Source organism: Sciurus vulgaris (genome assembly GCF_902686455.1).
Source record: "Sciurus vulgaris genome assembly, chromosome: X".
NCBI classification, from domain to species: domain Eukaryota; kingdom Metazoa; phylum Chordata; class Mammalia; order Rodentia; family Sciuridae; genus Sciurus; species Sciurus vulgaris.
Window position 1 is genome coordinate 32,214,072 of NC_136471.1, and position 72,089 is coordinate 32,286,160.

The window sequence follows — 72,089 nt, forward strand, 5'->3', positions numbered from 1 at the left end:
TCCGGTGTGGTCACTAGGAGTCCAAGCAACTCACTGCGTGCCTCCTCCTCCCACCAACCACCCGTAGCCCTGGGCAATCACTCCAAGTTGAAGTGACCCGCCCCGTTCCTCCTCCTCCTCCAGGTAACCCCCCGGGTGTTCAGGAGCAGTCGCTCTGAGTGGCTCTGAATCCACGTGACCCGCTGCATGCCTCCTCTGGGCAGCCACCCGGAGCTCTGGTGCGGCCACTCAAGACCAAGCGACCCACCGCGCTCCTCCTCCAAGCAGCCCCCCTGTGTTCAGGAGCAGTTGCTTTAAGTCCAAACAACTCACCATTCACCTCCTCCTCTGAGCAGCCGCCTGGAGCTCTAATGCAGTCACTGCGAGTCCAAACAACCCGCTGCGCTCCTCCTCCTCCTCCTACTCCTCCGGGCAGGCCCCGGTGTTCAGAAGTGGTCTGAGTTCAAACAGCTCACCACGCGGCTCCTCCTCTGGCAATCACCTATAGCTCTGGTATAGCCACTCCGAATCCAAGCGGCCGCGCTCCTCCTCCTCTTCGTCCTCAAGGCAGGCCCCGGTGTTCAGAAGCAGTCGCTCTGAGTCCAAACAGCTCGCCGCGCAGCTCCTCCTCTGGCAACCGCCTGTAGCTCTGGTGTAGTCACTCTGAATCCAAGCGGCCACGCTCCTCCTCCTCCTCCTCAGGGCAGGCCCCGGTGTTCTGTGTCCACACAGCTCTCCTCACCTCTCCTCCCCTGGGCAGCCACCGGAGCCCCAGTGGTTGCTCCGAGTCCCAGTGCTGTGCTGAGCGGCCTCCTCTCCGAGGCTCCCAGTTGTCCGAGTTCACTGCTCCAGCGGGGGTAGGGGTGTCTCGCTGGCAGCTCTACTTCACAAAGTTCCCTGCATTCCGGGACTACCGTCCCATCCGGGACACCTCCCCAACGGGAGAGACTCACCCGGCTGCTTTGAGTTGGTCCCAAGTCTCTCAATATCTCCTCTTTTGAATCCTGAATCCTGGAGCAACATGAAATGCAGCCACCCTCTAGGCTGCCATCTTGAAACGCCCTGGGCTGGGGTTTCTGCCACAATTTTCCCAACTCTCCTGGATCTGCTATCAGTTGCACTTCTCGCTGGAGGTGCTGCCCTACTAATGGGGGTGATATTGATACCAGGGCACCATAAATGGACAGAAGGGCTGCATGTACCACTGCATCCCTTATCCCAGGAGTAAAAATTATCCAGTCTGGTCCTGAGAAAGGCTGCAGATAAATAGCATACTTCATTCACAGTTCCTACGAACAGTTCTGTAGTTCTTCCATAGAGACCCATGTGTCTCTGGGCATAGGGTTATCTTCTGAATTTGGCCACATACCATGAGTGCCAAAGATGCAGCCAAGCTAGTAATGACCCCACATTTTCATTAATGACACTGGCATAAAAAATCTGAGGTAAAGCAGAGTGAATAGTTAGTGAGGTCATTTTTGACAATTCTATACCATGCAACATTGTCCCATCCATTCCATTGTTCCACAAATGAAGCAGCCTTGCCTGCATGCTTGCTTTCACTTCCTGCCTGAACTTGGACCCTAGTTCAACCAGCTCTGCTAGGGTATAGGTCTCATGGTGGTATGTAAATATCTCTCCAGAGTGGGGAACAAATCTAGACCCACCTCCCCAGATCACTGCTGCTGTGTGTAACTTTTCGAGCATTATTAGTCTATCTTCTATTATATCTTCATCCTCCACCTCACTTCTGAGTCACTGGAATCAGTAGAATACCTGAGTTGGTCCCACATTACATCTTTTGGAAGAATAAATATCAGGGGTAAATAATCATACCAGTGAAAACCAGACTGTACTTATCTATGTAGGAGGTTAGAAAGATTTGTAGATCTTGAATTAACTTAGAACAAATTTGTGTTTCTGACAGAGCCTTTTGTGATATTTGTCAGGCACACCTGTATAAAAGTCATTTCTTTATAACATCTCAGTCTTACTTTTGGGCAGACTGACCCAAGTGGACTTCTCAAGTTTCCTTTCTTTCTTTTTTCCTTCCTTCCTCCCTTCCTTCTCTCCTTCCTTCCTTCATTTTTTCTTTTTCTTTTTTTTTCTTTCTATTGGGAATTGAACCCAGGGTGCTTACCCACTGAGTTACATCCCCAGCCCTTTTTGCTTTTTACTTTGAGACAGGGCCTCCTTAAGTTTCTTAGGGCCTTGCTAAGTTGCTGAGGCTGATCTCAAACTTGCAGTGCTCCTGCCTCAACCTCCCAAATCACTGGGATTATAAGTGGGTGCCACCATGCCTGGTTCTCGTCTTTTCTTTCTAAGAATCCATTTTTGATTGTGCCATGGTTATACTCTCCTGTCAGGTGTTTAAGACCAAGTTGGTAAAAAACTGACCTTGTTCCTACCTACTGTTAAGAGCCAGCTGAGATATGTCGGAGTCGCTCTTGGAAACTTGTGAGAAGTCTCTTGGCTCCTTTAGCTTTCCTCTACCAGTCACGCCATCTGCCAGGATGGTCAAAGTCTTGATGACCATATGTGCTTCCCATGGAAGCATCAATGATATGTCCCTGTCCAATGACCCTCTTCTTTGTAGAATGTGCACTGACTGATTGGTTTCCTGTTCTCTAGGGTTCTCATGATCCCTTTGATCCCAAAGTCAGATGACTCACTGGAATCATAGGGTCCAATGAGGAGTCCTGTTGTTTCCTGGGTTCTGGATGATCTTAGAGGGCAAGGACCAAAATATTAACTGTTTTTTCCTTAACCCTTTTACTGCCTTGACTTTGGTCTCCATATTTTGGTTTTAAACATCCAGCAGGCCAGTTTCACCAGTCTTAAAGTGATAGTAATGAGTTTTAACTTTAATGGCTATAATTCTAGTTAACGCATGCTTAATTAGGGTCAGTATCAGTAGTGGAAGTCCGCCTTACATCCTATCTGTCCTGGAGTTTTACTTCTTTGAAACACTAGCAGGCAACACTTACAAAGTTTTACAAGGAAAATACAACATAAAATTAACAAGAGAAACAATGTTAATGATCAGAAATAGACTTATTATCTGATATATAAATAATCTCATTTATATGATAATAAAACCTTAATGTACTTAAAGCAGCTAGATATAAGCCAGGTTTTAAAATGTCCATGTGTTGGGGCTGGGATTGTGGCTCTGTGGTAGAGCACTCACCTAGTACACATGAGGCCCTGGGTTCAATCCTCAGCACCACGTAAAAATAAAGTAAAGGTGTTGTGTCCACCTACAAATAAAAAATATTAAAAAATAAAATAAAATAAAATAAAATGTCAGATACAATGCCTAAAAGGCAGCACTTATTGGTTAGGTGGCCTGAATTAGACTTGCATATGCGTTCATTTTACAAACTTTTATATAGCACTTAGACAAAACGTGACCATTTAGTTCTCAGATGTATATATATCTCTAGCCATATATAGGTAGGGTGTCAACTATGATATAATAACTCAAAATAACAGTTGTTTACTTAGACAGTTATGAAGAAATTGTTTAAAAGACAATAGGTATAAACCCTAATTTTTTTAACATTTAGTTTCCCTAAGTAATAAAATCTAACAGACACAAGAAATTATCTTGATAGATAAGCATATCAATATTTTAAGAAACCCTTGTTAAACCTAGAGAATTAAAGACTTTGTTCTATATCAGTATATTAAAGTTTGATCTTAGAAAAAAACCTTAGATAACTTTGACTGAATGTTAATTATAGTCAACTTAATTGCTTATACAAACTTTGAGATCTACTTTTCACAAGTTTTTTGTAACTCAGACGTAAAAACACATGTAATATATCCAAATAATGTTGTCTTATAGAATTATTTAAGAAGCCAAAAGTACTTGGATTTATATCTAACAGTTGATATTTTAGTATTTTATCTTTGTATATTAATCAGATGTCTCTGCTAACAAACATTTGTGAAGAAACATTTAGTTAAGAACTTTACCTTAACCATGAAACCAAGAGAGCAAGCAAGCCTATTTAGTACTTTAAGTCATCAATTTTCCTTCCAAAGAAAAAATGTTTAAAAGCTATGGACATTGCACTTTAAAATTTTTTATAGAAATCAACACTTTCTTAATTGACTGACCACCTAGAAAAATGTGGATTAGCAATTTGAAAGACAACTTTACTCTTTTTGTGTGTGTGTGTGTGTGTGTGTGTGTGTGTGTGTGTGTGTGCTGGGAATCGAACCCAGGACCTTATGCACATGAGACTTTTTTGTTAAAGTTTTATTTAAAGCATGTGAATTGAAAGGCATTTTGGATTTTTTAAGTTATAAGGGCTTATTTATCTATAAGCCTATTTTGTCACTATGTAAACTATAAATAGATACAAGCACATATATAGTCACTATATACAATATACAAGTATGCACAAGCAGACATAAAACAGGAAAGATTTTATTACTTTATAACAGGGATTAAATCTCCACAGATAGGAGACAAAAGAAATTATCGTGTCTATCAGAATGCTTTAGAAATTAAAACAGAGATGGTCACAGATTTTGTCACAGAATGATACAGACATAGGGAGGGCCTGTGCAGCTGGCAATATTGGAAGTAGAGTCTGGAAGCCATGGGGAACACTGAAATCAAAGGTTCAGGTGGCCACTTTTCCTCTATGGGGACCAGAGTCACTTCCACCATCATCACTTTTTATTTCCCTTCTTAGGACTCTGTAAAGGTGATCTTTCTTTTTCCATTGTATTTGAGAGTTAACCCTTGAAAAATTGACCTTCCAACAAAGACAGTAGGAAAAAAAACAGAGGGCAAAAAATCCAGAGGCCCAGAATAGCCAAAGCAATACTCAACAAGAAAAATGAAGCAGGAGGCATCACAATGCCAGACATGAATTATACTACAGAGCTATAGTAACAAAACCAGCATGGTATTGGCACCAAAGCAGAAATGAAGACCAGTGTTACAGAATAGAAGACACAGAGACAATCCCCACAAAAATACTTATCTCATACTAGACAAAAGTACCATAAACATACTTTGGAGAAAAGATAGCCTCTTCAACAAATGGTGCTGGGAAAACTGGAAATCCATATACAGCAGAATGAAATTAGACCTCTCTCACCCTGCACAAAACTCAACTCAAAGTGGATCAAGGACCTAGAGATTGGACCAGAGAACCTTTGCCTACTAGAAGAAAAAGTAGACCCAAATCTCCATCTTGTCAGCTTAGGAACCAAATTCCTCAACAAGGCTACTAAAGTACAAGAAGTAAAATCAAGAATCAATAAATGGGATTTTTATCAAACTAAAAAGCTTCCTCACAGCAAAGGAAACAATCAAGAATATGAAGAGAAAGCCTACGGAATGGGAGAAAATTTTTGCCACGTGCACCTCAGATAGAGCATTAATCTCCAGGATATATAAAGAACTCAAAAAACTTAACACCGAAAACCCCAAATAACACAGTCAATAAATGGGCTAAGGAACTGAACAGACATTTCACAGAAGAAGAAATACAAATGGTCAACAAATATATGAAAAAACGTTCAACATCACTAGCAATTAGAGAAATGCAAATTAAAATAAAACTGAAATTTCCTTTTAAACTTCATCATTGATCCATTGGTTGTTCAGGAGATTGCTGTTTAATTTCCGTGTATTTATATGGTTTCCTCTATTCCTTCTGTTATTGATTTCTATTTTATTGTAATGTGGTCAGAAAACTTATTTGATATGATTGCTATTATTAAAAATTTTGTTGAGTCTTGTTTTTGTGGCACAAAATATGGTCTATTATGGAAAATGTTCCATGTGCTGTTAAGAAGAATGTGTTGCTTCAACTGTTGATTGGAATGTTCTGTAAGTATCTGTTAGGCCCATTTGGTCTGGAGTGCTGTTTAACTCAAAAATTTCATGGTTAATTTTCTGTCTGGATGATCTGTCCATTGCTGAAAGTTGGGTGTTGTAGCCCCCTATTATTATTGTATTGCTATCCCTCCCTTTAGGTCCATTAATATTTGCTTTGTATATTTAGGTGTTCCTTGTTAGGTGAATTCATATTTAAGTTTGTTAAATTCTCTTGCAGTATTGACCCATTTTTCATTATATAGTCTTTGTTATTTCTTTATACAATTTTTGGTTAAACTCTATTTTGTTTGACATAAGTATAGCTACTCCTGCTCTTTTTTGGTTTCAATTTGCATGGAATATTTTTTCTATCCTTTTACTTTCAGTCTGTGCATGTTCTTACTGCTGAAGTGAGTTTCTTATAGGAAGTATATAGTCAAGTCTTGGTTTTTTAAAAATACATTCTGTGACTCTACAACTCTTAGTTGGAGAATTCAATCCATTTTCTATTGGGGTTTCAGCCATGACCAGCATGGATGAGAGAAGGGTTAACTGCCAGAGGACGATGCTGGCTATAAATCAATTAATTACTCCTAAGCTTATCTAATCAATAAACACATAAGAGCCAATACTCTTTTTAAATGAGAGAGGGTGTGATGGATCCAGCCATACCAGATCTGGCCTCTAACAAGATGGAGTAGCCCACCACTCTGTTAATTTAAAGTCACACAAGTAAAGGGGGCCAAGATGAGGAGGGGCTTCTTCTGTGATGAACAGGATGGGGTAGAGTTAGGGGGGCCATTTTTTCAGGGTAACTGTCATAGAACCAGAAGGTAAGCCACTTCCACACAGGGCCACATACTCCCTGGTGATCTGGAACAGTCCCACACGGCTGTTAGTTCCTGGGAGTCAGGCCTCAGTGTCCCATGGCTCAACCACATCTGATTCTGCTAGATAGAATGGCTTCCCACAATTTACATTCAAAGTAATTAATGATAAATAAGGACTTATTACTGCCATTTTGCTACTTGTTTTCTAATTTGCTTTGTATTACATTTCTTTTTCTATTCTTTTCTTTTTTTCTTGGTACCAGGTATTGAACCCAACCTAGGTTTGTTTAACCACTGAGCCGCATCCCTAGTCCTTTTTAATTTGAGACAGTGCCTAGCTAAGTTGCTGAGGCTGGCTTTGAATTTGTGATCCTCCTGCCTCAACTGCCCAAGTTGCTGAGATTATAGGTGTGTGTCACTACGCTTGGCAAGAATATTTCATTCTTTCTTCTGTTTTCCTTTATGGATAAGTGATTTGCTGTGGTAATATGTTTTGACATCATGTTTTTAATTTATTTTTTATTTTTTTAAAACAAGAAGTTTGGGGGGAGAGAGAGAGGGAAAGAGAGGGAGAGCGCTAGGTGTGGGGGGCGTGGGGGGGGTTGGAGTTTTCCCCTCAAAAAATTCCAAAAGAGGAGGGGGGGGAGGAGGAGGAGGGGGAGGAGGAGGAGGAAGAGGAAGAGGAAGAAGAGGAAGAAGAAGAAGAAGAAGAAGAGGAGGAGGAGGAGGAAGAAGAAAGTAAAGAAGTATCCCATCAAAAAGAAAGAAAAAGAATCCGAAGTAACCTTGCTACATGAGGAGAAGAAATGCCTGTACAGTGATTCTACTGCAACGTATAAGGATAAACCAAGAAATGGATAGCAAATAAAAATAACAAACGAACAAATAAATAAAGGATTAAATATGAATGCGAAGGCTGGAGTTGTGGGGTTCAATTCTCAGCACCACATAGAAATAAAGAAAATAAGGGCATATCGACAACTAAAAAATTGTCTTGAAGAAAAAACAATTGTGAGAGGGTAGGGGTGGGGGGGGGAGAAGTCGACGACAGAAAAAACAGAGGAAAAACAGGTAAGATACAAAGTTGCACAAAGCTGGGGTCAGGAGAGAACATGTGGTCGATCGTCCCGGGGCAAAAGAGAGGGAGACCCAGAGAAGAGAGTATAACACATAATGTCACCCAGATAACTCACCCCATGACCAGTTCATGGTTGGGACAACTGGTCGACCTCGCTCCTTTTCGGAGTACTGGTCGACCTGCTCAGAAGTAGGGAAGAAGGAGTGATGGAGATGTGGGGGAGGGAGGGAGAGAGGGAAAGAGGGAAAGAGAAAGAGAGAGAGAGAGAGAGAGAGAGAGAGAGAGAGGGAAAGAGGGAAGAGAGAGAGAGAGAGAGGGAAAGAGGAGAAGAGAGAAAGAGAGAGAGAAACAAAGAGAAAGAAAGAATGAAAGAGAGAGAGAGAAAGAGAAAGAGAGAAAGAGAGAGAAAGAAAGAGAGAGAGAAAGAAAAAGAGAGAGAAAGAAATAAAAAAAAGCAAGAAGTTTATTTAAACAACAAGACGCTTGACTTGAAGGGAAAACTATCTAGAAATCTTTTTTTTTTTAAGAGTAATTTACCCATACTTAAAGACAGATTGCCCTACATTAACAGCTACATACAAAAAAGTTATAAAATTGTCCTTGGTTTTTCAATGATAAATGAAAAACATGAAAATTCTCCAATTGAACAAGATATGCAAGGATTTTTATGTTGTTCAGGTTTTTGTTGTTGTTGTTTTTTGTTTTTTGTTAAAACAGTGAGAGCAAAATAACTTACTGAAATATAAAGATAAGTGCTGAATGGGCATGCCACTAATGGAGAAAGGGGATAATTTCACAGAACCAGTATTTTTCCCCATCCCATCTCCATTTGATGTCAATCAAAACATATCATTGGCCATTTAGTTAAAAAAAATGGAATATGCTTGTGCACATACACCAGTTACTTTATGTGCAATAAAGGAATGGGGAATGGGGAAAATGAAAGAATAGAGAAAACTATACTGTAGTTGTCAGGATGTGGTGGAACCAAATTGCAGTTTTCTAATGAAGAACGTATTCTTGGTCTGTAGGAACAGAGTTCTGAAGTAAAGTAGCAGGTTCCCTTTTTAGTAGACACCTCCTGTCTTCTGCTGGAACACATCCATTGTATCTTCATCCTCCATTTCCAGCTGTGCAGGTGTGTCTTTTTCATTCATTGGCTGCCCATCAAATCGGAATCTGACGTGCCTCATCGACAAACCTGTCGTTCACAACATGCTTTCATGAGTCTACTAAGTGGTGTCTGCCTCTTCATCTCACACTGCACCACAGAACCATCCTGCCCCGCCACCTTCAAGTTAATATGATCCTTGTTCTCAGTCTTGACTCCTTCCTTGGGCTTTTCGTCGGCCTTGGCGAGTGAGCGTTGGAGTCTCCTCAGCTGCTGCTTCACAAGAGGTGCCAGGTCTGCACCAAACAAGCACACAAGCAGCTCCAGGAGCAGCAGGAGAAGGAGGCGGCAGCAGTGGACCAGGGAGAGGGCGCCATGTTTTTTATTTTCAGAGTGTCTGTTATAAGTTTTTGCTGTGGGGTTTCCATTGAAAGAATGAACATTTTTTTAAGCTGTTTTAAAGAGTGAACATTTTTAAGCTGTAAGCTGTTCTAAAGAATGAACATTTTTTTTTATCTTAACTCCCTAAGGTCTCCTGCCCATTGTCTTAACTCTCTGATGTCACCCTCCCAGTTATCTTAACTCCCTGAGGTCACCCTCCCAGTGATGGGAGCAAAAGCCCCTAAAAGCTGTTCCAGGAAATAGCCCCAAACAGAGGGTAAAAGAGTAAATTGGGCTAGATGACTAAATAGTGCTCAAACAGTAGGATTACCAGAAACTATTGACCAGAATCTTACGCCCTGTTGTAAAACATTGTAAAACATGTTGTATGTTATCAGACAACTTAGACCCCCTTTGGAATTTCCCGGCAGCTTTGTTCCCCCATTTTTTCTTTTCTTTTCCCTTTTCTCCCTTTCATGTGCGACCCCTCCCGATGTGTGGTTTTCTGCCTTTATAAGCTTGTAAGATTTTCTGCTAGGGACTCGACCCTTGCACTCCTGCGTGAGTCACGAGTCGGGTCCCAGCGCGCTGGAATAAACACCTCTTGCGGTTTGCATCAAGTGACGCCTCCTGTGGTTGATTGGGGTTGCCGTCGGTCCGAGGGATAGAGTCGGGGGTCTCCTTTTTGGAGGTCCTTCACCATGAGGCTTGCAAAATCATCTTATGGTTATAACAAGTTATTCTAAACAGATAGTACTTTATTCTTGACCACAAGGAAAAGAAACTAACAGAATAAAACTCAACACTAGAACTTCATCCTTCCATTTTGAATTTTGATGTCACAATTTTTTACTTAGCCTAACTCTTGATAATTTGTTGTTTTTAAAAAGTGTCTCTATTTTTAGCTTTCATATTATGAATATAAATGAATTATATATCATAATCACTGTATTAATGTATGTAAATCTGCATACTTACTTTTATTAGTGCATTTTATACCTTCAGCTGTCTCTTGTTACATAGTACTGTCCTTTTCTTTCAATTTGAAGAATTCCCTTTAGCAATTCTTGCAGGGAAAGTCTTGTGATGAATTCCCTCAGGTTGTTTTTTGTTGTTGTTTATTTGTTTGTGGAAGTCTTTTTCTTTCTTATCTGAAGACAGCCTTGCTGGGTACAGTATTCTTGGTTATCCCGAGAAATTAAGCTTGTGGAAGGACCTTAAAGGTGTATTTTAACCCATTCCACATAAAGAGAAAGGGATCCTCACCATTTGTAATATTGATTGCTTCATACCAAGTTCCTGCAGCTTGAACAATAGCTTCTTAAAGAGTTCCAAGTTCTGGTACTATTGGTGCTAATGGTGATACTAGGCACTGAGCTGTCTGTAATTAATGGTAAGTGTACAAGCACCAGGTCTTGTGCACAGCCAAATGGGGCTATAGAATGGAGAAGTAGTCTCATGGAGCATTTTGGCACCCTTAAGCTCAGCAGCAAGGGCATTATTTTATTCACCAGGAAGCTAACATTGTTTTGGGGAAACAATACATGTTGGTCATCAGATGAGTTCATAGTCTTCTATGTGCCCCCACTAAGCTGGCCATAACTTGTAATTCCTGTCAGGGGTTAGGGGCAAAAGTAATTGAGGGTGCACATAAACAACACATAAATGTTAACATTTAATTCAGTAGTGGGAACCATAACAATGTAGGTTAGTAGGGACACAAAATCAGAGAACATAATCTATTTTCCCTTATCATGATGCCAGGTCTTGTGGGGACCATGGTCACTTGTGTACTAGTTTGTCAAAGGCCCAAGAAATGCAATTCCTGTCCACTTTACCACTGACCTCTAACCTTGGCATAGGGTCTCTAGGCCCCACGGATAAAGAGGGATTTTGGTGTAGTCCATAATCAGGTTTATATTTGAAATCCAAGTGGTGTGAGAAATAGTCGTTTGGCTCTCCAATTTATCTCAAAATTCACCAGGAGAGGTGGAAGGCTATCACCATGCAGAACCTAGCTAGACTATGTATTGAGTCCCCCATGGCCTGGTACCTGGCCTTGAGTTCCTTAGTGGAAACTCAATCTCCTCCTTTGAGGTCCCTTTATTAAGTAATCACCTGGCGATCTCCTTGGGGAGACTGCTGCCTGGATAATCCAGAAGAGGGCACCCAATCATCATTTTTACTTTCCTTTTGGGGTAAATTTTGTTTTCTCATTAGTGATTTTATTTTTCTGTGCCTGAGAATTTCTCAGTTAAGATGACTATAACAACAAGAACAAAAATGCCAATTTTGTTGGAACTGACCTAATGAGATGTCTTAATTAGTTTCAATAACCAGCAGGAACAGCAAATTTATAAACCTATAAATTTGAGCCTGATTAACGATTTCAGCATTTACTGTTCCCACTACCTAATAGTACCCCAAAAAGACCATCAGTGGGATGCAGGACTTTTCGCCTCTGAAAGATGGTCCAGACGTGTTTTTCAAAGACATCTTCCAAAGAAACCAGGAAGCTCACAAAGAAAACTGATCTCAGAATTTAATAAAAGCTTAGACACTTTGTCGCGAGCAGTGAGTAAGAGAGGAATCAAGTTTGGTTCCAACAAGTGGATTTTATTCATACAATGCACACTCAACTTAACATTCCTAATAATAGCCAGTCACAAATACATTGAAGATTCACTCCCTTGTTCACCTAGAGTCCAATCTCCATGGACTTACTCAATGCAACGTCTCTTAGCCAAGAAGTCAGTCGGCAAGACCGAGGGGATTCTTCTCAGCCTTAGCCTCTCTCAGCTCCTCGGATGTCTTTGGATGTCCTTGGGTGTCCTATAAGCCGGAGGCTGGGTGGCAGTCGTCGCCGCGGGAGAGGTGGTCAGTCGTCTGGCCTCGGTGACAATGGTCAATCGGCAATCAGTGATGGAGTGGACTGTAAGTTCGGGGGCATGGTAGAAAGCGGACGAAGCAAGCTTTATTGGAATTTGGCTCTCAGGTAAAATTCCCAGATCCCCACGGTACAACTCAAGTAGGGGCCCGGAGAAAATCGCAAGTGGCCCTGGCTGCCCAGGGTTTTTATAGGCTAGAATGGGAGGGGGTCCTGCTGAGTGACAGGTGGATGTTAAGGGTCAGTGGAATTTTCTAGCCCACTTGATCGGTCACCGTTTGGCGGGCTGGCCGTTGTCTCAGCTGCTCTACTCTGCCCCCTACAGTCGCCTAAATTCCGACCTAACATGGACAACAGCTGAGGCAGTCAAGAGACAGAGCGACGTGGAGTCCTCTTGTCACTGTGTTGCTGACAGTTTGCTCCAAAAGTCCAGGGGTTTAGGTAGTGGTTTTCAGCCCAGTCACGCTCTGGTCTTCATTGATAAAGACCAGAACTCGACTAGACTAGGAGCCACCACTCAAATCATAGATAAAGGTTCATGTTGGCATTGTTCAGGAGTGTCATCCTGCCACACAGCAAGTTTGTCACCAGGCGCCTTTATTTTAGTTTTACAAGTTCAGGCAAATACTGCATAACACACAACTATAGCAATTCCTATTATTTCCTTGTCTCATTACACACTTCTGGGTTTGAGTCTTAAGCAAATTAACATTGCATTTTATCACTCATGTGGAATCTAAAAAAAGTGGATCCCATAGGCTTTGAGAGTAGAATGATGGTTAATGGGGACAGCAAGGGGTAGGAAGACATGGGAAAAGGTTGACAAATGGGTACTAAGTTACAGTTAGAAGCAAGAAGTTTTGGTAAATATTGCAGTAGAATGATTATAGATAACAATAATGTACTGTCTACCTCAAAAAGAAGAAGAAAGAACTTTCCCCCCCCCCCCCAGTGCTGGGGATTGAACCCAGGGCCCTGTGCTACCAACTGAGCTATATCCCCAGCAAGAAAGAATTTTAATGTGTTCACCATAAAGAAATGATAAATGTTTCATGAGATAGATATGTTTAGCCTGATTTGAACAGTACACATGTGTACATGTATCAAAACATCATATAGTACCTCATTAATATGTATAATTTTATGTTTTTCTTCATCAGTCAAAAATTAATTTTCAGGGCTGGGGTTGTAACTCAGTGGTAGAGTGCTTGCCTAGCATGTGTGAGGCACTGGGTTCCATCCTCAGCACCACATAAAAATAAATAAATGAATGAATGAAAGAGGGGGCTGGGGATATGGCTCAGTTGGTAGAGTGCTTGCTTCACAAGCACAAGGCCCTGGGTTCAATCCCCAGCACCACAAAAAAGAAAAAAATAAAAGAGAGAAAGAGGACTAGGGATGTAGCTCAGTGGTAGAGTGCTTGCCTAGTGTGCATGAAGCCCTGGGTTCAATTCCCAGCATGGAGAAAAATAATCATAATTTTAACTTAAAAATTTAAAAATAAATAAATAAATAATGAGAAAAAGAAAGTGAAGGGGTACAAATGTCAAAGCAAATTGGATAAAATACTTATAGTACTAAAGGCATATAAAGGATCATTCAAATAAAAAATAATTTTTATTTTTGAAATTTTTATAAGTTCAAAATTTTTTTTTTGGGGGGGGTACCTGGGACTGAACTCAGGGGCCCTCAACCACTGAGCCTCATCCCCAGTCCTATTTTGTATTTTTTTTTTTTTGAGGCAGGGTCTTGCTGAGTTGCTTAGGGCCTTGCTAAGTTACTGAGATTGGCTTTGAACTCATGATTCTCCTGCCTCAGCATCCCGAGCCACTGGGATTTATTTCTAAAAAAAAAAATTATTAAAAAAATACATATTGTAGGAAATTTAATATCCAAATTGAGATGTCTTGAAAATATAAACATATACTAGAGTGATATCACAAAAAATGCTAGTGGAAAAAGCTTTAAAATCAGTTCCGACATTGAAACAATGATAAACTGATAAAGACCGAATCAACAGTTTTTGGAATTCTTATTATAACAGTGGTCCACTTCACCTTTTGAATATAAGCTCTGAATATATGCTCTGAGCCTTATTTTTAAAGGACATGCTATTTGGGGTGGGAACAAGATTGCCTTGAGTTATCTGAGATCCACAGAAAGGAGATGTCTGCCAGAGGACATAGGAAGTGAATATCTCCCAAATTAACAGGTGAATCCTGACACGCCATCAGGCATCCTGGGACCCCCTACCAGACCACACCTGGAATGCAACCTTTGAATTGTTCCTTTCAAAGCCCTCTGTTTCCCCTGATGGGCAGAATCACAGCCTCTGGGACAGGAGTCCCCTGTGTTTCTCCTTTGCCTAGCAAAGCAATAAAACTTCTTTTTCTTTTTTCTCAAAACCGTGTGCTCATTATTAAACTGACATTAATTGGCACTGGGGACAAGGACCAAGATTTCGGTTACAAATTTGGTACCCCAGAGAGGACCCAAGAGCAACCCCTGCTCCAGCTTTCTTGGGCAGGCCTGGCCCTCCAAGCAACCGCACTTCCATGCTGAGGATGTAAGGCAAACTTTTTGAGAACTGACTGCTGGAAAGTTAGGAGACAAGGGAGGGCAAGTGTGCCTTGGGTTGAACCAGAGGAACTATTCCTATAAGGAAAGGGAGGGACGGAGGGACTCCCAGCACTAATTGGCATTGGGGACAAGGACTGAGCTTTTGGTTACATTATGAAGAAAAGAACAATTGAATTTCGGTAACAGAACATTGTAAAAACTTTTCCCACCAAACTAACAACCTCTGTTTCCAAGCCTGAAAGTACAGCCTGTGTTCTTGGTATGACTTTCTGGTGCTGAAAAAATTAATACAAACCTTGTTTTTAAATGCTATTGCTATGTATTTTCACCTATCTGCTGATTTACTGAGAGAACAGCTCAAAGGTTGATTTTTATTCCCTTCCCTCCAGGTTGGTGTTACTTTCTAGGCCACAGTGGTATCCACTGAGAGGTTTTACTGATACACACTGCCCCTGTTCATCTATGGCAGGCAAGAGAAATAGATGGGACAAACAGCAGACAGACCCAAAATCCTAGGGAAGGAAAAGCTAAGGATAAAGTTTCTTGGGTACATAAGAGTTTGAAAGGGTCACCAAGTACACAGGAAAAATGGAATGTAATGTGCATGCTACAACCAAGACAAATGCTCAGGAAATAACTTAGAGTAGCCTAGGATTCCACCATGGGTGAAACTGTGGACTCTGTGCAAGTGTGTAATAAACAGCATGGTAATCAAAAGACAGATATTGGGACAATGGATTTTTTAAAAGCATGGTTCAAAAATATGCTAAGAGACTCAATTCACATTAAAAAATGTAAACATATTCAGAAAAAAATGAAATAGATATCCCACGCATTTATTGATCAAAAGAAAACTGAAGTAAATATTCTAATGGATGAAATAGATGATAAGTTAAAAAAAAGACACAAGAGACAAAGGGTATTATACATTGATTGTTATGATTTGGATATGAAGTATCCCCCAAAACCTCATGTGTGAGACAATGCAAGAAAGTTTAGAGGTGAAACAATTGGTTAGGAAAGCCTTAACCTAATCAGTTCATTAATCCCTGAGAGGGATTAAGTGAGTGGTAACTATAGGCAGGTAGGGTGTGGCTGAAGTAGGTAGGTCCCTAGGGATGTGCCATTTGGGTTTTATATTTTGTCCCTGGTGAGTGGAGCTCTCTCTTCCTCCTTCTCTTGACCATGTTCTGACCTGCTTTCCTCCACTACACTCTTCTGCCAAGATGTTCTGCCTCACCTAGGGCCCACAGCAATGGAGTGAGCCATCTACGCACTGACACCTCTGAAACCATGAGCCCCAAATGAACTTTTCCTTCTCTAAAATTGTTCTTGTCAGGCATTTTGTTCACAGCAGCAGAAAATTAACTAAAATATTGATAAAGGTATAAATGTATAAAGTAACAATTATACATATATACTCAGCACAAACAAGATTGATAAACTCTGAACTAAAAGAATGAGAGAGAAGACCCAAATCAACAAAATTACAGATGAAAAAGGAGATATCACCACAGACAGTTCTGAAATTCAAAGGATCATTAGTTACTATTTTGAAAGCTTATATTCTAATAAATCATAAAATCTAGAAGATACTGACAAATTTTTAGATGCATATGACCTACCCAAATCAAACCAAGTGGATATAGGAAACCTAAACAGACCAATATAAAGCAATGAGATTGAAGCAACAATAAAAAACCTTACAACAAAGAAAATCCCAGGACCAGATGGATTCTCAGCAGAGTTCTACCAGACATTTTAAGAAGAAGTAACACCAGTCTTCCTCAAATTATTCCATGAAGTAGGGAAATAATACTCCTAAATACATTCTATGACTCCAGTATTACCCTGATACCAAGATCAGATAAAGATATATCAAGGAAAGAATGTCCCTGATAACTTAGATGCAAAAATCCTTAATGAAATATTAGCAAAGCAGATTCAAAACCACATTGAGAATATTCATCCAAGGGAGACAAGTTTCATTCAATACATATAAATCAATAAATGTAATTCATCACACAAGTAGAATAAAGGATAAAAATCACATGAACACCTCAATAAATGCAGAAAATATCTTTGACAAAATTTGGCATCCATTCATATTAAAAACATTAGAGAAACTAGGGATAGAAGAAACTTACCTTAACATAATAAAGGTTATATGTGACAAACCCAAAGGAGAAATGAGAAAAACTAAAAGTATTTACTCTGAAATCAGGAATGAGAAAACTATGTCCACTTTCAGCACTCCTATTCAATATAGCTCTTCAAACTCTAGCCAGAGCAATCTGGCAAGAGAAGGAAATCAAAGGGATACAAAATAGGAAAGGAAGAAGTCAAATTATCTATGTTTGCTGATAACATGATTCCATACCTATAGGGCCACCCCCCAAAAAAAATCTCCACCAGAAGACTTCTAGATCTGATTTTAAAATTCTGCATAGTAGTAGGTTATAAGATCAACACACAAAATAAATAGCTTTCTTGTATTCTAATAATGAATCTGCCAAGAAAGAAATCAAGAAAGCTATTTCCTTTACAATAAACTAAACAAAACCCCAAAACTTAGGAATAAATCTAACTTAGGAGGTGAAAGACCTCTATAATGAAAATTATAAAACACTGAACAAGATCTTAGAAGATAGAAAGACCTATCATGTTCATGGATAGGTAGAAAAAAATAGTCAAATGGCCATATTATCAAAAGCAATCTACAGATTCAATGCAATTCCCATCAAAATACCAATGACATTCTTCACAGAACTAGAAAATCAGTTTATAAAATTTATATGGCAGAATAAAAGACCCAGAATAGCCATAGCAATCCTGATCAGCAAAAGTGAATCTGGAGATATCACAAAACCTGATCTCAATTTATACTACAGTGCTATAGTGACAAAAAAATGCATGGTATTGGAATAAAAGCAGAAATGAAGACTAATGGAATAAACTAGAAAGCATAAAGACAAACCAACATAAGTACAATCATCTGACCATTGACAAAGGTGCCAAAAATAAATGTTGGAGAAAAGATAGTCTTTTAAACAAAGGGTGCAGAAGAAACTGGATATCCATATGTAGAAGAGTGAAATTCAATCCCTATCAAGCTGCACAAAAATCAACTTTAAGAGGATTAAAAACCTAGGAATTCAATCAGAAACAGTGAAATTGCTAGAAGCAGACAAAGGCAACACTTCAACACATTGGTGCAGGCACCAACAACTTCCGTAACAAGACTGCTAAAGCTCAAAATATAAAACAAAAAATCAATAGGTAGGATAGCATTAAATTTAAAAAGTAAAGGAAAGAAGAGCATGATGAGTGAGCCTACAGTATAGGAAAAATAATTGCCAGCTACTCTTCTGACAGGGAATTAATAACCAGAATATATAAAGAACTCAAAATCCTTAACAACAACAATAAAAAATAATCCGCTCAATAGAGGGGTGAAAGATCTAAAGAGACATTTCTCAAAAGAAGAAATACAAGTGACCAACAAATATATGACAAATGTTCAACATTCTTAGCAGTCAGGGAAATGTGGTTTAAAACTACACTGAGATTTCATCTCTCTCAAGTCAGACTGCCAATCAAGAATACAAATAATGAAACATTCAAGATGGCGGACTAGAGGGAGGCTGTGTTCCTTGTCGCTCCTTAAAGTCGGATTCAAGCAGAAGATATCTGTTTCTCAGTGAGGCAGTTTTTGCTGCTTATCGATCCCCTGCTGTTTACCCATTTGTCTGCTGTGATGACCTGCAATCTGCCAGCATATCGACGCCTTTTTTGAGTGCAGATTGCTCACTGTCAGGCATCTATCATCCGCCATTTGCCTGTCTCTCGCCTGTCCATTGCCTCCCTTACCCCTATCCATCACCCAACGCTCGAGGTTCACCTCCCGATCGTCCGATAGCTGCCAGCAGACTGACCACAGACCGCCAGTGGAGCACCAGCTGCCTGCTGTCCCCTGGAAGTTCACTGTCACAGTACCTGCAGGTTTGATTACATGTGGCTGCTGCCATTTTGAGACAACAGCCAGGCCCCATAGGACCCCTGGCCGGACTGACTGAGCCCCGTCTCCAGGATCCCTCAGCCCGACCGATCACTCCCTGCCTCTGGGGCCTTCACATTGACTGACTGCTCCCTACCACCAGGGCCCCCAGACCAACTGACTGTGCCCTATCACCAGGACCCAAGACTGACTGATTGCACCTGGCCTCCAGGAACCCACAACTACATCAAACACACCAGACCTCCAGGACCCCTGCCGAACCAACTGCATCCCGTCTCCAGGACCTCCAGCTGACCACGTCCACCCCTGAGCTGCAGCTCCCCATTTGCCAACACATTTCAAAGCCAGAGCAGCCATCTTGGATAATCCTGGAAGCCTTAGCTCCGATCTTTGGGTGGGGCAAATCCCATCCTGAGACGCCTGCTGGAGGCTTGAAGCTCATTGTCAGGTACCGCTCATGCATCAGGCTACTGAACACTGGGAAGTTTCATTAGTATATGACTGTTATAGAGTAGATTTTCTTTTGTCACCTTTTTAAAAAAAATTAAGTTTTTATTTCTTTACTTTTCTTGCTTTCTTTACCTTTTGTTTACCTGTTCCCTCAGAGTCTCTTTCTCCCTTTTTTGCATGCTAACATCCGATTTCTTTTGATTACACTCTCACCCTTTCTATTTTCTAGAACTTCTGTATATTCTTTTCTTATCCCATTAACAGGCATATTCTACATCTCTCTGCATCCTCTTTGTCCTCCATTAGAAACTGCAGACCTTATTGCAAACCTGTTTGTTTACTGAAGATAACATTTGAAATCATTTTGTTTATTATGATAATTTTGTTATTGTCCCCATAGGGGCTATTTGGTCTAGGATTGCATAGTGTCTGGTTTGGGCACTGCTAATATTGATCTCCCCTTAAAGAAAGGGTTTTGGAAACCTATAGGGCCACTATAAGCCTATAGGGGGAAATCTGCAATACCCCAGATCTGCACTCCTAGAGGGGAAGATACATGAACAACATGAAAAAACAAGGGAAGAAAATGATCCAAACAAATCTAGATTCTATAGAAATAGAATCCAATGACAGTATGTTAGAAGAAATGTCAGAAAAGGACTTCAGATTATACATGATTTAGATGATTCGCGAAGCAAAGGATGAGATAAGAGAGCAAATGCAGGCAATGAATGATAATACCAATAAGCTGAAAGAGCACCTGCAGGAAGCAAAAGATCATTTCAACAAAGAGATAGAAATTCTCAAAAAAAAAAAAAAAAAAAAAAAAAAAAAAACAAACGGAAATCCTTGAAATGAAGGAGACAATAAACCAAATAAAAAACTCAATGGAAAGCATCACCAACAGACTAGACCACTTGGAAGACAGAACCTCAGACAATGAAGACAAAATATTTAATCTTGAATATAAATTTGCCCAAACAGAGAAGATGGTAAGAAATCATGAACAGAATCTCCAAGAACTATGGGACATCATGAAAAGACCAAATTTAAGAATTCTTGGGATTGAGGAAGGCACAGAGATACAAACCAAAGGAATGAACAACCTATTCAATGAAATAATATCAGAAAATTTCCCAAACCTGAAGAATGAAATGGAAAATCAAATACAAGAGGCTTACAGAACACCAAATGCACAAAATCACAACAGATCCACACCAAGGAACATTATAATGAAAATGCCTAACATTCAAAATAAGGATAGGATTTTGAAGGCCGCGAGAGAAAAGCATCAGATTACATATAGGGGGAGACCAATACAGATAGCAGCCGACTTCTCAACTCAGACTCTAAAAGCTAGAAGGGCCTGGACCAACATATTTCAAGCTCTGAAAGAACATGGTTGCCAACCAAGAATCCTATACCCAGCAAAACTAACCTTCAGATTTGAAGATGAAATAAAATCCTTCCATGATAAACAAAAGTTAAAAGAATTTACAAATAGAAAGCCTGCACTACAGAATGTTCTCAACAAAATATTCCATGAGGAGAAAATGAAAAAAAAAACAATGGAGGTCAGCAAATGGAGGAACTACCTTAGAGAAAAACCACTCAAAGGAGAAACCAAGCCAATTTAAAAAACAAAAATAAGCCAAATGACTGGAAATACAAATCATTTCTCAATAATAACCCTGAACGTTAATGGCCTAAACTCATCAATCAAAAGACATAGACTGGCAGAATGGATTAAAAAGAAAGACCCAAAAATATGCTACCTGCAAGAGACTCATCTCATAGAAAAAGACATCCACAGACTAAAGGTGAAAGGATGGGGAAAAACCTACCACGCACATGGACTCAGTAAAAAAGCGGGGGTTTCCATCCTTATATCAGATAAAGTGGACTTCAAGTCAAAGTTAGTCAGAAGGGATAAAGAAGGACATTTCATACTGCTTAAGGGAACCATAAATCAGGAAGACATAACAATAGCAAATATTTATACCCCAAACAATGGTGCATCCCTGTATATCAAACAAATCCTTCTCAATTTCAAGAATCACATAGACCACAACGCAATAATTCTGGGTGACTTTAATGCACTGCTGTCACCACTAGATAGATCTTCCAAACAAAATCCAACCAAAGAAACCATAGATTTCAATAACAATCAATAACCTAGATTTAATAGACATATATAGAATATTCCATCCATCAACGAGCGGATACACTTTCTTCTCAGCAGCACATGGAACCTTCTCGACCATGTGTTATGCCACAAAGCAGCCCTTAGGAAATGCAAAAAAATAGAGATACTGCCTTGTGTTCTATCAGATCATAATGGACTGAGAGTAGAAATAAAAAAAGGAAATTACTCCAAGACTTGGAGACTAAATAATATACTATTGAATGAAACATGGATCACAAAAAACATCAGGGAGGAGATTAAAAAATTCTTAGAGGTCAATGAGAATGATGATACAACATATCAAAATCTCTGGGACACTATGAAAGCGGTACTAAGAGGAAAATTCATTGCATGGAGCGCATTCCAGAAAAGAATGAAAAGTCAACAATTAAATGACCTAACATTACAGCTCAAAGCCCTAGAAAAAGGAGAACAGAATAACAACAAAAGTAGTAGAAGACAGGAAAAAATTAAAATCAGAGCTGAAATCAATGAAATTGAAACAAAAGAAACTATTCAAAAAATTGACATAACAAAAAGTTGGTTCTTTGAGAAAGTAAACAAAATAGATAAACCCTTAGCCACACTAACAAAGAGAAGGAGAGAGAAGACTCAAATTACTAAAATGCATGATGCAAAAGGAAATATCACGACAGACACCACTGAGATACAGAACATAATGAGGAGCTACTTTGAAAATATGTATTCCAACAAAGTAGAAACTACCAAAGACATTGACAAATTTCTAGAGACATATGCTCCTCCCAAATTGAACCAGGAGGACATACATGATTTAAACAGATCAATATCAAGCAATGAAATAGAAGAAGCCATTAAAAATCTACCATCCAAGAAAAGCCCAGGACCAGATGGATTCTCAGCCAAGTTCTACAAGACCTTCAAAGAAGAACTCATTCCAATACTTCTCAAAGTATTCCAGGAAATAGAAAAGGAGGGTACCCTACCGAACTCATTCTATGAAGCTAATATCACCCTCATACCCAAACCAGGAAAAGACACATCAAGGAAAGAAAATTTTAGACCAATATCCTTGATGAATATAGATGCAAAGATCCTTAACAAAATATTGGCAAACTGTATCCAAAAACATTTTAAGAAAATTGTGCACCACGATCAAGTGGGGTTCATCCCTGGAATGCAAGGATGGTTCAACATTCATAAATCAATAAACATAATCCATCATGTCAATAGACTTAAGGATAAGAATCATATGGTTATTTCACTTGATGCAGAAAAAGCATTTGACAAAATACAACACCCCTTCATGCTCAAAACACTAGAAAACATAGGGATAGTAGGAATACACCTGAACATTGTAAAGGCTATTTATGCTAAGCCCATGGCCAACATCATTCTTAATGGAGAAAAACTGAAACCATTCCCTTTAAAAACGGAAACAAGACAGGGATGTCCTCTTTCACCACTTCTATTCAACATTGTCCTCGAAACTCTAGCCAGAGCTATTAGGCAGACTAAAGAAATTAAAGGGATATGAATAGGAAAAGAGGAACTTACGCTGTCACTATATGAAGATGACATGATTCTATATTTAGAGGATCCAAAAACCTCTTCCAGAAAACTTCTAGACCTCATCAATGAATTCAGCAAAATAGCAGGCTATAAAATCAACACACATAAATCTACAGCATTTTTATACGCAAGCAACGAAACAGCTGAAAGGGAAATGAGGAAAACAACTCCATTTGCAATAGCCTCAAAAAACATAAAATACTTGGGCATCCATCTAACCAAAGAGGGAAAAGATCTCTACAATGAAAACTACAAAACACTAAAGAAAGAAATTAAGGAAGACCTTAGAAGATGGAAAGATCTCCCATGTTCTTGGATAGGCAGAATTAATATTGTCAAAATGGTCATTCTACCTAACGTGCTATACAGATTCAATGCAATTCCAATTAAAATCCCAATGATGTACCTTACAGAAATAGAGCAAGCAATCATGAAATTCATCTGGAAGAATAAGAAACCCAGAATAGCTAAAGCAATCCTTAGCAGGAAGAATGAAACAGGGGGTATCGCAATACCAGAACTTCAACTCTACTACAAAGCAATAGTAACAAAAACAGCATGGTATTGGCACCAAAATAGACAGGTAGATCAATGGTACAGAATAGAGGACCTGGACACAAACCCAAATAAATACAATTTTCTAATACTAGACAAAGGTGCCAAAAATATGCAATGGGGAAAAGATAGCCTCTTCAACAAATGGTGCTGGGAAAACTGGAAATCCATATGCAGTAAAATGAAACTAAACCCCTATCTCTCACCCTGCACAAAACTCAACTCACAATGGATCAAGGACCTTGAAATCAGACCAGAGACCCTGCATCTTATAGAAGAAAAAGTAGGTCCAAATCTTCACCTTGTTGGCTTAGGATCACACTTCCTTAACAGGACTCCGTAGCACAAGAAATAAAAGCAAGAATCAATAACTGGGATAGATTCAAACTAAATAGCTTTCTCTCAGCAAAGGAAACTATCAGCAATGCGAAGAGAGAGCCTACAGAGTGGGAGAATATCTTTGCCACTCATACTTCAGATAGAGCACTAATTTCCAGAATCTATAAAGAACTCAAAAAACTTTACACCAAGAATACAAATAACCCAATCAACAAATGGGCTAAGGAAATGAACAGATACTTCACAGAAGAAGATGTACAAGCAATCAACAGATATATGAAAAAATGTTCAACATCTCTAGTAATAAGAGAAATGCAAATCAAAACTACCCTAAGATTCCATCTCACCCCAATTAGAATGGTGATTATCAAAAATACAAGCAACAACAGGTGTTGGAGAGGATGTGGGGAGAAAGGCACACTCATACATTGCTGGTGGGGTTGCAAATTAGTGCAGCCATTCTGGAAAGCAGTGTGGAGATTCCTTAGAAAACTCGGAATGGACCTACCATTTGATCCAGCTATCCCACTCCTTGGCCTATACCCAAAGGACTTAAAATCAGCATACTACAGAGATACAGCCACATCAATGTTCATAGCTGCTCAATTCACAATAGCCAGACTATGGAACCAACCTAGATGCCCTTCAATTGATGAATGGATAAAGAAACTGTGGTATATATACAATGGAATATTACTCAGCTATAAAGAATAATAAAATTATGGCATTTGTAGGCAAATGGATGAAATTGGAGAATATCATGCTAAGTGAGATAAGCCAATCTCAAAAATCCAAAAGAGGAATGATCTCACTGAGAAGCGGATGATGACACTTAATGGGGGGTGGGAGTGGGACAAGAATGGAGGAAGGGGGGACTGTATAGAGGGAAAAGAGAGGTGGGAGGGGTGGGGGGAAGGAAAAAATAATGGAATGAATCAAACATCATTACTCTATGTAAATATATGAATATGCAAATGGTATGCTGTTACTCCATTTACAAACAGAAACAACATGTATCCCATTTGTTTACAATAAAAATAAATTTTAAAAAAAGAATACAAATAATGATAATTGCTGGTGAAGACTTGAGGGAAAAAATATACTTCTACATTATAAGCAGATCTGCAAAATAGGAAAACCCCAATGGGAATCTGTATGGAGATTCCTCAAAAGATTAGGAATGGAATCGCCATACAACCCAGCTATACGACTCCTTGGTACTTATTCAAAGAACAAATATCAGCATAGTATAGTAATACATGCCAATGTTTATAGCAACATGATTCACAATAGCCAAGTTTGGGGACCTGATTCTATGTCCATCAAGAGACAAATGGATAAAGAAAATGTTGTGTATATGCACAATGGGGTTTTACTCAGCCATAAAGAAGAATGAAATTATGTCATTTATGGTAAATGGATGGAACCAGAGAATACCGTGCTAAGTGAAATAAGCCAAACTCAGAAAGTAGTGTCAAGTGTTTTCCCTCATATGCAGAAGCTAGACAGAAAAAAAAAAACGAATAAAATAGGGGATCTCACAAAAATAGAAGGAAAATCAGTAGAGTGGAAGTAGGGGACTAAGGGAAGAGAAGAAGGGCAGGAAAGGGGAAGAACTGGGGAATTAAGTTAACCACGTTACAATTGGTGGATGCATGAATATGCCACTATGCATTCCAATTTTATATATAAATATAATGCATTAATAAAAAAATGAATAAATTGAAGGGAGACCAGTTGAATAGAGGAAGAGGATCTGGAAAGGGAGGAGGGGAGGGAAGGGGTATCACTGGAGAATGAAATGGAGAAAACCATGTTATATGTACTTATGAACATGTAAAAATTAACCCCAGTATTATGTATAACTATAATGCACTAAAAATAAAAAAGTTACATAGAAAAGAATATACATAAATATAAATACACACATATACAGCAAACAACATGGTAACAAATCACAAGTAATGCTTATTTTGGGGGGGGGGGGGGGGTGCTGGGGATCAAACCCAGGGCATTGTGCTTACAAGGCAAGCACTCTACTGACTGAGCTATCTCCCCAGCCCCAGTAATGCTTATTGACATGACTGAAGGGAAAATAGTTTTACAATAATAGTTGGAGCCTCCAAATTCCCACTTTAATAAGAAATAGAACATCTATATGGAAAGTCAATAAGGAAGAAGGTAAGATGAACACCATAAACCAACTAGGCCTAATGGATAGGCATATCTAGAGCCCCATCCAACAAAAGCAGAATACACATTTTTCTCATGCAAATTTGGAATATTTTCCAGTATAGATCATATGTTAAGTGACAAAACAGGTTTTAATAAATCTAAAAAGATTGCAATCATACAAAGTACCTTCTGCAACCACAATGGGAATAAAGCTAGAAATGAATAAGGAAAACTAGAAAATTCACAGAAGGGTGAAAATTAACCACATATTATTAAACAACCAATGAGTCAAAAAATAAATCAATGAGAAATGAGAGAACATTTAAAGATAAATGATATGGAAAATATGATATACAAAATGAATGAGAGGGCTGGGGTTGTGGCTCAGCGGTAGAGCACTTGCCTAATGTGTGCAGTGCTGAGTTCGTTCCTCAGCACCACATACAAATAAATAAATAAAATAAAAGGTCCATTAACAACTAACAAAAAAAATTTTCAAAACAAATGGGGTGTAACAAAAGCAGTGCTCAAAGGTAAATTTATAGATGTAGACACTTACATAAAACAGAAGAAAAATCTCAAATCAATAACCTAGTGGAACATACCACATAACCAGAAAAAAAGCAAACAACCCAAAGCTAGCAGAAAGAAGAAAATCATAAAGACTGAAATGGATAAAAAAGTGTGACAAAAATAGAAAAACAATGTAAGGAATCAGGAAAGCAAAAGTTGTTTTTTTAAATATCAAAAAACTAAAGTGATAACACTTTAGATAAACTGACAAAGAAAACAGAAGAAACAACTAAAATAAAAAGATGAAAGTGGGTACATTATTAAAAACCTAGAGAAATAAAAATGATCATAAGAGAATACTATTAACAATTGAATGCCAATAAATTTTAAAGCCTAGATAAAATGTAAGTATTTTATACAAACACACAAATTGCTCACATTGGTACAGAAAGCAATAGAAAATATCCATGTACTTGAAACAAGTAATAAGATTGAATTAGTAATAAGAACAACTTGCCAACAAAGAAAAGCCAAAGAGCAGATGGTTTCACTAGTGAATTGTACAAAACATTTAAAAACTAGTTATCATTATTCATTCTCAAACTCTTCCAAAAAGTATTAGAGGAGTGAATATTTCCTAAATCATTCTATGAGGCTAGTATTTCAATGACACTAAAGTGAGATAAAGACACCACAAGAAAAACTACTCACTAATAGTCCTTATAAAACAAAATATGAGCAAACCAAATCCAACACAATATTGAAAGTATTGTATACCCTGACAAATTAGGATTTATGCCAGAAATGTAAGGGTGATTCAATATAAGAGCATAAATCAATGAAACACAGTACATTAAAAGAACAGAGTGCTGGAGTTGTAGCTCAGTGCTTGCCTAGCATGTGTGAGGCACTGGGTTTGATCCTCAGCACCACATAAAAATAAAATAAATGAATAAATAAAATAAAGGTATTGTGTCCATCTACAACTAAAAAAATACTAAAAACCAAAGTGTTTGAAAAAAATCATGTGATCACTTCAATATATGCAGAAAAATCATTTCACAAAATCCAACACCCTTTCATGCTAACACACTTAGAAAAGTAGAAAGAGGGGCTGGTTTTGTGGCACAGTGGTAGAGTGCTTGCCTAGCATGTGTGAGGCACTGGGTTCAATTCTCAGCACCACAGATAAATAAATGAATAAAATAAATGTCCATCAACATCTAAAAACTTTTTTTAAAAAAATATATATATATTATATATATTTATAAAATATATATATATTTAAAAATATATATTTTTAAATATATATATAAAGAAAAGTAGAAAATAGAAGGAAACATTTTCTGCACGATAAAGGGCATGTATTAAAAATCCACATTTAAAACATATGGAATGGTGAAAGGACAGAAAGACAGTTTCCCCATTGAGATGAGGAATACAAAAAGGATTTCATTCTACTGTTCAATATTGTGCTGGAGGGTCTAGCCCAATTAATCAAAAAATAAATAAAACTGAGCAATATTGGAAAGGAAGAGATCAAACTATCTGGAATCACAGATGACATGTTATGGAAAATCCCAACGCACAGAGAAGAAAACCTCAAAACTTATTAGAGCTAAAAAACACATTCAGCAAAATTGCAGGGTACACGAGCAACATGATAAAATCAGTTTTATTTCTAAATACCAGTAAACAATGAGAAAATTAAATTAAAACAATTTTATTTATAATAGCATCCAAAAGAATAAAGTTTCTACCAATAAATTTAAACAACAAGGTGAAAGTTGATACACAGAAAACTATAAAACATTTCTTAAGGAAATTAAAAGATAATAAATGGGAAGACAAATTGTGTTAATACATTGGAAGAATTCTTATTAAGATGGAGAAACTACTCAACATAATTTAGTTTAAATGCAATCACTATCAAAATTTCAAAGGCATTTTTTTTTTCAGAAACGAAAGAGTTGATCCTCAAATTCACATGCAATTGTAAAGAACCCCAAATAGCTAAAGCAATGCTGAAAAAGAACTTATACTTCCTGTGGGGCATGGTGGCTCATGCCTACAATTCCAGCAACCCAGGAGGCTTAGGCAGAAGGACTGCAAGTTTGAAGCCAACCTCAACAACTTAGCAAGGCCCTAAGCAACTTAGTGAGACCCTGACTCAAAATTTAAAAAATAAAAAAGGCTAGAGATGTGGCTCAGTGGCTAAGTATCTCTGGGTTTAATCTCCAGTAACAACAACAACAACAACAACAAAAAAAGCCCAACAATAACAACAAAAAAATTACACTTCACAATTTCATATGGCATTGGCATATGAAAACAAATAGAAGGCTCAGGATACAACTTAGTTGGTAGAGTGCATACCTTGCATGCACAAGGCCCTGGGTTCAATCCCCAGCACTGAAAAAAAAAAAAATAGAAATATGGGATATAATTGAGAGTCCAGAAATAAACCCATATATATCTATGGCCCATTCTAATTGTCTACAAGGATGCCAAAAAACATTCAATGAGGAAATAATCCTTTTAACAAAATTGTGCTGAGACAACTGCATATGCACATGTAAAAGAATCCAAAGTAGATCTATGACCTAAGCATAACTAAGTTAAAACCTTAATTATTTGGAATAAAACGGAAATCTTCATGAGCTTGAGTTTGAGGATATATTCTTAAAAATGACATGAAAGCATGAAAAAAAGCAGATTAATTTTATCAGAATTTAAAACTTCTTACATCAAAGGATATCATGAAGAAAGTAAAAAGAAAACCCCCACAATAGGAGAAATGATCTATAAATCATGTATCTGTTCAGGTCCTAACATCCAGTATAACTCCTCTTATAAATCAACAATTAAAAAGAAACAACCTGCCCCCCCCCACCTCCACCCCCGCTTTTCTGGTACTAGGGATTGAACCCAGAGGCACTTTGCCACTGAGTCACACCCCCAGCCCTTATTTATTTATTTATTTATTTATTTATTTAGAGAAAGGATCTCAGTAAGTTGATTAAGGCCTCACTAAGTTGCCGCGGCTAACCTCAAAGTTGGAATCCTCCTGCCTCAGATTCCTGAGTTGGTGGGATTACGGGTGTCCACTGTGATTGACCAAACAACCCAGTTTTTTAAAAGGGCAAATTTCTTGAAAGGTCATTTTTCCAAAAGTGTGAACAAATAGCCAAAAAACACATTAAAAATGTTCAACATCATTAGGCATTAGGGAAATGCAAATCAAAACCACAATGGGCACCACTGTACAAACACTAAGATGGTTAAAATTAAAAAGGAAAATCAATGTTGACAAGATTGTGGAGAAATTGAAATCCTCCACATTGCTGGTAGTATGAAGTGATGTGTGTGTGTGTGTGTGTGTGTGTGTGTGTGTGTTAATGTAAAAGCTGATTTTTTAAAAATATCAAATTCATTGTTTCTTTTTAAAAAGTATTTTTAGTTGTAGATGGACAGAGTACCTTTACTATGTTGTTTTATGTGGTGCTGAGTATGAAACCCAATGCTTCACACATGTGAGGTAAGTGCTCTACCACTGAGCCCATCCCATTGTTTCTTGATGGCATATAGGGAAGCAACTGACCTTTGTATATTCACCCTCTATTCTGCAACTTTGCTATACTACACTTCTTACTTCGGATTCTTTGGAATTTTCTACATGGACAATCATATTATCTACAAACAGTATCATAATACAGTATTTCCTACTGATCACTTATTCTGATAACATGACATTTTGATAAGTTCTATTTCCATGTAGTTGAAAATATTCAGATCCCCCTAGACTTAGTTGACCTATGTGTTATTCAGAAGTATGCTGTTTCATATCTAGATATTTGGAAATTTTCAAACTCTTTCTGTTATCAAATTCTAAGTTCCTTTTGTAGAAAGGACACAGCCCAGAACGTACCATTAAGATTCAAGGAATGTCAACAGAAACTTCCCAAACTAAAAACAAACAGAAAAAAATCCTGGATGCTGTGGTCAAGGGCTATGACAAACAAGAAAAAAAAAGTCCTGGTTGTTGTGATCAAGGGTTATGATCCACAAGGATCCTTAGGAAAGACAGGAGATATACTCAGCAGCCAGATCTGATCATCTCGTGGTACCTGTTAACCTGGGAAAATATTCCAGCTTCAAGTTCAAAGACAAGGTACTAATTCTATTTTTAAAATATTTTTAGTTGTAGATGGACACAATACCTTTATTTTATTTATTTATTTTTATGTGGTGCTGAGGATCAAACCCAGTGCTTCACATGTGCTAAACAAGCGCTCTACCACTGAGCCACAACCATAGCCCAAGGTACTAATTCTTAACCACCAGCTGTTGGTTGTCTCTTTTCATCAGTCACAGGGCATGCCAAATGGTGGTGTCCACATGTTTAATGGTACAGCCATAAAATAGGCACCTACTTTGGGAAAGGGCTGACAGGCAGAGCTGGGAGCCCAGAGCTGGTAGCGTGGTGGTAGTGGGGAGGGAGGCTGGATCGTGCCTGAGAAGAGAGGCTGTGTTGCAACAGCTGGCTACACTCAGCTTAGTGGGAAGCCTGAGCTGACAAAGGGGGCTTTGCTCTTTTTCTCTGGCCAATTTGGCTGTGGGTGTGGGAGTGAGGATGAGGAGACCTCAAACTACACTTGGCAAAAACTTTTCCGCTGAGCATTACCATATCTCCACCCCTGTTCAGTCTCCTCACTATTGCTCATTGGTGCCTTCCCATGTCACCCCCTCACCCACCCACTTCTGTGTCCAAGTGTCTTTATTTTCATTTTTCTGTTGGAGCCCCCGCTTAGGAGCACAAGTAAGGAAGTGTCTGTCTGATTGGACCCACGAGCACTTTGGTCAACCAGAAAGTTAACTTCTTTGGAGGACCCTCTCCCTGCTCCTTTGGTCTCGCCTCCTCACTCCCACCTTGCCCTGGCTGCCTCCACCCCTCTACATCTCTCTCAGTAAGCTATAGACTCCAAGAGTCTGCCTCTTTCTATATCCTGCCAAAACTTTTTATAAAAATCAAATATCCATTTTTTAGGTACATATATATTTAAATAGAACGTAATACCACTTCAGCAAAATAAAGGCTGTACCAGTTTTCTACCTTCAGAAACATCTCTATATTCCTCCTTATGACAGACTCTTTAGGGGTTTTCTTGGCCATTGAAGTTGTCAGTAATCAGGGTCAGGGCTAGGAGAGCCTCTCAATTTATCAGGCATGGTGGAGAAGTTACCCCAAGTCCAGTAAGATTCATATCCATACATATGCTGAGTCCTCATTGGTGGTTTTTGGTAGTGTCACCAGCAGCAAGGAGGAGTCAATGAGAATAAATTTGGTCCAAAATCAATTTGGCTTCTATTTGATACTGATCACACAATTATTTAAAGTTATTCTAACTTTTAGTCACCCCAATATCACACATAACTTAATCACTAAATTATTATAAGCCCCAAATAAACAAGACTCACTCCTTACTGAGACCCTTTCCTAAGGTCCACTCCTGTGTGACATGTCTTGAGTCGAAGGGCAGCGACTCCCAGAGGTCAGTCAGGAAGACAGCTCAGGAGATCTCACTGGGGAGCTCCCTCCGGCTGGAGTCCTGATTGGTGAGGACAGTCGGAAGGTGAAGGAGGGCGGCGAGGTCACGACAGGCAGGCGGGGCAGAGACGTCTCAAGCAGGATGCACACGGGCAGCTCCGCTGTCACTTCCACAGGATCATCTTGGTCACGGTCAGGATGATGGATGGTCCATCAAGCAACAAGCAAGTCAGTGAGTCCCCTTCAGGCTTGGCGCAACACTGGTGTCATTGGTGTAAAATGGGGACTGGAGCTAGGCTCATCCTGAGTCCTTTTAAATCGTTTTTATCAGACCCTGCCAGCCCATCTTGGTCAGAGGGAAGTTAGTTATCTTACTTGGGGTCAGTTGCACATGTCTCCAACTTGGGACAATGTCAATCTTATCTTGGGGCAACACCACATCATTACCTCATTACAGCACAGAACACTCAAGTTACTTTTTGCAAGTTACCCAGCACAGAGTAAACAAGTTGTTTTTTGTAACTTACACAGCACACAGAATGTCACACAGTTAACTTTGTTCCTTACAGGTAGATACTGCTTACTGGGACTCTCCTTTATCAGCCCCCTGGACTTTTTCCTCCAGGGCCAATCCTGTGCTTGAAGCCCGCTTTGCTCGTCCTAACGGCACTGCATTTCCCATGACACAGGCCTCTCTTCCCTAGTCGAACATAGTCAGTAGTAATGGTGGTCACTCCATGATTTGAGTACGAACTTGCTGCTTGACTGCTGATTGCTTATTTCAAAACTGACATAGGTTTTCCCCCTTCTTTTCTCTCCTTCTCTGCCTCCATAACCTCAGGGAAAGCAAGATTAATTTTCATCAAGTCCCATGCTGTGTTATTCATGTCCTTCAGCTCAGTGGCCACAAGAATGAAAGAAGCTGTATCAGTAGGATGTGCTGACCTGGGAACTGGTATCTGCAGGTCTGAGCAACCACTGTTTCAAGGCATGGGAATCGTATCTGCAGACAGTCATACCCAGAGCCTAGTCCCATAATTTCCCTTTAAAAAACCTTTGTTCCCCCTGGTAAGGGGACAGTAGCTCTTGAGACTAGTCTGCTATTCTCCTCATTTACCAGCAAATCACTAAGACTTCTTTCCTCTTTTTGTCAAAACCTCGTCCTCATTGTTGCACCAGGGACAAGGGTCCAGCTTTCAGCAACATGATCTTTGACTAGCAGATTAAATCCAGTACTTATTTTCAACCAAAGTTCTTCTACTTATTTAAAGAACACCATCATTGTGCTTACTCAAAGATAGTCTTTGAGAACCTCAGAAGGCCTGAGATACTCAGCAAGTAGCCCTGAGCATCAGACAAGTCCTCTATTTTTCTGGACATCTGTGCTCATATCTGTAAGATGAGCTAGGAACACAAGAATATTCTTACAGGAGTCATCCAAGCTGGGCTCTAAGTCCAGGGTTCTAGTAGTCTATTCTCAAAGTAAGCTTCTCAAGCTTATAATAGTTTCCTTCCTCAAAGCACAAAGGTTTCTTTGCCTGTTCTGTTGTTGTTGTTGTTAGTATTATTACTATTATTGAGAACAGGGTGATATCTGTGCAGCTAACTTAATCACCAGGATGCAGGCAGTTGCGACTGCACCCTTAAAAGCCAATACAGCGCAAATAGGACTGCTGGGCCCCCGTGCTTATTGAGGTTGTTAAGAGACATTTGTCTGAGGAATGTGCAGCTGCCTAGAAACCTTATCTATCAAGGATGGGGGCCTAACTCCGACTCATCTCCTGCATACTTCACCCCTTCCCTCCTCCCTTCTTCCTCTAGGACCGTTCAGTTCTGGTGGGACCCAATGAGAATCAAATAGATTGGCAGGACCCAACCAGAGGAGGACTAATGTTTAGCTGTTCAAGTGTTAACCAATTAAAAAGAACACTGTAAAACTGTTTGCCTTTCATTATAAAAGCCTGCTGAACAAAGGCTCAGGGCCTCTTAGCGTCACTGGGTTACCGAGTGTGCAGAGGACCAGGCTCAAGCTTGTTAATAAATGACTCTTTGCTGCTTGCATTGCTCGTGGTCTCTGGTGGTCTTTGTGGGGTCTCGAGCCGCTGGGCACAACATATGGGGGCTCGTCCGGGATACCCCAAGCCCACCTAGACACCTGATCATAGAGTAACATCATTGGCCGGTGAGTAAGGCATTGCCGTATTTCTGTCTGGATTGCCTGCAGGTTCTGGTTCTGGGCTGGAAAAGTCCTGGCGGACGCGCTATAGGACCCCAGCAGGGTCTCGGGAGACGTCCCCTCGACCCATCTGGGCAGCCTGTGTGCTGCATCTGGGCGACTTTGTTGCATCTGGGCGGCCTTTGTGCTGCATCTGGGCAATGTTTGTGTTGCGTCTGGGCTTTTGTTTTTGTCGACAAAATACCAACTAGCCAATTGTGATCTAGCACGCAATATATATATATATATATATATATATATATATATCTGTCTGTGTATTTGTGTATTGTCCTGTATGATCTTTACTCTTGCCTCCTATTAAATTCTTCAGTGTGTTAGTCCACTACTATTCTGTTTCTCATTCTTAAATTTCTCATCTCCAATCTGGAGGAAAACGGGTCTATGAATCTCCTGATAGAAAGGAGAAATACTAATCAATGGTCAAATTCATTTCATCCTTTTGGAATTATACAGGGAACAGGCTCAGGTGACTCCTAAGACTTTCCTCTTGAGTCACTTCTCAGAGGTCTGTGCCAGAGGATAGAACTTCAGTGTGGACCACCTAAAGGAGGGTACATTTGCTGCACTCCGCTGGGCACAACACTATCATTATTATTGGTACTGGGGTTGAACCTGGGGGGGCTTACTACTGGGCTATATCCCCAACCCTTTTTTTCTATTTATTTATTTTTTAATTTTGAGAGAGGATCTTGCTCAATTGTGAGGTGCTTACTAAATTGTTGAGGCTGGCTTTGAATGATCCTGTTGCCTCTGCCTCCCAAGTTGCTGAGATTACAGGTGTGTGCCACTGTACCTGGCTGAATTTTTCTTTTACAAGATGGGATCTTACTATATTGACCAGGCTGGTCACAAACTCCTGTACTGAAGTGATACTCCCACCTCAGCCTCTGAAATAGCTGAGACAATAGGCACGTATTGCCATGCTTGACTTATAGAAAAAAATTGGTTTTTTTTTTGGGGGGGGGGTGTTGCTGGGGATTTAGAACCCAGGGGTATTTAGAACTCAGCTACATTCCCAATCCTTTTTTTATTTTTCACTTTGAGACAGGATCTTGCTAAATTGCTGAGGATGGCCTTGAACTTGGAATCCTCCTGCCACAGCCTCCCAAGGCACAGGTATTGTTCTAGGTATTTTCTGAATATTAACTAATATATCTTCACTATGACACATGCTGCATAAGCAATCCAGTGTAAGCAACACCAGGCAGCGTTACCTTTTAGGTTTTTTTTTTTGTAGCAGGGATTGAACCCAGGGGCACATTTCCAGCACTTACTTTTTCATTTATATTTTATTTTGAGTCAGGGTCTCACTAAGTCGCTCAGGTCCTCGCTAAACTGGCGAGGCTGTCTAAGTCTCCCAAGCTACTCAGATTACGGGAGTGCGCCCCACGCGAGTCACAGCCTAAGCGTTCTTGCAAGTGATCAGCACTGCTCAGATTTTACACTCGGACTCTGAGGTGGATTCAGGACTGAAAATGGGAAGCATGGAGACTTCCTCAAGGGACTCACAGGGTTTCCCACGATGCCCCTGGAACATTTATGGGAGCTTGGCCTTGCTGTCAGTTTCCTTGCAGGAACTGTGAGCGAGCAACCTCCTAGGGGGTCAGGTCATGTGAATTCCTCTCTCGTGCCACGTGCAGGCTGTCAATTATGGATGGCGGGTCCTGCGGTATTCTCCGAATGTTCCCACGGGGGCCTGTGGTCAGTGTGAGTTCTCACCCCTCCCCTTCTACACAGTCCCTCTGGAAGCCGGAGGTAGTTCAGATACGGGGTGGTCAGCTAAGGGCAAATCCCGCCCCCATTCCACGCGTGCCCCTGTTGGCACAACCCCCGACACTGCCACCACTTTTGGCCCCGCCCCATCACTTGCGCGCCTAACTAGCTCCACCCCTCACAACTGGCTAGCAACTGGCGCCCAACAGACAGCCAATAGCAATCCTCGAAAGAGTAGCGTGTGTACGTAGAACGTGCCGTAAATCTGTAGCCAATACCTCTAGGACTAGCTCCACCCTGAATCACGACTCTATTCTATTGCCAGTGAAGCTCCGCTTGTAGAGGCCACCTGGCGTCTGGTGCGTCGCAGCCATGGCACATTGGTACCAATACCGTGACCCCAACTATTGTGGTTTGGGGGTATATAATATGGAGATAGCAGCAGGAGCAGAGCAAGGTGTAGCAGCGGCAGCTGTGGAAGAAGCAACAGTAGCTGCTGCAGGCGGCCACTTTCGAGAAGGATCTGTAGGCCTCATGGAAGACGTGATTCAAGAAGGTTACCTCAACCACGAGGGCGCTGTGAACCAGGAAGGTGTCGTGTACCACGAGGCCAGTGGCGGTAACCAGGGGCCTGTGCAGCAGCCGCAGCAGCCCGGGCAGGAGCAAGAGCCCGGGCAGCCTGCAAACGTGGCCGCTGTGGCTCCGCTGCCCCAGCGCAGCCGTCCCCGAACCCAGTACAAGTTCTCGAAGTGGCAGTTGCAGGAACTGGAAAGTGTTTTCCAAGAAACTCAGTACCCTGATGTGAGCACCAGGTAAGTGACTGGTGTGGGAGGCATTCAGGCTCCAGGGGTTCAGGTTCTTTTGGGGTCACTTTTCCCTCTCCCGATCCCCGCCCTGCCCCGCGCGTCTTGAGCAGAAGCCCGTAGCGTCTTCACCTGCCTTTCTGCTATGTGGGGGTTGCCTTGTGGGAATCGCGTCAACATTTTCGTGCAGTATTGTCATGAATTAGGTCTGGAAATAGGTTGGTGGTTGCTTGTTCTGGTTTTTGTTTTCAAATTGCCGTAAAATACAAAAACAAACAGTATTTAAACCAGTTTTGAAGTGTGGACTTCAGTTGTATTAAGTATTTGCACATTGCTGTGGGACAGAACTCCAGAAACTTCTTCATGTGGCCAAAATGAAACTCTATACCCATTAAACAACCCCCGGCCCCGCATCCTATGTCTACCTTTCTTTTTTATTCTATGAATTTTTTTACTCTGGGTACCTCATATAAGTAAAATAGTATGGTATTTACCTCTTATTTATTGCCTTATATATTTTTGTGTAATGTCCTTAATGTCCTGATGTTGTAGCATATATCAGAATTTTCTTCCTTTTATGACCGAGTAATATTCCATTATATGGATATATTTCATTTAAGCCTTTATATGGAGAGACAAATGGGATGATTTTGCATGTGGCTCTGTGAATAGGGCTGCTATGAACATAGGTGGACAAATATTCAACTCCAGGTTTTCATTTCTTTTGCGTGTATATCCATAAATGGATTCACTAGATCCTATGAAAATTCTGTTTAATGTTTTTATGCTTTTATGAGTGCATCATAATGATACCTAATAGTTGGGTTGATTTTGACATAATCATACATGAATGACATTTAATTTGCTTCATTTCAGTCCTGGGTAACTTCTCTGTATCTCCGCTCCTCCCTCCATGTTAATTATAGATTTGGTAATCATTTTTATTCTGTAACACAGTGGGTTAAAATTATGTGTCTTGACCACTTAGCTGTTACTGTCACCTTAAATTTTGTGATAAGGTAAACCCATTTCTAATGTGAAAAATTTACAAGGAATTAGAGGAAAATATACTTGGGGAGTTGTGAAGGGAGATTATAATTTTAAAACCAGCCCAGAATGGACATACTGTATTGTATTTCATCCACAATACTGAATACTGTACATCCTTTGTTTTCTCTCCACAGAAAGGGACTTGCAAGATGCATCAATGTGACTGAAACCAGAGTGCAGGTCAGTAAATCTGAGAAAAACAATTTTTTAGGGCAGTCATTCTAAAATCTGCCTCAGGAAATGCATGGCTTTGACCTAGACATTTTTTAAAAATTTAAAAATATTTTTGTTAGTGGATTATAATTACACATATTAGTGGGGTTCGTTTTGACATAATCAAACATACAGATATTTTAAATTGGTGTTATTTTAATTGTCTTGTTGAAGTAGTGTAATTTTGAGCTTTGGAGTTTGAATGGATGGAAAATAGGATCATAAATATAAGCTTGTGCCAGTTGCGTTGGTGCACACCTATAATCCTAGCTTGGGAGGCTGAGGCAGGAGGATCATGAGTTCAAACCCTGCCTCAGCAACTTAGTGAGACCCTAAGCAACTCAGTGAGACCCTGTCTGTAAATAAAATACAAAAAAGGGCTGGGGATGTAGCTCAGTTGTTAAGCACCCCTGGTTTCAATCCCCGGTACCAAAAAAAATGTGATCTTGTGGTTCTTCCCCATTACCAGAGGGAATATTATTTCCTAAAGGAAACAACAAGACCAAAAACTACTGCATTTCTGTGTACAAAATTAAATGTATATATAAATAAAAAAATATATATATATAATTGCATATGTAGCAAATATGTATGAGCATGTTAAAAATTGAAGATCAGCTTCTACCCCAGGTATCCGTTAGATGGCACTTCTGTGAGGAGTAAGGATGGGCCTGGTCTGACCTTGGAAGTATTTCACATTTATGGAGAAAGGAGTAGATTTAAGAGAGAGTTGATTTGTACTAACTTGTTTTTTTTTAACTTTATTTTATTTTATTTATTTTTTTATTGTAAACAAATGGGATACATGTTGTTTCTCTGTACATGGAGTAAAAGCATACATACCATTTGTGTAATCATAAATTTACATAGGGTAATGTTGTTTGATTCATTCTGTTATTTTTCCCTTCCCCCCACCCCTCCAACCCCTCTTTTCCCTCTATACAGTCCTTCCTTCCTCCATTCTTGCCCCCTCCCTAACCCTAACCCTAACACTAACCCTCCCACCCCCCATTATGTGTCATCATCTGCTTATCAGCGAGATCATTCTTCCTTTGGTTTTTTGAGATTGGCTTATCTCACTTAGCATGATATTCTCCAATTTCATTCATTTGCCTGCAAATGCCATAATTTTATCATTCTTTATGGCTGAGTAATATTTCTTTAAACCAAGTATAAGCACTGAGTTAGCTGAATGAATTTATAAATGTGTGATGAGAGAGTAATTCATTGAAAGTACACACTCTATGTGTAAGTAGCATAGGTTAAGCTGAGACTCGTGGGAAGATACCTGAAAAGCACAAGTGCCTAGTCCTCCTGCTTGTGTTTGTACATATCGTTAAGGTGGCAGAAAGGGGCGGCCCTCCATTTTAATTTTCCTGCAAACTGTGACACATCTACCTGAAAACATTGCCAAAATGGTAATGTTATAGTTGCAATAGGGCAAAGGTTTGCCAAAGTTTGGGAAATTTGTCCAGTGACCCAACAAAAAGAATATTGAATTAATTTCACGTTAGCTAAGAAGGACAAAAATGTTCAAGGACAAAAATTGCATATGGTCAAAATAAATCTTGTACTTTCCACAATAAATGTGTAAGTAGCCTTCTGTCAAGTATTTTCTAACATGGAAAGATGTGTGTTTCTATTTTGGTGGGAGTATTTTGAAGAGGTGGGAGGTGGGTTGTGTGGAATATCTTTTCCCAAACATAGTCCTCAGTTTAGTGTAAGTTTATTCCTGTCCTGGTTTGAAATACATACATAAGTCTTCTCTTGAGTATTTTCTAGCATGGAAAAGGTTGATTTTTCTATTTTTTTGTGGTTCTATTTTAAAGACTTGGGTTTTGTGGAATAGGTTTGGGGGTCTGGCCCTCATTTCAGGGTATCTGTATTAATTACAGATATTTTTCATTCCTTCAGACAGTAATGACTCATATGTAGGCAGGTCATGGGACCAGTCACTGCACAAGAACAAAAACCAAAGTGATAAATGCAAAAAAAGAAACTTCAGGTTGACCTTACTATTATTATTAGCTTTGCTGCAGCATGCACGTGTGAGTGCAGTGATGGAAACAGGCTGTGAGTATGATGGTGGGTGCCCAGAAAAGCAGCCCCACAAAGCAAGCCACTGAGCCCTGGTGTACTAGTGCCACATGCCAGGCTCCAGTGTCAGGCCTGGCCCAGGTGGGAGAAGTCGGGAAGCAGCTTGGAGCATTTCTTAGGTGGTCAGGCAAAGTCAGAGGAAAAGAAAATCTGAAAGTATGGTGGGTTGCTTTTGCCTTCCCTGGGTCACATGTCTCTCTGTGGAGTTCTAAAGGGAGCCATAGGACACAAATGAGGGGAAAGTCTAAATATTATCCATTTCCAAATTCTGTACCATGACTTTCCCATGGAAATGCAGTACATAGTTTCCCCTTCTCTTTGAAGAAACCAACCTTGGTTTCCTAAAGCACACTGTGGGCTTTGATTTTTATGGAGGCTTGACCTGTGGTACTTTACAGGAGAAGACATGTCTCCATTAAAGTGCCCAAGGAGTTCCCAGAGAGACGGGAGAACTTGACTGAGGATCAGCAGGGTTCTTCATGTACTTGTTGGGAAAGAATTTCAGCACGTGTCAGTGAAAGTACTGATAGGTTTATTTGGGAAATGTACCATACACTGAACATGGGCTTTTCAAACAGGGAGCCATTCCCCTCCATCCTACTTTAAACAGGATCCTCATGTTGTCATGTCTTAATGTCCCCACACACAGGATGAAACTATCCCTAGTGAGGAGGACAGATGGACAGCCAATAGCTGTCAGGCTGCAGAATGTGCTTTATCTGATTAAAAGGCATGCAGTTAGCGTCATGGACCTGGAGGAACTCACAAGCTAGACCTGCATTGAACACCTGCAAGAAACCAATAAAGAACATTAAAATTGGGAGCAGAGCTGGGTGCAGTGGTGCAGACTTGTAATCCCAGTGACTCAAGAGGATAGCAAGTTCCTTGACATCCTCAGCAACTTAGCAATGCCATATCTCAAATTTTTAAAAAAAGGGCCAGGGATGTATTCTAATGGCAAAACACCATTGGGTTCAATCCCCACTATTGAAAAATAGAATAAAATAGAGGAGAGAGCCAAAGTACTTAGCATCTTCCAGAGCAGAGCGCAGATCTGGTGCACACTAAGGGTGCACTAAAGGAAGGGGTAGGGAATATTTTTTTCCTAAGGTTGGTTGGTTGTTTTTGGTGCTGTAGATGGAACCCAGGGCCTCAGGAACTCAAGGCAAGTGCTTCCTCACTGAGCTAAAGTCCTATGCTTAGAAGATATTTGAACAATAACAAAAGAGCTACTGGAGATGGGGATATAGCACAATGCAGAGCACTTCCCTAGCATATGTGAGGCCTGGAGTTCCATCCCTGAAGGTGGGCAGGAATAGTTTCTACTGTACAGTTTAAAATCTAAGTGGCCTGTAATGCTGCATGTGTTTTTTTCCCATTGTGACATTTACTGTTCAATGTACTAAACCAATAAATCCCTTTTCCCCTCTGATTGCAGGTTTGGTTTAACAACAGGAGAGCCAAATATAGGAAACATCAGAGGAAATTAATGCTTGGAGATGCGCCATCTGGTTCCCAGGACCACATGTTCCTGGCAAACAGGAACAAACCCTAGAATGCCATTCAAGAGCCGGATTGGGGATGGGTCTGCCTGTTGCATCTGATACATGGGCCACTGTTGATGCCCAAGACATACTTACCTTCTCTGCAGTAGTATTAGCAATAAACAAGTTAATTATCAGTGTATATTTTTCATGTGCATGCTGGGGTATGTAAAATGTGATGTAATTTTTTCCAGAAGGGACATTTCAGCAGGTGCTGAAATTTATTTCATGCCTTAATGAGGTGACATGCCTGGGTCACCATCAGTAGGCCCTGCACTTCACCTTTTCCCAAGTTCCATGGGGGGTTCACACTGACCCATACATTCAGCTGTGTTCCCTCCCCCATCTTGCCATGCCCACCTCCACTCTGACCCTTTGGGACTTCCAACATGTGCAAGGAGGGGCAGGCCAGGTCTCTAGCAAGAGAACAGTGTGTCTTCACACAGGGCTGAGTTCCAGCCACGATGGTGAGTTCACTGTGAATCCTGGACTCTTGAGAGAAACTCCCTAAAGGGCAACTCACAGGATTTATGGGAAGGTGGTAACTGAACATTTGTGTCCGTAGTTTGAAACTCAGTTCACTGCCCTCCATTTTTGTGGTGCACATGGCCACTAAAAGTTACTGGCCAGAGGTCTTGCTACTTTCAAAGAAACAAAAATCAATCCCATGGAGGCCAAGTAGGAGGAGGAAGGAGGAATAAAACCAGTGTGAAGGGAGAGCTCTCCAAGAGTCCAATGATACTCCAAATTTTCCACAGCAAAATCGTGACTTAAAAAGGAAGTGGACAGGATTGGCAGAATATATAGTCAGTAGGGATTCAACAGGAGGTTTAAGTTAGCTGAGACGTTCCTATGGGAGAAACAGGATCAAAGAGAACAGAGGTGTTGGGGGCTGTGCCATGTTGGCGGCGCCGGGATGGCGCCTGATCACATCGGCAGTGAGGAGGTTAATTGACATAAGCACACTCAGGTGATTTTCTCGTCCACGCACACAATGTATGCGCATGTGTTCTCGAGCACTAATTGTCTGCTCGGAGCATCTCGCCTAATCTTTGCATAAGAGGCGTGGCCCTGCTCTCCGCCTCCTGGAGGTGATATAAGCATAGGCAGAGCAAGACATACACACAGCAGCCATTAGAAGCAGCCAGAGGGAAAAACACGGACAGCAGCCATTAGCAGAAGAAAAGCAGTAGCAGAAGACACGCGGCGCAGCAGTAGCCAGAGAAGACACGCCACAGCAGCCATTAGCAGAAAAGCCAGAAGAAAGAACACAGCAGCGAGTAGGGGCAGCGGTGGAAGGCAGATCGCGGAATGGAGAACTGAGACGCATCACTAGGGCACCTTGGGTGGACGTACCCTTAGTTCACAGGATGCAGGACTTTAAGGCATGGCAGGCCTCTCTCCTTCTAAGCTCTAAGAAAAGCCTGTCCTTCTTTCAAAGTTTCTCTCAAGAAGCAAAGTTTCTTTCTCTCTGATAAGCAGGGTCTCTCTCCTCTCAAAGCAAGTAAACCTCATTTCCTCTATCCTCTATAAATGAACAAGCAAGAAACAGTCTCTCTCTCCTCTCAAAGGAAGTAAGCCTCATTTCCTCTATCCTCTATAAACAAGCAAGAAAGCAGTGCACTAAAGAGAAAGATAGAAGTGCCTCAGTTTCCACTCCACCACCCATAAGACCCGTGCAAGTTGTTGCTGCAGGCGGTGACAAATATCCACGGATTTTGGAACCGCAAAGAGCCAGCGACAAGAGGCCTCACAAAGACCAAGGGAAGATATTTTCCAGCTCCAGGAATTTCCCCACTCGAGACAGCTAACAAGAGGCCTTGTAGCCCAAGAGGTGCCTTTCAAAAGAAGCCTGGAACTCTAACCCAGCTTCAGAAAGTACTCAAAATCTTAGTCGTCCAATCTCTCCTTTCCATCTTTAACACAAGCTTGTCTGGAGCAATGATTCAGGACTCTGATGCATCACTGGATCCCACACCTCCAGCAATGGAGGAAAAGTCTTCAAATGTGCACCCTTAGGGTCCTGGGTGAGAGGTCCAGGAGTCTAATGATCAGTCTGATTCTACTCAAGTCATGGTACCTGTTAAATTTTTAAAATTTGCATTTGAAGGGTTTAATCAAGGGGAAATAACAAGATAGGTATAGGGAGAGAGGAGGAGCCCAGAGTCAGGAATGGGCAGAGGCTGCAGCAGAGCCACCCCATGGGTCCAGAAGCAGTGAGCTCCCAGGGTCCAGTGGAGTGGTGTGGGTGAGAAAACAGATAGCTATGCAGGTTGCCCCAATGGGGTCTTGCAGTGTGAGGAGAGATTGGGCTCAGCTGTAATGCAGCATGACCAAGTGGGAAATAATTTCCAAGGAGCACCGTGTGGTTCACTGGATGGAAATACTAAGTGTAACTGATCCACTTCTCATTTTGAATATAGTTACTGCTCTGCTACTGAGGCTCGTTTCAAAACGAATGTTTTTTTTTTCCTCTTCCCCCTCTCCCCCTCCCTTCTACCCTATCCTAGGCCCCTTGAGCACACACCCACCAAAGGAACACAGCAATTCAGACTTTAGGGATGACCCAGAAGATCTGAGAAATGCTATCTTCCAAATTAACAAGTGAATTATGAACACACACCCCAACCTCAGGACCCACCTAGAATGTAACATTTGAATCACCTCTTTAAAAACCCTTGGTTCCCCTGGAAGGGCAGAATCACAACCTCTGGGGCCACTGTCCCCTGTGTTTCTCCTTTGCTAGCAAAGCAATGAAATTTCTTTTTCCTTTTTCTCAAAACCATATCCTCACTGGGGATAAGGACTAAGTTTTTGGTAACAGCAGGAAGAATTCTGAGATGTATAAAACTTGGATGCTGAGTGTGTGTGTGTGTGTGTGTGTGTGTGTGCATGCACACCCCCAAGACCCAATTTGACAGCACTGTATATTGTCTGACTTTTTCCTGAATTAAAGTCACAATTAGTCACCAAGAAAAAAATTCCCTAAGTAGCTGACAATATCATTATTTTACAGTTGCAAGATTTAGCAAATAAAACAAAAATACACAGCCCACATTAAATTTGTATTGCAGAAAAAAATGCATTTTGGAATGAGGTTATCCCAACCAATATTTGCAAGGGAATTATAAAAATATTAATCATTCTTTATCTGTCAGTCCTGTATTTTATCTGGCAGTTCAAGTTTATTTGGCATTATTTGAAATCAATGAAATAAAAAAGTTGATGGATTTTAAATTTTTGTCATATTTCTGTCCCTTGACTTTTTTGTTGTTGTTTTATTAGAGCTTTATAGTTAGGCATAGTAGGTGAGTTCATCCCAACAAACTCATACATACATTGAATTCAACTTCAGTTTATGATCCCTACCCCCTTGTCCCTTAGCTTTTAAAGGTAATACTTCACTGTAGCCAAAAAAAGCATAATTGGTCATTATAAAAATCTGAACAATTCATAGAAGTCCAAAAAAGAACAAATCTACCCATAGCTCACGATCAAGAAATAATCGAGTGGGCTGGGACTATAGCTCAGTTGGTAGAGTGCTTGCCTCACATGCACAAGGCCCTGGGTTCAATCCTCAACACCACAAAAAAAAGAAAAAGAAAAGAAATAATCAAGGTTGGCATTGGTCAATATTCTCACAGACATCTGGATGTAAACAAAGGTGAAGAAAGATTAATGGATGCATGTATACAAAGAGGATTTAATGAAATCAGATCATATTACATATGCTTTTACAACATTAAAAAGTATTAGATTTAGGGCTGGGGTTGTACAACTAAAAATAGATGTGTTACCTGTATGGCTTTGTCAGCATCTCAGTTTTCAAACATTAATCTTTTATATATATACATATATATATATAGAGAGAGAGAGAAAGATGTATAGATATAGATATTTAAAAGATTGAAAGAACTGCTGAATTTCAAGAACAAAAAAAAATGTTTCTTAACCAAAAGAGATTTTAGCTCCATAAAATCCCCTTTTCCTTCTTAGGAAAAGGCTCTTCCCAGTCTTTTACCTTACCAGGTGAGACATAATGTTTCTTAAGTTTCTTTCAAGCAACCTGTTTATTATTAAGATGATCTACAAAATGTCCAAAAAAGAAAGTCTGAGCTAGGTGATGCCTAAAGCCTGATTTGTGATCAGGAGACTTTCTGTCTTAGACAGTTTTGATGCCCTGGTTCTCAGAGTTCATGGATTTGGAATGATTATTAGGTAATAAGAATGAAGGCTAGGCCTAGGGTTGTGGCTCAATGGTTGAGCACTTACCTAGCAAGTGTGAGGCACAGGGTTCGATCCTCAGCACCACGTAAAAACAAATAAATAAATAAATAATATAAAGGCATTGTGTCCATCTACAACTAAAAATATTTTTAAAAAGAGGGAAGGATAAAGCTAGAGAAACCCACAGGCAGGGTTGAGAACAGAGAATGAAGCATGTATGGGAGTAGGACACATAATGAGGAAACAAGGGCAGCATGACAGCATTCTAAGACCACTGGATTTAGAATTGCTTGCAATTATATTCTACTGCTCCAGAGTTTTCACAATTGCCTAAAATTATCTTCTCAGGCAGAGGTTGAATATTGGCAGCTGCATCCTGTATCTGGTCTGCAGACCTATTTTGGATGACTAGCACACTTTTCAATAAAACATATTTGAATTGATTCCTCAGATTTAAGAAATAGAGGGTTTTATGTACATACCTTTTTTTGGTACTGGGAATTGAACCCAGGGGCACTTTACCACTGAGCTATATCCCCAGCCCTTTTAAAATTTAATTTTGATGCAGAGTCTTACTAAGTTGTTTAGGGTCTCATTAAATTGCTGAGGCTGGCCTCAAATTTAAGATCCGCCTGTCTCAGCCTCCTGAGTTGCTAGGATTACAGAACACAGTACACCACTGTGCCTGGCTCATATAAACATTTGCTTTATCTGGCCATTCTCCATAAACTGGAAAATATGCCATCTCTGGGTCCCACATTCCTGCCCAGCAAAACTAAGTTGGAGCCAAGTATTGACAAGTCACCTTTGGAGAAGACAAATCCTTTCCCAGTTTGCCACAGTCCCCACTTATTTTCATCAGTATGTTACCTGTATGGCTCTTTCAGCATCTCAGTTTTCAACCATTAATCTTTTTAAAAAAAAATTATGGAAAACGTTCAATGTATACAAAAGGAGAGAGAATTATTAGATGAACCCTCAAGTAGCCATCAATCACATTCAACAATTATCATTTGTACACAATCTCTCAATTCTCCCCACCCAACATGGGATTATGTTGACACAAATAAAGACACTGCATCATTTCATCACTAAATATTTCAGTGTGTATGTTTAAATTATAGAGCTTTTTTATTCCCATAGCCCCATCATCACTATCACTGCTAAAACACAGACGAATCTTTACTACAGTGGAATAGCCACACTGATCACTTTTAAAATTCCTCTCTATGGGGGCCAGGGTTGTAGCTCAGGGATAGAGCGATTGCCTAGCATGTGCGAGGCACTAGGTTCAATCCTCAGCACCACATATAAGTAAATAAAATAAAGGTCGTTCAACAACTAAAAAAAAAAATTTAAATCCTCTCATTTTTATTTACTTCATCTCATTTACTTTCTCTGTCACCCATTTTCCCTGGGAAGCACAGCTCTGGGAATGTGGAGTGGGGAGTGGAAACACGAATAGCACCTTCCAAACTGTAGAAAACAATTCATGACATGATTATTTATGTTTGCACAACATATGGATTCATATTTTCTAACTACTCCATTGTACATGACTATGTAGTTTAGAAGTTTTTCCTGCAGGCTGCTGCTCCTTGCAGAGGGGCAGCCTGGCAGACTCTGTCAATAAACCTTTGCTTGAACTCAGAGCTGTGTCTCTCATGGATATTTGCGCCAGTTACCCTAACAAATTCTATAATATTTAAGATCTATATCCCTTGTTTCTAATGGTTTTCTTCAACAGGAAAGAAATAATTAATGTTCTTATCTACATTCGTTTCATGTCTTAACCTTTACAGTTAAAAATAAATCAATCTAATTTGAGGTAAATGAAATTAATTATCTAAGCTTTTATTACAGGAGATAATTGCTTTACAAGGATGGGATGCTAAAAGACCATTGGAACATCGTCTACTAAATATGAAAACATCAGATACTCTTTAACTAAAATATATTTAAGCATTAGACATATTTGTAATTTGGTTAATATAAAGAAGGTCTAAAGTTCCTTTATTCTCTATGTTCTCATTGAGAACCAAGATGCTAAACTATCAACTGTGATGTATAAGTGCCTAAAAATTTTTTTTCACCTCACAAAATAGAAGACTATAACTTGAGTAAATTAAAACAAAATTTGTACAAAATAATTTTCAAAAGATTTACATGTGATTAAATTGGTTATGTATGATTGGCTATATATATAATGAAATTGGCTATATATAATTAACACAATCAGCTAAGGTTATTTAAAGTTTTTTATTCTTTAAAATCTACTAGGTTTCTCTCATAAAGGGTAGTTACAAACATAGATATGGTCTTTTCACAAACCGCTATTAATTGGACCTTCTACCTAAAGGACAGAAGAAAAAGAAAATACTTAAAACATTAATTTCTCATTCTAATAAAATAGTTTCTTATGCCTGTTGAATTTCTATGATTTTAAAAAAAGCTAATTTCAAAGACATTATGGTTTATACAATTTAGTTAAACAATAATTGTTATTTTAAAATACCACCTTCCATTCCAAATTTCAAAATTCTCTTTAAAAGTCAAATTTGATTAATATAAAAACATCAATAGTTATATTTTAATTAACAGTGCTGATTAGTACTGACTTATTATGTTAATTATATCCTCGATTTCCAGATAAAGAAGTTTTTGAAATATAAGATTTAAAGGGACATTTTACTAAGCTGATGCTCTCCAAACTTAAGCATTTTCTTTTTTTTTATTGTAAAAAAATGGGATACATGTTGTTTCCCTGTTTGTACATGGCATAGAGGAATACCATTTGTGTAATCATAAATTTACATAGGGTAATGTTGTTTGATTCATTCTGTTATTTTTTCCCTTCCCCCCACCCCTCCCACCCCTCTTTTCCCTCTATACAGTCCTTCCTCCATTCTTGCCCCCCTCCCTAACCCTAACTCTAACCCTAACACTAACACCTCCCACCCCCCATTATGTGTCATCATCCACTTATTAGCGATATCATTCATCCTTTGGCTTTTTGAGCTTGGCTTATCTCACTTAGCATGATATTCTCCAATTTCATCCACTTACCTGCAAATGCCATAATTTTATCATTCTTTTTGGCTGAGTAATATTCCATTGTGTGTGTGTGTATATATATATATATATATATATATATATATATATATATATATATATATATATATCACAGTTTCTTTATTCATTCATCAATTGAAGGACATCTAGGTTGGTTCCACAGTCTGGCTATTGTGAATTGAGCATCTATGGTCTGGCTATTGTGAATTGAGCAGCTATGGTCTGGCTATTGTGAATTGAGCAGCTATGAACATTGATGTGGCTGTATCCCTGTAGTATGCTGATTTTAAGTCCTTTGGGTATAGGCCAAGGAGTGGGATAGCTGGGTCAAATGGAGGGTCCATTCCAAGTTTTCTAAGGAATCTCCACACTGCTTTCCAGAGTGGCTGCACTAATTTGCAGCCCCACCAGCAATGTATGAGTGTACCTTTCTCCCCACATCCTCGCCAACACCTGCTGTTGCTTGTATTCTTGAAAATCGCCATTCTAATTGGGGTGAGATGGAATCTTAGGGTGGTTTTGATTTGCATTTCTCTTATTACTAGAGATGTTGAACATTTTTCCATATGTTTGTTGATTGCTTGTAGATCTTCTTCTGTGAAGTGTCTATTCATTTCCTTAGCCCATTTGTCCATTGGATTATTTGCATTCTTGGTGTAGAGTTTTTTGAGTTCTTTATAGATTCTGGAGATTAGTGCTCTATCTGAAGTATGATTGGCAAAGATTTTTCTCCCACTCTGTAGGCTCTCTCTTCGCATTGCTGATAGTTTCCTCTGCTGAGAGAAAGCTTTTTAGTTTGAATCTATCCCAGTTGTTGATTCTTGCTTTTATTTCTTGTGCTATGGGAGTCCTGTTAAGGAAGTCTGGTCCTAAGCCGACATGTTGAAGATCTGGACCTACTTTTTCTTCTATAATCTGCAGGGTCTGTGGTCTGATTCCGAGGTCCTTAATCCATTTTGAGTTTAGTTTCGTGCATGATGAGAGATATGGGTTTAGTTTCATTCTGTTGCATATAGATTTCCAATTCTCCCAGCACCATTTGTTGAAGAGACTGTCTTTTCTCCATTGCATATTTTTGGCCCCTTTGTCTAGTATGAGAAAATTGTATTTATTTGGGTTTGTGTCCGTGTCCTCTATTCTGTACCATTGATCTACCTTTCTATTTTGGTACCAATACCATGCCGTTTTTGTTACTATTGCTTTGTAGTAGAGTTGAAGATCTGGTATTGCAATACCCCCTGTTTCACTCTTCCTGCTAAGGATTGCTTTAGCTATTCTGGGTTTCTTATTCTTACAGATGAATTTCATAATTGCTTGCTCTATTTCTGTAAGGTACGTCATTGGGATTTTAATTCGAATTGCATTGAATCTGTATAGCACTTTAGGTAGTATGGTCATTGTGACAATATTAATTCTTCCTATCCAAGAACATGGAAGATCTTTCCATCTTCTAAGGTGTTCTTTAATTTCTTTCTTTAGTGTTGTATAGTTCTCATTGTAGAGGTCTTTCACCTCTTTTGTGAGATTGATTCCCAAGTATTTTATTTTTTTCGAGGCTATTGTGAATGGGGTAGTTTTCCTAATTTCTCTTTCTGAAGATTCATCACTTATGTATAGAAAAGCATTGAATTTATGAGGATTGATCTTGTAACCTGCTACTTTACTGAATTCACTTATGAGTTCCAAGAGTTTTTTTGGTGGAATTTCCAGGTTCCTCTAAATATATAATCATGTCATCAGCGAACAGGGATTGTTTGAGTTCTTCTTTTCCAATTCGTATCCCTTTAATTTCTTTGGTCTGTCTAATTGCTCTGGGTAGAGTCTCAAGAACGATGTTGAATAGAAGTGGTGAAAGAGGGCATCCCTGCCTTGTTCCAGTTTTTAGGGGGAATGCTTTCAGTTTTTCACCATTTAGAATGATATTAGCCATGGGCTTAGCATAAATGGCCTTTACAATGTTAAGGAATGTTCCCACTATCCCTATTTTTTCTAGTATTTTGAGAATGAAGGGGTGCTGTATTTTATCAAATGCTTTTTATGCATCTATTGAAACAATCATGTGATTCTTGACTTCAAGTCTATTGATATGGTGAATGACATTTATTGATTTCCTGATGTTGAACCAACCTTGCATCCCCGGGATGAAACCCACTTGATCATGGTGCACTATGTTTTCAATATGTTTTTGGCATATTGGACAGCCGCCCAGTGTTCCGGTGTGGTCATTAGGAGTCCAAGCAACTCACTGCGTGCCTCATCCTCCTGCCAACTGCCCGTAGCCCTGGTGCAGTCACTCCGAGTCCAAGTGACCCACCCCATTCCTCCTCCTCCTCCAGGCAGCCCCTGCAGTGTTCAGGAGTGGTCGCTTCGAGTCCAAACAACTCACCACTTGCCTCCTCTTCTGAGCAGCTGCCTGGAACTCTGATGCAGTCACTTGGAGTCCAAGCGACTCACCACGCTCCTCCTCCTCCTTCTCAGGGCAGCCTCCCGGTGTTCAGGAGCAGTCGCTCTGAGTCCAAACAGCGCACCACTCGCCTCCTCCTCTGGCAACTGCCTGTAGCTCTGGTACAGTCACTCCGAGTCCAACTGACCCACCCCATTCCTCCTCCTCCTCCAGGCAGCCCCCCGGTGTTCAGGAGCAGTTGCTCTGAGTCCAAACAACTCACCACTTGCCTCCTCCTCTAAGCAGCCTCCTGGAGCTCTGGATGCAGTCACTGTGAGTCCAAGCGACCCGCCCCGTTCCTCCTTCTCCTCCAGGCAGCCCCCCGGGTATTCAGGAGCAGTCGCTCTGAGTCGCTGTGAGTCCAAGCAACCCGCCACGCTCCTCCTCCAGACAGCCCCCCCCCCCCGTGTTCAGGAGCGGTCACTTTGAGTCCAAACAACTCACCACTAGCCTCCTCCTCTGAGCAGCCGCCTGGAGCTCTGATGCAGTCACTCTGAGTCCAAGTCACCCACCACGCTCCTCCTCCTCCTCCTCCCGGCCAGTCCCTGGTGTTCAGGAGCGGTGGCTTTGAGTCCAAACAGCTCACCGCACCACTCCTCCTCTGGCAACTACCTGTAGCTCTGGTGCAGTCACTCCGAGTCCAAGCGGCTGCACTCCTCCTCCTCCTCCTCCACCTCCGGGCAGGCCCCGATGTCAGAAGTGGTCGCTCTGAGTCCAAACAGCTCTCCTCGCAGCTCCTTTTCTGGGTGGCCACCCGGAGCCCCAGTGGTTGCTCCGAGTCGCAGCACTGTGCTGAGCGGCCTCCTCTACGACGCTCCCAGTTGTCCGAGTTCACTGCTCCAGTGGGGGGAGGGGTGTCTCACCGGGCAGCTCACTTCAGAAAGTTCCCTGCGTTCCGGGATGACCGCCCCATCCAGGATGCCTCCCCAATGGGAGAGACTCACCTGGCTGCTTTGAGTTGGTCCCAAGTCTCTCAATATCTCCTCTTTTGAATCCTGAGTCCTGGAGCAACATGAAATGCAGCCTCCTTCTGGTCTGCCATCTTGAAACCCCCCAACTAAAGCTTTTTCAACAAGGATCTCTTACAAACATATAATGATAACAAATTAATTAATAAATTAATTATATAATTTAATATTTTAAAATTAAATAAATATGTTATACACTTTTTATGTTACTCTCTACGCTAAGAAGTAAACTTAGCTATATTTTTAGAGGACATTCAGGAGATACTGGCCAAATTTAAAGGCTAACAATATGGGATTTAGAAGTATTTTGAGACCTTCTCCCAAGAGGGGATAGAAGCTCTTGGCTTGTCTGTTTGATACCGCCGTTTACTGGTGACGAGTCCTGCTTCCTCAGGTGTTGAAGTATAACGCCAGAGAAGCACGCCAAGGCAAGTGTAGAGTAGAAAGTAAGAAACTTTATTAAAGAAAAGTAAAAGCAGACTTCTCCCGGGTGGAATCCACCAGATTGAGCAAATCTTGTCCTTTTTATGGGTTTTATTCTCCCGTTCTTTCCCCCTTATCTCTTTCCTTCCTGCCTATGTGACTAGGCCTGGTTTTGCAGGTGAGATGTAAAAAGTGAGAAGCTGATGGGGCAGGGGGAGGGCCAAAGTGATTCAGCCAGGCAAGAGCCCAGGGGGCATTGATTAGCAGCTCCTTGCTTGCAGTCCCCGACAAGGGCAGGTAAATTTGGTTATCAATAGGCTCTGCAGGTCCTTGACTTTCCATTCTCCCAAGGCAGTCTCTAGCTTCCAGAGGCAGATGGCTTTCGTGGCCCCCATTTCCTCCATCTGACTGGATGCCCTATTTCTACACTAACTGCCTGTCCCCAATTCTGGCTTCATGTTTCATATTTCAGATGTGATATTAGATTATGCTACTTCATTTATATTAATCCAAAGTATTATATATGGAGGTTTTATGAAATAATATTCAGACAAAGAGATTAAAGATGGTTTCAAGATTAGGGTATGTTCCCCAGATTTTGTCAAGAGACCCACTTAGGAAAAACTAAGTATAAATAAAAAAATTTTTTTGAGGTTCTAACAACTATTTTTTTTTGGGGGGGGTGCTGGAGATCGAACCCAGGGCCTTGTGCTTAGGAGGCAAGCACTCTACTGACTGAGCTATCTCCCCAACCCCCTCTAACAACTATTATTAACATTTACTGAATAATCTTCTAAACTGCTTTCCACACATAAGCTCAGAGATATTCATATTTTTTACATACAAAATTATATTGTTAATTTCAAAGTTTATAACATTGTTTTAGATTGCACATTATTGGTATTCTTTTACATTACTTTTAATACCAGATTTTTGTCATATAGTTCATTTATCCAAAACCCTATGTTGGACATTTGGATTATTTTTACTACTTTAAAAACAAGGTTATTAAAGATATTCATACAACTATATCTTTATACATAGGATTATCTTTACATAGACCTCTTAAAATATAATTCCTAGATCAATGACATAAATTCTAAGACTTTTTAAATAATTTATTGAATCACTACCCTGACAGATGCTACCAATTCTATTCTAATAGTTTAAGTTAATTTAGAATAATAAGGCCATTACCAATAGAACAAACATGTCATGAGACTAATTTTCAATGTCTGCTGACTCCATTTTATGGTTATGTAACTTAGTCCACTACTAGAGACAAAATCAAATTGTATATTTGGTGGAATCTGGGCCCTTTTTCTTTTATTATAATGCCTTTTTCAACTTAACAACATTGACTTTAATAACAGATAACTTTTATTAATCTTCCTGGCCAAATAGAAATATTTATTAAGTCACTTATTATGGTTTAAATAGTTGTACAATGCTAGGACATTTTCTACAATTTGAGGTTAATAATGCTCCAGTTTATAGCAATCTTCTCCTACAATTTAAAAAAACAAAAATAAAAAGGGGAAAACAGATCCCTATGTAAACCCATTTAATTTCAAAAAATATTTTCTAAAAATATGATATTAAGTGACACATGTAACAATAGAATGCACCAGATTTTACAATAAGGAGATCTTAAATCTTCATCCACAATATTTATATGCTAGCTCTATTGAGCTCTCAGGCAAGTGAAATATATGGGAAATCTGTTGGACCCATTTCCCAGATCCACCTTTAATACACCCAATGATGTGGACTGGAGAATCAATCCCGGTATTTACAGATGATACTCATATGATGGGAGGTTTTACAAGATACATTACACCATCCATGTGACTGGATTTGACTGTACTGGCTGCAATGGAAACTTATCTATATGCTGGTCCCATGATAGGCTCTCTGGCTGTCTAGAGGTAACCTTTAAGAAAAAGACAGCATAAGGAATACTTAGGCCAGTCAATTATACTGGCCCTTGGAACTTAGGATTTATGTTGATATTAGAATGGAACTTTCTCATAAAAAGTCAGTCATTTCTGTAAAATAACCAATATCTTACTGCCTTAATCGTTCTGCAATATAATCTGGTGCCTTTCCTAAATGGATAAAGTATACAAATGTCTTGCCAATGCTACATGTTATCTCTAAAGGTGATGGATATGTTTTTGGATTGATCTTCAAATGTTGATAAAAGAGTTATTTCAAAATACCTTCCTCTAGAAGATTCAAAGCCAGAAAGACCTAACATGGCAACATTGCCAGTAAATATGTTTCACTTTTACTTCTTAAACAGAATTTACAAGCAATCATATTTAATCTGAATTTTTAATACAATGAAAGATTAAGGAACTAGGCAAATAATTGAGTAGTTTAAAACTATTTTCAGAATACAAAATAAGATTAGATATATCATCATTCTGATTTTTGAAACTCCATGTAATTTGGACTATTCCATATTATTTGGATATTACTTTGCACTGCTAATAACCATGTAATAAAGACCAAATTAGAATCCCAAAACTGATTGATATTATAATAGAAAGATGAATAATTCACATTTACATTTTGTTATTTCTTTGATGATAATTTAGTTCCTATATATTTTAATGTATTCTTCTAGGTTTCTATCTGTTCCCACATTCATTATATCTAGGGGCATGATTTTTTTCTCTTAAGATGCTATTTCTCTTGAAAGTTAAGTATTAATAGGATGAGATCAAATCAAATGCTTTAACAACTACTGTTACAAATATCAGTAATGAGCCTTTTGCTCTCCAATTTAAACAAAGGCTTAAATGCCATAATGACTGTAAGCATGTCTGAGTTGATACAATTAATATCACACTTCCCAATGATCATTTAGAATCATCTAATGGACATTTGACATAGCAGTAATAATAGTGTGGATCTTATACAATCATATCACCACATTCAGGATATTCAAAAGGTAAAATTGGTCTCATGGATTCTGCATTTCTGGTAAATCAAATACTTCCTAAATTGGGTGGTATAATGTTGGAATGATATGTTTGCTACTAATTCTTTTTGTATCATGATAATAGGTTACCATACCCTCAGAACCAAGAACTGGGACCTCAGAGCAGCTCTCAGAACCAAGATCTGGAGCCTCAAAATAACTGCCCATCATTTGCATTTAAAAAAAATAAATAATTGGGAGATGTGGGGAGCCATTCTTTGTAGGGAACATTCCTCAAGCTTATTTGATAGCAGTTGCTGACACCATGGTTTAAATAAACCTAACAGTCTGAACGGAGAAACTGAGGAAATGGTAAAGACTCACCATGGATTGTAGGCCTTTGCAGTTACTGAGGCTGAGCTACGAGCTGAGGGAAAGCCTCGCTCAGAAGGCATCCCAACAAGCTGTGATGTGAGTTTGCCCTGCTGCCTCGCCTCATGCTGTGTGCTGGAGCTTGCCATCCCCCAGTCCTTTTTCTCAGACTTGTTGCTGACAGAATCACTTAGAGATACTTGGTTTGTTTACATTAGTACGACATATAGCTTACCTATAGATTGGTTCTGTTATGTTTTAACAAGCATCTTAACCTGATTGGATAATGTGCCTATATATGTCTTGTACAATCATAAGTAAAATTAGATCTGTGCCTTCTGAGCCTGGTCTCCAACGTCTGTGTTTATTGGGAGACATCGCTGTCCTCACCCTCAGCAGGACCTCCAGTCCAAATAACAACTATCCTTATTTAGCAGAATCAGACTAGGTCAAGCCTCATGACACAGAGGCCTGACTTTCCGGAACTGGCAGATAGGGAAGTCTGACCCAGACTGACGGGGAGTATGTAGTGCTGTGGGAGTGGTTTCCTGTCTCCTTCTGGAATAGTCCCCCTAAGAAAATGGCTCCCCTAACTCCACCCTATCCTGTTCATCACAGGAGAAGCCCCTTCTGTACCAGGCCCCTTTACCTGTGTGACTATAAAATAAAGGAGACTTGGGCTACTCCATGTTGTTAGAGGCCAGAGCTGGTATGGCCAGACCTGTCACACTCCCTCTCATTTAAAAGGAGTATTGGTTCTTGTGTTTTTATTGATTAGATAGGTTTATGGGTAATTGATTGATTTATAGCCAACAACATCCTCTGGCAGTTAACCCTTTTCTCATCCATGCAGGATGTGGCTGAGAGACCCCCCACAACAACAGGTTATAATATGACCATAGGAGAAAATATGGAACAATAGTAGCAAATGTATGTATGCTTGCCCTGTGACTGGGCATCGTGGAAGGCCACTTATGTATATTATGTCATTTTTTCTTCTCATCAATTTGGTGACATAATATTCTCATCTTTTAGGGAAGGATGATGAAATCATAGAGGTTAGGTATGTAGTCCCAGAATGAAACCTGGGAAGTGATAGAACTAGGATAGGAAGTCAGGCTGCTCTAACTTGACAAACCCAGTGCATGACCACTGGATTCAGTTTCACAAAGCAGACAGACTTGACTTCCAATCCTGCTCCTCTTATTAACTTGGACAGAGTGGGCAAACATTTCCTTTTTTTTTTTTTTTTGTGGTGCTGGGGATCAAACCCAGGGCCCTGTGCTTGTAAGGCAAGCACTTTACCAACTGAGCTATCTCCCCAGCCCACATTTCCTCTTCTTTAAATGGAGATACTAGTACCTCATTATTAGGAAATCCTAATAGTGTGTGACCATCAAATAAAATCATCCAGGAAAATCATTTAATTGCTTGCCACAGAGTAAAGGATGTAACAAATGCAAACTACTAATAAAAAGATGGAGGGGACAGTTCTAACAGAACTAACTCTACCAATATGTCCTAGCATATGGAAATTGTAATCTGTTCCATACCCAGCACCTTGAACAAGTTCCATCATATACTACCTCAATGATATGTGGTTCAAGTTCCCTTTCAATTTATTTATTACATTTTTTAAGTGAAAGGGTATTCTGACAAAGCACAATACAATGGGAAAAATAGCAAAACAACAACAAAAGAAAAAGCAACAACAGTCTCCTCTTGACTAAAAAAACACATGAATACAAAGTGCATTCAAGGACGTTCCTCACTAATCCCCAGGATCTGAGGCCTCTGGTCTAGTAATGAATTCCTATCTGCAAATGTTGCACATTATAAGCAATTGCTTTGCTGACTTGATGCCCACAATTATAAAGGTAGGAGAAAAAAAAGCAATGAAGAACAGTGACAGGTAAGCAAAAAATACGTGCATTCCCCCAGAACTTTCCTTCAGACTGGAAACATAAGCATTGTGAAAATGGCCTATGATTAATTCCCATGAGAGTAAATTCTGGAAGATCCATGGCTCCTTATCTGATGACATGGTAATCACTTTACACTATGGCCATAGTGTTCCCAATTAATTTCTTTTTAAATTTTAGTGGTATATTTTTCTTTTCTTTTACTGTGGTAAAACATAATTAACATAAGTTTTGCTATTACAACCATTATAAAGTGCATAATTCAGTGTCATAAATTCCATTCGCACTTTGAATGGAAAACTATCTTTACAAAGTCTGGCATTGCTAGAGAAAACTTACTGATTTTCAAAAGTGGGATTGGTTTCCTTCTCAATACTTTCATTTTGTTTTGGTTGTTTTCCACCTTGGCAGTTTTGCATGAAGATAGCATGAACAAAGCCAAGGTCTAGATGCTTCATTTAAATGAAAGGATTATTCCAGATCATTTCTCAGGGACCATCTCCTTACTTCCAACAGCACTGAACAAAGAGGTCCCCTTTCAGGGTTTAATTAGCTAGAACTAGGATTCTTGAAAAGATGTTTAAAGTGAGAGAAAGCATTTGAAGGTGTTATAGTCAACTTCTGAGTTGGGTAAGGTGTAATATTAAGTGCTTCCTGTCTTGGGGGTAATGGACAGGAAAGAGAAAAAAGCCCCACCCTTACCTGGATGGAGTATCCTTTTATTTCCTTTAAAAAGGCAGGACCCTCCTGCAAGCATGGATTCTATTCCCATGTCTCCTCCACAAAAAGAGGAGAGCAGTGAATAGAATTTGGAGGGCACAGGGTAAGTGGCTGGCTCTAAAGCCATAGGAGTAGTCCCTAGACAGCTTCCCCTAGAGTCTGTTGGGCCTGAGCTCATCAGCATGAATGGATCTTGGCTCTGCCCTGAAACCCTATTCTTCCTTAGGGACCCATGCTCCCCATATCTTGTGCATGCGTGTGGCCTCCATGGGGTAGGATAGGGTGAGTATGGAGTGGTGGAGGATGATGGAAGAAGTGTGTGTCTTTGTAAACCTGCCAAGGACACTTGGGAAGCTTGTATGGTTGCACAGTCCAATGGTGATCCCACTGCATGTGAACAGAAGCCTCCTCACCTTTGGTTTGAATGACACTTTCCATCTAATCCTAAGTGACACAAAACAAACAAACATAGTCTGATATCTTTATTGAAATGCAAAAACATGTGCTAAATGGGTCAATGAATTTAAACTTATTTAACACATCTGACAGGCATTTGGCAAATTGTTCTTGATGGCATACTATGAAAAATTTGTATCTGGTCACAAAGTGCTTTGGAAAATACAGGTCACATAGATCCCCTCAGTAAATGGGGACTACAAATGAATTGTTGGCAAAGACAACAGAGACCAAGTTAAATGAAGCCAGGCCAAAGGGAGGCAAAGGTGGAACAAACAAAGGCACAGGAGGCAAGAACAGATGAGGATAGGGTGGCATGGGTGGTGGCAGGTGAATCAGATGTGGCAGGTGAATAAGAGGAGGCAGGTGCATCATGGGCGGCACAGGCATCATGGGTGGCAGGGGAAACAGAGGCGGCCAGAGCGGCAGTGGCTCCAGACGAACCCATGTCCCATCAGGCTTCAGAACAAACATGGTATTATAGGGGCCACTGGTGATTACAGTGACAGGGTGGCCTGGGCATATGAAAGGCACATTTCTGAATCTTGGTGTCCGATGACGTCTCCTCCACCTGGCTCTCCTGTTCTTGAACCAAACCTTAAACAAGAGAGAGAGAGAGAAAAGGATTGATTTAGGATATTGAGCACTTAATGTCATCATAGGCAAAACGACACAACACTTGACTCCATATGTCCTTATCATTTTCAACTGCATCAGAAGCTACTTCCTTATGGCTAAATATCTTAGGAAAGTTAACACCACAACTCTCTCCTAGTGAGCTCCAACTACATGCCAAGCTCTGGCTTGGCTTATTGCTTTGACTCTCTCCTCCTTCCTTTAATACTGTGCACTTATAGCTGATGAATTGGACTTGGTCCCTGCAGCTATTGCTATGCTTGCTCTATCTGTTCCCTGATGGTTAACCATCCACTATCCAGCTGCCACCACCCCTACTCACTAGTCAAGTGTCACTCTGGTTGTAGAGAAGCTGAGCTGCACTTGATGAAAAGGGTGTGCCTTTTAGAGTCATACCAGGGGTAATGACCCCCACTTTGAAAAGCACATCTTCCATGTAAAGAAATAATCAATAGGATTTGGGGGGATACAGGACATGGAACCCAGTACCATTGAGCTGCATCTCTAGCCCCTTAAAAATATTTTTTGACACAGGGTCTAAGTTGCTGAGTCAGGCCTCAAAATTGTAATCTTCCTGCCTCAGCCTCCCAAGTTGCCAGGATTACAGACATGTGCCAACGCACCCACCTCAGTAGGATTTTTAAACAAAAGGTGTCCAAGGGCGACTATGGGGTCATTCATTCTATGAAACTTCTTGAAAATCGAAAAGATGATACTGAGGGAAGCCTGGTCTTACAGCCCCAGGAAATGTATGGCCTGCCTTGCTGGGATGGGAGGGTAGCTGAGGCCCCAGACTCTGTTTTGATATTCTAAACTTTAGGAGTAATGAATATTTAGACTAAGTCAGTCCAAATTCACCCTTTGCCCAGCCAAGAGTTTGTAGAAGAGACACTGTTAATACCCATCCTACCCTCCAGACTCTCCTGGGATCTGGTGATTCTGAGCTCCCTAGATTCTCCTGTTCTGAGATGGCAGACATGTTTGCTCAGCATGGTTAGACACCTTGAGTCAACTAGCCCTACTACTCAAGTAGGATTTTCTAATCCTATCCTCAATCTTAAAGCAGAAAAATCCAAATAGGCATTTTTGAAGATAGTCAATGATAATGTAGGGAAGGTATCAAAAAAAGATTACCTGCTAACTATTTAAAGACCAAAAGCAAAATCTGTCAATTAAACTGCACTATCCTCTCAGTATCCTGGTTAATGAGGTTTCCATTTTATTATCCTTTTGGAAGTCCCCAAGCTACGATCTTATGAGACAAAGGATATCTTCTTGCTGGGTGTGGTGGTACATGCCTGTAAACTCAGTGACTCAGGAGGCTCAGGCAGGAGGATAGCAAGTTTGAGGCTAGCCTCAGCAACTCAGCGAGGCTCTGTCTCAAAATAAAAAATAAAAAGGGCTGGGAATGGAGCTCTGAGTTTAATCCCCAGTATCAAAACAACAACAACAGAAAAAACAACCTCTTCTTCCTGTTTGATGCTTCATTTGCCCCTCCCATCTTCCTCTCTGGAGTTCTCCTTTTGAATATACACATTGAAAAATCTAATAAAATAGTGCTTGTTTGGGGAGATTCAAATGCACCAGTGGCCAAAGGTTCATAAATATAACCAATGCCAAAAGTGGGCTAAATATGGTATGGGCTCACATTTAGGTCTCTATTCCCAATGTTGGCTTCATAAAACGGCTCTTACTATCTTTACAAAATGTCTATTAAGAGCTTTTTGGAGATATTCATGTCAAAAGGGGTGACAATAGATGAGAGCATTGTCTTTTTCCTTATTTGTGGCATGTGGGTTATTATGCCTTCAAAACCCCATCGAGAGAACACTAAGTAAACTCAGAGAAGGGGAAGGCGGCTCACCAAATCTTCACTTTTTCTTTTCCCCCAGCTTGTGTTACACGACTGAGAAAGTAGAGGTCTTGTCCTCTAACCAGAATTAGGCCAGACTGTGAGCCCGGCCTGTGGCATTAGGATGCCGGTGCTCAGTGGCCTGCTTTGTGGAGCTGCTTTTCTACACACCTGAGATGCAACGCCTTACCATCATCACACATACTCTCATGAGCAAAGCTCATAATACCATCCTGATCTTTCTTTCTTTCTTTTTGTCTTTTCCCAATATTCCTTTGAGACAACTTACAATTTTCTATGGCCTCCAAATCATCACCTTTCAATCCAGTGACATGCAAATTAGTTGTCACTGTCTGAGCAAATGAGAAAGTATTTCATGTTATCACAGGTAAGAATCTAGCCTGAACTGACAACCAGTCCCCACTATCAACAAATTTCTTCATAAAAGTACCACAAAAAGGAAGGAAAAAATATAGGTGTTAGAAATTGCTCAACAAGAGGCACTAATGGGGCTGGGGAGATAGCTCCATTGGTAGAGTGCTTGCCTCACAAGCATAAGGCCCTGGGTTCAATCCTCAGCACCGCAAAAAAAAAAAAAAAAAAAAAAAAAAAAGAGTCACTAATGTATTTGGTAGGTTCAAAAAAAAAAGTTGAATGTGCAGTTTCTCCAAGGCATACATCTGTTTCTAATAGTTGTCTAGTATTTCTACCTTTCTTAGGTCAGTGGAAATTTATTCTTTTATTTAGTTGTTATTCTTTTATTTAGTTGTTCGTCTGTTGTTTGGACACATTTCCAAAGACTGTACATCTTTCCATCTTTACTTTAACACACAACCTACTATGTTAGTAATGTTTTCAGACTGACACATCAAAATATTCCAGAAAATTAAAATGTAGGGCTGCCACTCTCTGTATGATTTTACCAAGTACTTAAAAACAGCAGCAGGACCAATCGTAAATGGGCAAATGAACTAAACAGACATTTCTCAAAAGAACTACAAATGGCCAGCAAATAGATAAGGAAATGTTCAACCTCCTTAGAAATCAGGGAAAGGCAATCAGAACTACATTCCATCCAGGTGCAAATAATTTTTTTAAAAAAGCAACCTCCCTCCACTGAGACTTCATCTCACTCCAATCAGAATGCTGATCGTCAAGAATACAAATACCAAATAATGCTGATGAGGATGTGGTGGACGAAGATGTGGTAGAAAAGGTACACTCATACGTTGTTGGTGGAACTACAAATTAGTGCAACCACAACGGAAATCAGTATGGAGATTCCACAAAAGACTAGGAACAGAACTACCTTATGACCCAGGTATCCCACTCTTTGGTATTTACCCAAAAGGGCTAAAATCAGCATACTACAGTGATACATGCATACCAATGTTTATAGCAGCACAATTCACAATAGCCAAGTTATGGAACCAGCCTAGGTGTCCATCAACAAATGAGTGGATAAAGAAAATGTGGCATATATACACAATGGAATATTACTCAGCCATAAAGAAAAATGAAATTATGGCTTTTACAGGAAAATGGATGGAACTGGAAACTATTAAGTGAAATCGGCCAGACTCAGAAAGTCAAAGGTCAAATATTTTCTCTCAAATGCAGAAGCTAGGGAGAAAAGAGAAGGAACAAAGAAGGGATTTTACAAAAGCAGAGGGAGTTCAGTAGAGATGTGGAGGGGAAGGCAAGAGAAGGTACTAAGGAACAAAATCGACCCAATTATTCTATGTGTATATACACCACATGGAATCCACTTTAAAAAAATGCTGGACAGGAGAAAGTAGAGTAGAACTAGAGGAAGGGGACCCGGGGAGGGAGGAGGAAAGGGAAAGGGGAGGTACTAGGGAATGAGATTGCTCAAATGCCACAATGAATGCCTGCTATTATAAATAATTGTAGTGCACCAATAATAACCATTAAAACAGGAGTAGGACCAGGCATTTGGACTTTATGCTCTCCCAGTTCCTATCAGTCTCAGTTTATCTAAACACACATTAGTTACTCATCTGTTGTGTTCTGGCTGTGAATTATTCCCTTACTCTAGTGTCTAAATATTTATAAATTTACTCCTTAAGCAAAAAGCCTATGCTTGGTTTTAAACAATTTGATATCATGGAGTTCCTTGGTACACTAACTGGAATAAGTCACGTGTCAGATTTAACCTCAATATGATTCCATTCAGAAGTGCTACATAAAGGAAATCAGTGTTAGAAGGAATTGAACTTTATTATGTGCATATGTATGATTTATATTTTATGTACATATACTATATAAGTATGCTTCTGATTTAGAATGCATTTATAATTTATGCTAAGATATATGTATGTGAGGAACAAAAAAATACTTCAGTACTTTTTTTTTCCTTTAGGAAGTCATGTTCCCTCTGGAGATGGAAATTTCCTTATGCTGGTGCTTTCTTATTTCATTTTCCACCCAGAAAATCCCCAAAGTTCAAACCTCATTTCCAAACATAGAGGAGGTAACAAAATACACCAACAACATGACATTGTTCACGACAAATGTGTTCAAACTCTGAAGCAGGTTGTTCTTGATGGCTACTCTGTCAAACTGCTGGGGTTTTTTGTTTTGTTTTGTTTTGTTTTAAAGTGCTGGGGATCCCCAAGACCTCACGCATTTGAGAGAAGCACTCTACCATGAAGCTACATGTCAATTTATTTATTTATTGGTACTGAGGACTGGACCCAGGAGTGCTTTTTACCAGTGAGTCACATCCCCAGCCCTTTTTATTTTTTATTTAGAGACAGGGTCTTTCTACATTGCTGAGGCTGACCCAGAACTTGTGATTCTCTCAGTCACTGTGATTATAGGCTTGGGCCTCGGTGCAGGCCCAAACTGCTTTTTTCACATTTACTGACCTGTACTCTGGCTTCAGTCACACCCATCTGTCTTGCAATCTCCTTTCTGAGGAGAAAACATTGCAAATATTAAATATCTGGCAATGTGGATGAAAAAAATATGCAAAGTACATTTCATGTTCGTTTTTAAATGTTTGTCCCATCAAACCTCCCCCCACCCCATGTGTGCTATTCTGTAATATCCACCCTGAGGCTTGCTTTAGGGACAGTCTTCTCTCAGATGCAAACTTTACCAGGAGGCCAAAAAAACAGTAATCATGAGAAATAATGTTCCAATGTATTTAAATATATAAAAATTAATGCCAAAAAATCCACAATAAACAGATTTAACAAATTTTTAAATAAAAGCAAGATTCCATCTTGAACTTGTTCAAATATGCCTCAGATGCTTCACACTGGTTCTGATACAACCTTATTTCTAAACACTGGTGCTGCCAGTGTTTAAATGAATCCAGCTTGATTCATTTAAATACTGCGTGAAAATATTCCCAGTTGGCGTAACCACACTCCCACCCTAGAACCCAAATGCAGGAGAAAGGGTTGGACAGCAAGGAGAGGGCTTTTATTTCAGGAAGAGAAGAGAGGGACCCAGGAGAGAGCGAAAGAACGTGCTCCCAGCAAATGGCACCCAGCAAGACAATCTGCTTACCGTGCTGGGCCGGTGGGGTATTGATTGCATTGGAAAATGCTCTCCAATTCCTGCAACTGCCCCTGGGTGAACCGGATGTGGTTTGGGGGTGGCTGCCTGTCTTCAGGCACTACACTCCCGTCACCCTCAGGGGTTCCCTCCTGCTGCTGCTGGTACTCCTCACCACCACCACAGGCGCCATCACCCTCAAGGTTCCAGTCGTCTATTGGGCCCTGAGCACTGGTGTCAACGTGGTCTTCTTCTCCTTCCTCTTCTTCTCCTTCCTCTTCTTCTTCTTGTTCTTCTTCTCCTTCCTCTTCTCCTTCCTGTTCTTCTCCTTCCTCTACTCCTTCCTCTTCTTCTCCTTCTTCTTGCTGTTCTTCTCCCTCCTCCTCTTCTCCCTCCTCTTCTTCTCCTTCCTGTTCTTCTCCTTCCTCCTCTTCTCCTTCCTCTTCTTCTCCTTCCTCCTCTTCTCCTTCCTCCTCTTCTCCTTCCTCTTCTTCTCCTTCCTCCTCTTCTCCTTCCTGTTCTTCTCCTTCCTCTTCTTCTCCTTCCTGTTCTTCTCCTTCTTCTTCTTCTTCTCCTTCCTCCTCCTCTTCATCATCATCTTCATCTTCATCCTCTCCTTCCTCCTCTTCTCCTTCCTCTCCTGCTTCTGTTTCTGGCTCAGGCTCACTCTGTACGCCTTCTTCCTCCTCTCTTTCCTCTACAGCAATGATGGTCGCCACTGGCTCCCTACCTGGAAAGGAAGAAACAAAGAAAAAGTGAAAGATCAAGGTGTTGAGGCCCAGGGTACTTGGGAAGACCTGGTGCAATAAGAGGGCGGGGTGGGGAACCAAATCCATCCACTCGCCTTTCCCAGGAAATGTTTACTTCCCAGAGATCACTAAAGCACTCATCCCATCCAGGAACAGACTAAGCTGTTCTTCCCCATCCTCCTCAACAACTGGGATGAGCAAGCCACTGGCATCATGGCTGCAGCCCTGAGGAGGATCCATACTCTGGGTACTGTGGATGAAGCTGTGGGCTAATGAAGATTCTGAGCTGATGCCCCCTGCGTTTGCCTGAGCAAAACTAGAGCCGTGAACCAAGGCTGCAAGGGTTCTCTTTTGGCGCCAAGATCTGGTTACAGTGTAACCAGTCACAGATGGTGCTGTTCCTCCTCACCACCAGTTGCTGTGGTATAGAAGCCGCTGGGGGCTTGGAGTTGGAATGAGCAGGACATACTTGCCAGAAGGACGCTTAGGTGGGCCTATGTGAGTGCAGAATTCGGGCCTCCAAATCGCAGTTTACCTGTTTAATTCCACCTTTCTGAGGTATCTTTCCTAGGAAGGGGTTGTGCTGAATTGTGCGTACGAATTTGCGGGGAAGAGAACGATCTGACACTAGCTCCAGAGGCCTTGGAGAAATGTTTGGAGAATATGTCTTGGCCTAGCCCTCCACATCCAGGAGCCATTAATACCAGAAGTTTATAGAATCACTGCTGTTCGTGACTACATGCAAGATTATCTAGGATTATCTAGAAGGCCATGGCGCCACACATTTGCAGAGGTTGAAGTCAAAGCCTGCCATGTTTCCCAGGTCTCCAGGAACCAAAGCTTGGGGCCAGGTTTTCCAGAGCAGCCAGCAGCTCCTATCTATACACTTGAAAAAAATGACCCTGAAGAAAGTCCACAGCCTCTAGATGTTTAGTAACGTATCTACGTCAGAATGCAAGAGTAGAAAATTGCAGCGTTTAGAGCATCCCAGATTATCTAAACTGGAGGGAGTCTTTTATTTTCCCCTAGTCATTGTGGAAAATACAATCTCCGTTTCTTGCTACCGACCCTCTATGGAAGTACACTTGTCCCCTGTCCTGAGCTGATGCTGTGATCCACTTTCCTGTCTCCTCCCCTTTCCCACTACTCCTCCTTTTTTCTAGAAATATCTTTCTGAGCTCTTGCTTAGGAATACATTTTATTTATTGCCGTATAAAGAGATCCAGGACAGATTAAGGGCTCTAAGTTTCTTCCTTTAAGAAGTGTTTTGTAGCCAGGTGCTATGACACACTCCTAGAAGCCCAGCAACTGGGGAAGCTGAGGTAGCATTGTAAGTTTGAGGCCAAACTCAGCAACTCAGCAAGACCCTGTCTCAAAATAAATAGGTCTGGGGATGTAGCTCAGTGGTAAAGCACCCCTGGGTTCAATCTCCAGTAACCCCACCCCAAAAAAGTCAACAATAATTAGAACGTTGTATTTTTATTTCACCATCAAGTGGACTAAAACAAATGACTCTTCCTGATCATATCAAGGATCAAGAAGGTCATGTAAAGTTTCCCTCTGAAGAATTGCTATAGAGAATGTAGATACAGGAAACAGGCGTTTTGAGGCTTGAGACCAGAGTACCCTTAGAGCTAACTTAAAGCTATCCTTAGAGGTGGTGTCTGATTCCTGCATCACTGCACGTAGTCACAAACAGCACTGATTCTATAAGCTTCTGATATTAATGGCCAAAGGAATTATGCAAAATATAAAGAATAGAGTTGGAGGTGTAGCTCAGAGGTACAGCTTAGTATGTGTGAAGAAGACCTGGGTTGAATCCTTAGCACCACACACACACTAATGAAGAATTATAAATTAGAGAATTTTACCCTTGATGCATTGTCCCAAACTCTAAATTGGGATTTAATGTGTACATGAAGTAATCTTGTAGGGGCTATAATGTTATAAGACAGGGTGGTGAATACAAAAATGAATTGCTTTTGTTTCTGCATAAAATCCCCTGCAGCAATAGATATCTTGGGGCTGTCTTTCCCTCTCTTCTACCCTTTCTACCTAGTATGAGATATGCAGATGGACACCATGAGTTTTCCTCTCATTTTGTCAGTGTAGACATAGAAAAACATTTTCAAAAAAAATCAACAGTAAAAAGACATTTTGCTTTTTTTTGGTTCCCAAGTTTTATTCAAGAACTCTTATACATTTACATAGGGTAATGGTGTTTGACTCATTCTGTTGTTTTTTCTCCCCCCCCACCCCTCCCACCCCTCTTTTCCCTCTATACAGTTCCTCCTTCCTCCATTGTTGCCCCCCTCCCAACCCCCATTATGTATCATCATCCGCTTATCAGCGAGATCATTCGGCCTTTGGTTTTTTGAGATTGGCTTATCTCTCCTAGCATGAGATTCTCCAATTTCATCTATTTGCCTGCAAGTGCCATAATTTTATTATTCTTTATGGTGGAGTAATATTCCATTGTGTGTGTGTGTGTGTGTATATATATATATATCTCACAGTTTCTTTATCCATTCATCAATTGAAGGACATCTAGGTTGGTTCCACAATCTGGCTATTGTGAATTGAGCAGCTATGAACATTGATGTGGTTGCATCACTGTAGTATGCTAAAAAGACATTTTTGAGGTAATCAGAGCCAAGTCTGAATACAGGTGGCAGGGTGAGGATCCCAGAGGATTATTGTTGCATGTACACCTTGTATGTAAATAAATGTCTATCGATTTTAGAAAGTACACATACTTGATCTAGGCCATAAAAGGCATGTTACCTTTGGTTTCTTTTTAATTACCTCAATAAGAGCAAAGTGCATTGGAAGGAAGGTTGATTAAGAGTCATGCAAAGTCCTGGAAACTGTTATGATTTGGGCTTTTGGTGTACCCAAAAAACTCATGCATGGTCCCCAATACAGCAAGGTTCAGAAATGGGGCTTTTAGGCAACGATTAGATCTTGGGGGCTGTAACCTCTTCAGTGGGTTAAGGTATTTGATGAATTCATAATTTGAATGGTCTACTGGGTGCTAACTGTAGGCAAGTGGGGTGTGGCTAGAGGAAATAGGTCACTAGAGGAGTGCTCCTGGACTGTATCTTTTGTTTTTTTTCTTCTCTCTCTCTCTCTCTCTCTCTCTCTCTCTCTCTCCTTCCTGACTGCCATGAGCTCAGCAGCTTTCCTCTGCCATACCCTCTGCCATGATGTTCTACCTCATCTTGGGTCCAGAGTAGTCTGACTATGCATAGAGGTCTCCGAAACCATGAGTCCAAAATAAAACCTTTCCTCCTCTAAGTTGTTCTTGTCATATTTTTTGGTCACAGCAATGAAAAACTAACACACTTTTGAATCTGGATAATGGGTTTTATAGGTTCATTACACTATTTTTGTTCCTTCTGTGAAAGTTTTCCTGATGAAGGATATTTTTGAAAAAAAAAGCCAAACCCATAACACAAATTTTATATATACTGTGGTGCTGGGGATTTAACCCAGGGCCTTGCTCATCCTCGGCAAGTGCTTTACCAACTTTTCTACATTCCATAGCTCTCCACCCTTATATTTTTTTTAAAGTTCACAATATATCTATCTTATCTAATTCAAGCATCACAATAATTCTATAAAATGATTGTTTTAACAAATACTAATAATAGTTGTTATCACATTTTACCATTGGGAGAAACTGAGGCTCAGAAAGATGAGGTTTGTGAATTCAGTGTAACCTGGAGAGAAAATGGGCTCAAGCTCTTTCTCTGAGGAGGAAAGCAGAACAAGGCTTTCCCCTGAAATCAGATTCAAGTGTTCTAACTCCACAGCCTGGCTTTTTTATTGGAATCCTTGGTCTTTGCTATTTTGTTGGAGTGGGGAAGGAGGGTGATCATTGCAGATAGCTTCGATTATCTAATGATGGTTGTATACCTTCATGATAGTATATACCTAGTACTTTATGCTCTCAAAAAGACTCATAATTATCCTTGGCCCCCAAGTAAAAGACTCCAGGTCTGAACCATGTGCCCTCCTCAAGTAACCACAATGAACTGAGCCAAGATCTGGCCTATAGACTCTCCCCCTCTACTCCACATTCTAAGGTACTGCTTTCATTAAGTCACTCTCTATCCAAAACCATTAGTTTCCCATAATTCCGAATGCTGACATTCTAATTCCTTCATGAATTCACTCTAACATAACTTAAAAAAAAAAAAAAACAGGATGCTTATCGTTTTATAGATCACACAAATTTTGGGAGCTTATAGCCTGCTTTTTTTTTTTTAACTTTATTCATTTTTATTTATTTATTTATTTATTTTTATGTGGTGCTGAGAATCAAACCCAGTGCCTCACGTGTGCTAGGCTCCACTAAGCCACAACCCCAGTCCCCAAACTAACTTTTAAACTATACTTCCAACCCATTATAGAATTCTCTTCAGATTCCCTGTCCAGTTTCCTCTCAAGGTCACACTTACATGCATTCACTGTCCTAGCCATGCTGGCTGTGTAGAGGTTCCCCAAGCCAAGCATTTTATTTGGTCCCTCATGGGGTTATTCATACTATCACCTTATAACTGGGATGCCATGCACAGCCTGCTTGTTTTCCAAAATCAGACCTATCTTGTGATCTATGAGAGAAATTTCACTACCAAAAAACAGAAACGGAAAAGCAAAACTGCTTCTTCCATGGGCTGCTAAGAACAAAGTCTCTTCTTTTGGGCTCTGTGACCTTGGAAAAGTTATCGAACTTCTTGGAGTCTCTATTTCCTTAGAAACTAAAGAGAATGATGGGCTCTCCTCAGAGGATGGCTGTGGATGGATAAGCCAGACCCTGTTCCACTGTGAGCACCCACATGATGTCACCATTAAAAGCAAGCATAGCTATGTACCACTCCACAGACTCTCTCAACCACTGAGGAGCAGAGGCTATGCTCATCATCAATCAAGTACAAACCCACACGCAGGTGGACTCCACTCAGTCTTAACCCCTTAACTCCAGCATCGGCTCGAATTGTCTGAACCCTCAGTATAGGTCTTGTATTACTTTATTTAGACATCAGAACAATGCAGTTCAAGCACCATTGTGATCCTCATTCTACAGGTGTGGTTCCTGAGGCATGATCTCAGCTAACTTGCCCAGGGTCAGAGTAAATAAGTGGTGCTTGGAGGCTGTCTTCCACCATACTGGGAAGCATTCTACTCCTGGGTGGACTGATCTGCCTCCCCAGATTTTGAGACTCTATAGCACAGGGGGCAGGTCAGCCATCATGGCCCTCCCTACATTGCTTGATGTGCTGCCCTTTTACACGCTGCAACCAACAAAAGCTTACTGACTGAGGCACATGGGTACAAAAAGATATAGTAGAGCCAGGCCATGGAGGCACACACCTGTAATCCCAGTAACTCAGGAAGCTGAAGCAAGAGGATCACAAGTTCAAAGCCAGCCTCAGCAACTTAGTGAGGCCCTGAGCAACTCAGTGAGACCCTGACTCTAAATAAAATATTTAAAAGGGCTGGGGGGTAGGACTCAGTGTTAAAGTGCCCCTGGGCTCAATCCCTGGTAAAAAAAAATAAGTAAATCAGCAGAAAATACAGGAAATTGTCTTTGTAAAACATAAAAATCTTTGTCCTTTAAGCCAGTTCTTTGACAACTTTACTAAGAGCAGATCAGTCATTGTCAAACTGGATCCTACTTACAAATATATTTTAAAAGTTACTTTTGTTATCTTTAGAATTTAAGCATTACTAGACTTTTGACATCAGACATAGCACAAAATTCATTTAAAAGCTCAAGAAGGAAAGAAGCACCTTGCTATTAATAAAACCCAGGCAGTTTGTATAGAAAATAATAAACCAATAAGTGGAAATTACCTAAGTTATTCTATAAGCAACACCATATAAACATTTTTTGTTTGATTGTTACCAGGGATTGAACCCAGGGCATTTAACCACTGAGCCATATCCCAGCACATTTTATTTTAACACAGGGTCTCTCTAAGTTACTCAGGGCCTCACTAAATTGCTGAGGCTGACTTCGAACTTGGAATCCTCATGCCTCAGCCTCCTGAGCTGCTGGGATTACAGGTGTAAATTAAACTCATTAGGGACTGATGTTAGTTTATA

General features: G+C 40.2%; 1 pseudogene across 1 annotated transcript; it reads right to left on the reverse strand.

Annotated features, from left to right (window-relative positions):
• Nucleotides 1-8,336: 8,336 nt before the first annotated feature.
• LOC306651069 (small ubiquitin-related modifier 2-like) lies at nucleotides 8,337-32,707 on the reverse strand (annotated as a pseudogene). The gene is made up of 2 exons: nucleotides 32,610-32,707; nucleotides 8,337-9,240 (listed from the first exon to the last, which is right to left on the reverse strand). The product of its transcript is annotated as a small ubiquitin-related modifier 2-like (transcript).
• Nucleotides 32,708-72,089: the final 39,382 nt, after the last annotated feature.